The 71,738-nt window shown below is 47.1% G+C and overlaps 1 protein-coding gene and 1 pseudogene across 1 annotated transcript; both read right to left on the minus strand.

Annotated features, from left to right (window-relative positions):
* Positions 1 to 19,110: 19,110 nt before the first annotated feature.
* Positions 19,111 to 19,887, minus strand: LOC116638887 (annotated as a pseudogene).
* An 8,489-nt stretch (positions 19,888 to 28,376) lies between these two features.
* On the minus strand, positions 28,377 to 34,166 carry NCMAP (non-compact myelin associated protein). The gene is made up of 3 exons (XM_032418006.1): positions 34,085 to 34,166; positions 31,047 to 31,131; positions 28,377 to 28,797 (listed from the first exon to the last, which is right to left on the minus strand). The coding sequence occupies exons 1-3, from the start codon at positions 34,164 to 34,166 to the stop codon at positions 28,656 to 28,658; spliced, it is 309 nt and encodes a 102-aa protein (XP_032273897.1). The 3' UTR covers positions 28,377 to 28,655.
* Positions 34,167 to 71,738: the final 37,572 nt, after the last annotated feature.

Below are 71,738 nucleotides of genomic sequence, written 5' to 3' on the forward strand. Positions count from 1 at the left end.
TTGAACTGCTGATCCCTACCCTTCTCTCCCTCACTCCCCACACACCCCAGAAAACCCACCTGCTCCTCCCAGAGTCTTCGGTCTCAGTTGATGGCTACATCTTTTCCTTTGTTTAGGACACAAGCCTTGGTATTATTCTCGTCTTTTCTTTCCCTTTCATCCCACTTCCAGACTATCCGGAAACCCACACGGCTATAATCCTGGCTCGAGGCGCCGTCAACTTTTGCCTCAATTTCTGCACTGGCTTCCTAACAGGCCTCCCTGCTTCTGCCCTTGCCACTCAGTATCTACTCTAAATGCAGCGGAGTGACCCTATTAGAAAACCTTAGACATGTCACTCTTAAGCTCGAAACCTTCTCCAGAGTCCCTCATTTTTCTCAGAACAAAGGCTAAAATCCTGCCTGATGCTCCCCTATTTCTTCTTTGATCTCCTCCCTAGCACCCTAACACTCCTCACTGCCTGGGGACTTCCTAAGCTTGCTCTTGCCTCAAGACCTTTGCACTGGTTGTAACTTCTGCTTGGAATGCTCTACCCCCAGATACCTACTTGGCAAATTTCAAGGTTTTGCGTAAGTATCACCGAGTCAATGAGGTCCACTCTGTCCCACTGGAAATTGCTTACACACCCTCTCTGTACTCCTGATGCCTCTTAATCTACTGTTTTTTTTTTTCTCCTTAGCATTTACCACCCTGTAATATTTACCTATTTTTAATGTTTGTTTCTTATATGTTCCCCACACTAGAATGTAAACTCCTTAAAGTCAGGGCATTTGTCTTTTTTGCTCACAGATGTGTCCCTAGCACCAAGAACAGTGTCTGGCACATAGTAGAGGCTCAATAAAATTTGCTAAATGAACAACAGCTTTGTCAGGGGGTCAAAGATGGGGAAGTGACTGGCTTCCACAGAACAAGCCAGTTGACCAGATGGAACCGTGAAATCACAATGCCCCACATCTCACTGATGATTCTCACTGGTTCTGATCAGTCTTTGTGTTTTGTATCTTTTCTTTACTGTCTCTGCCCTTTTGCTGCCAATCCCATAAATTTTGGCTTTCCTTGCAGTTCTGCCATTGACCCTTTTTACTTTTCACTCAATAAAGATGACCTATCTGTCCTCTCCTGGTTTCAATGACCACTTCATCTCCCAAACCTATTTATCTCAGACACAGTTCTGCCCCAGACCTTTATGTGCAACTTCTTATTACAGTCACTTGGGATGTCCTGTAGATACCTCACACTCAACACGTCCCAAACTGAATTCATCTTTTCACTTGCCTCAACCCTCTGCTTTCCCATTCTTAATAAATGAGCCTACCTTTCTCCCTGTCATCATTCTTCTCTCTTCTTTGTATTCTACAACCACCAGATCTTGCCTTTCATTTCTGTTGCCTTCCTTCTAGCCCCATTGCCTCTTTAATTTAATTTGGATTACTGTCTGGGTCATTGCAGCAACAACCTGTTAACCATTTCCCCTCCCTTCAAGGTTGATGTCTCTACCCTATATCGAGAGTAATTTTCTTTTTTAAAAAAAGGTTTTATTTATTTGAGAGAGAGAGTGCGTGTGAGCATGAGCAGGGGGGAGGGGCAGAGGGAAAGAGACAGCAGGCTCCATGCTTAGGGTGGAGCTTGACTCAGACTCGGGCTGCATCCCAGGACCCCGAGATCATGACCTGAACCAAAGTCAGATGCTTAACTGACTGAGCCACCCAGGCAGCCCTCAAGAGTGATTATCTAAGATAATAATCTTGATCCTTTCACTCCCCAACTTAAAACCTTTCTGTGGCTCCCCATTGTCCTCTAGATAAAGCCTAAGCTAGTTACTGTGGCTTATAAAACCCCTTATGATTTGTTTACTTCTGCCTTCTTCAGACTCATCTCATGGACCAAGCCTCTCCCTGCACACATCCTTCACTTCTAAGCTGCAGCCACATTGAACTACAGATGTGGTCTAGTTATGAACAAGTTAGGTTTCAAAGTCAGTTTCTTGCCTACACATTGGTAAACCTACAGTTACTAAGAGGTGACTCAAATAACACTTCCCCTAACGAGCCTTTCCCGACCAGCCTTCTGAAAATAGCAGAAGACTCTCCCCACTCATTCTATCATACCTTGCTTTATTTTTTCTTCATAGCACTTAATAACAGTTGACATTGTTACCTATTTTGTTTATGTGCTTACTGTTTTTGCCCCCATTAAAAACAAAAATGAAACTTTATGAATTTCCTGTTCACCATCAAAGCCTTAGTGCCTAGAATAGTATCTAGCACATTCTTGGAGCTCAATAAATATTTGTTGAATGAATGTATGAGTAAGAGTCAGGATCAGTCTGGGTGCCTGGGTGGCTCAGATGGTTAAGCGTCTGCCTTCGGCTCAGGTCATGATCCCGGGGTCCTGGGATTGAGCCCCTCATCAGGCTCCCTGCTTGGCAGGGAGCCTGCTTCTCCCTCTCCCTCTACTGTTCCCCTTGCTTGTGCTCTCTCACTCTCTGTGTCAAATAAATAAATAAAATCTTAAAAAAAAAAAAGTCAGGATCAGTCACCAAAGGCATTTCTACTAATGAGTGAGTCTGTTCTTTGAAATAGTATAACCATTTATTCTATCAGGAAGTGTCCACATTGAAAAATCTGCTGAGGCAGATAAGCCTTCTCCCTACAGGTGCAGTGGAGAATCCTTGGCAGTGAAGATATTTGCATCTCCTGCTCATTTTGACGCTGTGCAGATCAGTACAGGTCTTCAAGCCAAGGAGCCATCCCCAGTGAGCCTCTGGTGGGTCTTTGCTAGGTCTCGTCTTTAAGTCCTCAAATAAGCCCGGAGCCTCAAAAAGCTAACGGGCAGCCAATCTTTGGTTGGTGCTGATCCTTTAGGCACCAGATTCTAAGATTTCTCCATGTCATCAACTGCTTTTCCTCATTGCTTGTTGATTGCTGTTGATGGTGGACGTGTTCCACCTGTTGCCACTGCCCTCTGTCCTTTAGAGTCACGGTGACTGAACGTAACCGTCCCTTAGGCACGTGCACTTTTTGTAATTCTCTCATCACTTTTAGCTTTTGTTCTGATCCCCACTTCTGTCTCTGTCTTTTGCCTCTTTCTTTCAGCTCTGCTTTTGTGTTTCCTAGATAACATGGAATGACAACCTTCATAAAATATCTCAAAAACCCAACACAAATTTACCAAGCAAGCTATGGACTATAATAATCTCGTAACTGAAATGAAAATGCCTGATGGATAAAAGCTGATGCATTTTGCTCTGGAAGGTGTCTTTGAGCACATCAGTGAGCGTATTCTTTATCTATTGCCAAATAACCCCCCAAATTGAGCAACTTGAAACAATAAACTTTAGTTATCTATCGCCCACTGTTTCTGTGCATCAGCAATCTGGAATGGCTTCTTCGGGTGGTTCTGACTCAAGGTCTTTCAAGAGAATGTAGTCAAGATATTGGCCTAGATTACAGTCCACTAGGCCTGGAAGATGTGTTTCCAAGAAGGTCTCCTCACATGGCTGTTGGCATGAGGCCTCAGATCCTTGCCACATTGACCCCTCCATAGGCTGCTTGGGTGTCTTCACGGCATGGCAGCTGGCTTCCCCCAGGGCAAATGATACAAAAGAGGGCAAGACAGAAGTCATGGTGTCTTTTAGGACCTAACTTCAGAAATCATACACCCATAGGGGCGCCTGGGTGGCTCAGTCGTTGAGCGTCTGCCTTCGGCTCAGGTCATGATCCCAGGGTCCTGGGATCGGGTCCCACATCGGGCTCCCTGCTCGGTGGGAAGCCTGCTTCTCCCTCTCCCACTCCCCCTGCTTGTGTTCCCTCTCTCGCTGTGTCTCTCTCTGTCAAATAAATAAAATCTTTAAAAAAAAAAAAAAGAAATCATACACCCATAGTCTCCACACTATGCTATTGGTTACACAGGTTACGCGTATTCAGTGTTGGAGGGGTGTGCATACCAGCAGTTGAGGACCACTGGGGGCCATCTTGGAGGCTGGCTATCAGCGTTAAGTATTTGTAAGTTGAAAAATGTGAGGGTGTCTGGCTGGCTCAGTCAGAAGAACATGTGACTCTTGATCTTGGGGGTTGTGAGTTTGAGCCCCATATTGGGTATAGACAGTACTTAAAATAAATACATAAAATTAAAAAGAAAAGATGTAAGTACAAGAGTTTGTATACTTCCTGATTTAGAAGGGACTGTATTCTTTCTCTCCCCTCAGAACCTCTGCACATATTCTGTCCGCTTATCTAGAACCTCTGTTCCCTCCCTTCCAACCTTTGCTTTGCCCTCCCCACCTTGTCTCTCTACTTTTAACCCTTTTAACTGGCCAGCTCTGATTCTTCCTCAAGGGTTTAGTTTAGTTACCTCTTCCAGGAAGTATTTCTGGTTAGTGGGACTTAGTACTTACCATCTGAGTATCTCGGGGGACTGCAGAGCCCCCCAAACCCCTAGGCCCAGATCTTTGCAAACAGGTTCCTCATATTCTACTTATTAGCATATTTTCCACTATATTCTAATCAGGTACATGCTCATCTCCACTCCTGTGCCCCTCCACCCACCCCAACACACACAAAACTCTTTGAAGGCAGGAACTAAGTCTCCTCTCTTTATCATCAGCACCCAAACCAGAGTTTGGCAAATAATAAGTTCCAAGTATCTGTGCAACAAACACACACTTTGGCCAAGTGCACGATAGTTGAGTGTTAAAAACAATATTCTAGGTGCCTGGGTGGCTCAGTCGTTAAGCGTCTGCCTTCGGCTCAGGTCATGATCCCAGGGTCCTGGGATCGAGCCCCACAGCAGGCTCCCTGCCCGGCAGGAAGCCTGTTTCTCCCTCTCCCACTCCCCCTGCTTGTGTTCCTGCTCTCGCTATCTCTGTCTCTGTCAAATAAATAAATAAAATCTTTAAAAAAAAAATAACATTCTGCCAAAGCTGATGATTTCCATCAGAGAATAAACTTTTGGATACAAGAATAAACTTTTATCAAGAAAGTATGAAATTTTGGGGCACCTGGGTGGCTCAGTCAGTTGAGCATCTGCCTTCCACTCAGGTCATGATCTCAGGGTCCTGGATCGAGCCCCGAGTCGGGCTCCCTGCTCAGTGGGGAGTCTGCTTCTTCCTCTCCCTCTGCCTCTCCCCACTGCTCGTGCTCTCTCTCTCTCGCTCTCTCTCAAATAAATAAATAAAATCTTAAAAAAAATTCAGTAGTCAAATTTTGAGTAAATTAAGTCTGGCATTATAGTACAGGGATAATAGCTTCTTGGCACTACTGTGTTCCCGCATTCACTATACTGCACATTTTTTTTTTTTAAGATTTTTATTTTTTATTTATTTGACAGAGAGAAAGACAGCGAGAAAGGGAACACAAGCAGGGGGAGTGGGAGAGGGAGAAGCGGGCTTCCCGCCGAGCAGGGAGCCCGATGCGGGGCTTGCTCCCAGGACCCTGGGATCTTGACCTGAGCTGAAGGCAGACGCTTAACGACTGAGCCACCCAGGCACCCCTATACTGCACATTTTTAATACTAAATAGACACTTTATGATTCCTGAATTTCTCATGGCCTTCTCCATATTTATTTTACGGTCATTAATAGTTGCATGACACTTCTATTTACTGCTTCTCCATTCTATAAACAATCAGATTCACTATGAGGTCAACAATAAGGCCAGAAATCTCTTGGCAATAAAGGAAAATAAAAGCTTAGTTGAATTGATCACTAATATAAAAAGCTGTCAAACTATAAGAAGATTTCCAGTTGTTTTTGCATATATAAATATCAAATAGGTAAGACATGGAGCCGCAGTCTGGGATTTTCTGAATCTCCCTTTCCCAGTCTAACAGCAAGATTCACTAGATGGCGATCTATCCTCTCAGGAGGAAGTAAACAACGACAAAGACACTGTACTGTGGTTTGATTGGTTGGTTTTTACTGAGCCCTGACTCTGCTCACTATGGGGTTCGTAGATACAGTAAGGGATACAAGGGATGTTTAAGACAGTCCTCAGGGAGCTTATAATATGGCCAGAAAGATAATAGCAACAGGCAAATGTAACAACAGAACATGTAGCTTCCTGCTTTACTTTTCATCCTCTAGAAATTTCCCCCACAGATGTTACATTCAGGCATCGTGTTGGCATATTTTTAAAAGAGCTGGAAGAACAACAGAGATACCCATCAGATGGGGAACAAGGAACCATAATTGGCAGAATTATCTTTTCCTATTCCTATCTATATTCCCTTGTGTTTAAGTGACAGTATCTTTCTTTTTATGTAGGACCCCATAATAATAGTATTTACTGTATCAGGGATTATACTATGTCAATCTACATTAGTGCTTTAAACACATTAGATAATTCAGTTCTCACAATAATACCTAGTGTTACAGGATATTTTTCTCCATTGGTGCCCGCGGTTCTTGGTCATGCCACTTGGAAGAAAGAATGAAGAGATAGACCAGACAGAGTGGTGGGCAGCAAAACAAGGTTTACTGAACGTTAGTAAAGTGATAAGTACAAAGCTCCTGAGGAGCGAGGGGACCCGAGAGGGCTGGCACTGGAGTTTCTAAGTCTAGGGGGTTTTATGGGCTTGTTGACAGGATGTTTTAATCTGATTAACCCTCCCTGTCATCCAATCAGGTTTTTGTCACCTATCTATCATATAGGAAAGGGTGGAGGCTCCTTCCAGGGTGGCATAAAATCCTTTTAAGGGTGGTTTCCTCTTAGGGTGGGGGCCCCTTGTCCCTACCCGCCTGCCTTCCAACTGTCCTTCGTCACTAGTAGGTTGTTATGGACTGAATTGTGCCCCCCGCCCACCCCAGCTCCCATTCACATGTTTAAGTCCTAACCCCCAGTACATCATAATGTGACTGTATTTGGAGATAGAGTCTTTAGAGAGGTAATTAAGTTAAAGCGAGGTCATTAGGTGGACCTTAACCCAATATGACTGTGTCCTCATAAGAGGACATGAGGACCCAGACACACACACAGAAGGGAGACCATGGCAGGTTGCAGGGAGAAAATGACCCTCTAGAAGCCAAGGAGAAGAAGCTTCAAGATAAACCCACCCTGCTAACACCCTGGTCTTGTACTTCCAGCCTCCAGGATTGTGGGGAAATAAATGCCTGTAGATTAAATCACCCAGTCTGTGGTAGGCCTATTACAGCCGTTCTTGAAAATTAATACATAATTTTTATCCCAATTTTTAAAATGAGCAAAATGAGGCCCAGGAAGGAGAAGTTAGTTTCTTAAAATCACCCAGCCAGCTGCAACAGAACTCACTTTTAGGGTTTGGTCTGTCTGCTGAGGGTTGAGACCACAACATTAGAAATGGCTTGACATTTATGTAAGTGTCAAGCAAATAGCCAGAGGAGGGAATGTAGACAGATCTTATCCTATTGGTAAATGAGCAAATAAGCTTTCCTTAATCTGGTCAGCAAAGGCCTCCCAGTCTGTGCCCAAACCCCAGTGAAAGAAAGGGAAAGCCAGAGGGGCTTGGGGGAGTTTTCTTTACTTCGGGCCCAGGACTATTCTGGCAAGAGTGGCCAGAAGTGATTAGTGATTCAAATCATTCTTGACTTCATTTAAAATGAGCAACAAGTCTTGTTACTCTAAATGATCTTTTTTGTCTTTATCTTCCACACCCAAATTCCCTAGCTGGGCAGGGTCCTTATGACATTGTCTTGTAAAGCTAGACACATTGTCTAGCTGGCTAGAGACCAGATGGGAACCAGTCAGCAAATAGAAATTTGGATCACACACCTTCCCTTTTTGGCTCCCATGGAATTACTGAACGTTGTTGCCCAATAGCCCAATAGCCTGTGAGCAATAGACAAAGATCCTTAGGCCAATTGTACAGTGTATGAGTATATGAATTGTGATTTGTCACCAGCAGACCCTCACCCCAAGGAATTCTGAAGGGAGTTCTGTAGGCCGAAAGGAAATGATAGCATTTAGAAATTTGGATCTATAGGACAAAAGGAAGAATACTGGGGATGGTAAATAAGTAATAAATATTCAAAAAGCCAACTTTTGATTCTTAAATTCCTTAAATGTCAATTGACTTTACTGTTTTTTAAAGATTTACTTATTCTAGAGGGAGGGAGAGAGAGAGAGACATCAGGGGGAGGGTGCAGAAGCAGAAGGAGAGAGGGAATCTCAAGCAGACTCACCCACTGAGCACGGAGCCTGACATGGGGCTCATCTCATGACCCCGAGGTCATGATGCAAGCTGAAGTCAATCAAGAGTCAGATGCTCAACGGAGTGAGCCACCCAGGTGCCCCAATGTCAATTGACTTTAAGGCAAAAATAATAATGTAATTTGGGGTCTTTTTAACATATGTAAATGTAATATATGTGCTAACTATGGCACAAAGGACAGTTGGAGTGTACACGGAATTGTGCCCTTGTGGACGTGTCAATCTTCTCCAAACGGAAGTTGTTTTAAATTCCAGTAGAGTTGGGGTGCCTGGGTGGCTCAGTCGGTGAGGCGTCTGCCTTCAGTTCAGGTCATGATCCCGGGGTTCCGGGATCGAGCCCCACATCCGGCTCCCTGTTCGGCAGGGTGTCTGCTTCTCCCTCTTCCCCAATGCCCTGCTCATGCTCTCTCTTGCTCTCTCTCTCAAATAAATAAATAAAATCTTAAAAAAAAAAAAATTCCAGTAGAGTTAACATATAGTGTTACATTAGCTGCGCGTGTACGATATAGTCATTCGACAATTCTGTACATTACTCAGTGCTCATCATGGTAAGCGTTCTGGGTCCCCTTCACCTATTTCCCCCATCACCCACCCACCTCCCCTCTGGTAACCACCAGTGTGCTTTCTATAGTTAAGCGTCTGTTTTTCAGGGGCACCTGGGTAGCTCAGTCGGTTGAGCGTCTGACTCTGGATTTTGGCGTGGGTCATGATCTCGGGGTCCTGGGATCGAGCCCTGCATTGGCTCCCTGCTCAGCAGGGAGTCTGCTTGACATTCTCTCTCCCTCTGCCTCTCCCCCTGCTCTCTCTCTTTCTCTCCTAAATAAATAAATAAATAAATAAATAAAATCTTTAAAAAAGAGTCTGTTTTTCAGATTTTCTCTTTTTCTTTGTTCATTTGTTATGTTTTTTATATTCCACATATAAGTGAAATCATATGGTGTTTGTCTTTCTCTGACTTTTTTCACTTACCATTATACTCTCTAGTGCCCAACGATGGCATTTCTCTGCACTCTAGCCATTTGCCCCAATTTAAGTTTAGAAATTATCAGTTTCAGTAATAACTGAATCGCAGTTCTCAACAGCTGTTCAAAATGTTAATAACAGTTTTCTTGTGTGGTAAAAACAACAACAACAACAACAAAAAAAAAAAACGGGAAGGTTGCAGGTTGTTGCAAATGGCAAGATTTATTTTTATCTATTTAAGATTTATTTTTATCTTCCATTAAATTCCAATAAAAATTCAAATGGAATTTTTGAGGAACTTGCAGGCTGATGCCATAATTTTTATAAAGACAAATGTCCAAGAATAGCCAAGACACTGCTGAGGAGAAATTTAAGATAGGAAGCCTCGCCCCACTGTATGAATTAAGAAAATGTAGTATCTGTGCAGGGATTGACAAACTCACCAAAGAAGTACAGCACCATAGAAAAAGACCCACATGTATACAAAAACTTGGTATAAGACAGAAGCGGCATTGTAGATCCTGGGGAGTGGCACTGAGACAATTGGTTATGCATGTGGGAAAAAATGAAATTGGAGCCATACCTCACTCTACACACAAAAGTCAATTTCCAATGATGAAACACTTAAAGTGAAAGGCAAAACTTTAAAAGAGAAAGAAAGAAAGGAAGAAAGAAAGAAAGAAAGCTTCAAGAGAGTATCTTCAAGGCCTAGGGATAGGAAGACTTCCTTAGACAAGATATAAAGTGCTAACCATCAAAGAAAAAAAATTGTTAATTTGACTTCGATAAACAAAGCGTTTGCTCATCAAAAGATACCACAGAGAGAGTAAAAAAGACAACTTGCAAACTGGGAGAAGATATTTGCGACAATGTTGCTATAACTGAGAAAAGATTAGTATATAGAACATACTCTTTCAAAACCATCACATATAAGTAATAAAACAGACAACCCAATGGACAGATGGGCAAAGTCTTGAGCCAGCATTCCACACAAGAACCTATCAACCTCTTCAGCGATCTGGGAAATGCAAATTAAGGTCATAAGATACCAATTTGTATCTACTAGACTATTCCAAAGTAGGAAGTCTGGTAATTCAAAGTGTTACTGAAGATGTAGGTTAACCAGAACTCTCATAGTCTACTGGCAAGAGAGTAAATTGGTGCCAACACCTTGGAAAAACAATTTGTCATTATCAAATAAAATGAAAGATGTGAAAACCTTATGACCCAGCATTTCCACTCCAAACAATGCATATGTGTGCCAAGAGCCATGTATAAAATATTCATAGCAGTATTCTTCTTCCTAAGAAAAACTGGACATAATCTAAATGTCTGTCACCTGAATCACAGATAAATAGATTGCAATATGTTTCTAAAATGGAATTTTAGGGGCGCCTGAGTGGCTCAGTAGGTTGAGCATCTGACTCTTGATTTCAGCTTGGGTCATGATCTTGGGGGCATGGGATCGGCCCCTAGTGGGGCTCCATGCTCAATGTGGAGTCTGCTTGTCTCTCTCCCTCTGCTCCTCCCTTGCTCGCTCTCTCTCTCAAATAAATAAGTAAAATCTTAAGAAATAAATAATTTTAAAAATGGAATTTTAAAGGAAAAAGAATCGAGTATAGCTGCATGCCATAAAACAGATAAAACTTTAAAATCGAGGGGAAAAATAAGTTGCAGGAGACTATGCACAGTATGAGCTCATTTATAAAAAACTGGAAAAAAAAAACTAGTAAAATTCAACAATGTATTATTTTAGGGAAGCATGCACTAATGACCAAATTATTTTTGAGGTGAGGAACATTCAGGAAAGTGGTTCCCCCTGGGGATCAGAATGGAGGTTGAGATAGGGAGAGAGCACAGAGGTAAATTATTAAACAGGATTGGTAATGCTCCAACTCTTGAGTTGAGTAGAGTGTGTGTAGAGCCATTTTTTAAAAATGTGACATACCTTATTTGGTATTTTACAAATATAACAAAGAATGGGGGGAAAGAAAAACTCCTGGCAATATGGTTAAATTGTAGACAAAAGAACTTCTTAGCGGCAGGTATGCAAAAAGACAATCCAAAGTGTTGGAGGAAAAGAACTTTGAAACCAGAATTTTATCTCTAGTTATACTGTCATTTAAATACTAGAGTGAAGTAAATATTTATTCAAAGCCTCAGAAATATTGCCACATAAAGACCTTCTTTGAAATCACTCCTAAAGAAGAGAATTGAATCCAGAAGAAAGCAATGAGGGGCGCCTGGGTGGCTCAGTCATTAAGCGTCTGCCTTCGGCTCAGGTCATGATCCCGGGGTCCTGGGATCGAGCCCCGCATCGGGCTCCCTGCTCTGCGGGAAGCCTGCTTCTCCCTCTCCCACTCCCCCTGCTTGTGTTCCCTCTCTCGCTGTCTCTCTCTCTGTCAAATAAATAATAAATTAAAAAAAAAAAGAAAGCAATGAAATATGGAGGGTAAAGGTGAATAAATGACTTAATAAATTTTATTGGTGTCTAAAAAATTGTGATCTTACCACCCCCGGCCCCCCCAAAAAAAACCCTGAAATGTTACAGATTCTAGTACTAAAACTCTAAGTGTTCCTTCTTGGCAATCAGAGAAATCCAAACTCAAGCAACAGTTAGAATATTTTATATCCATAATATTGCCAAAAATTAGAAACTCAAGGTAATTCAAAGGGTCAGTAAGGGTATGGAGGAAACAGGATTTTCCACTAATTGCTGATAGAGGTATGAATTATGTGTGCTTTTTCCCCAGGAAGGCCTTTTGGCTATACTTAGTCAAATTAGCTGTATGTCCTATGACTCAGCAATTCTACTCCAGGGCATATAAAACTTCCTCCTCACCCCCACCCAAATACCAAAAAGACCTCACATACAGATCAGCAAGGGTATATATTTAAGAGTTTCTTTCTTTCTTTTTTAATCAGAGAGGGAGTGAGCCTAAGCAGTGGGAACTACAGGCAGAGGGAGAAGCAGGCTCCCCGCTGAGCAAGGAGCCTGATGCAGGACTTGATCCCAGAACCTTAGGATCATGACCTGAGCCAAAGGCAGCCGTTAAACCCGCTGAGCCACCCAAACAACCCTTGAGAGTTTCTTTCATTTTGTATATGTAGTTGGAGCTGGAGCAAACTCTATCTGCCATTAAGGAGATGGGTGAGAAAAATATGGCACGTGATGAACACTATGCAGTGGTCAGAAATAATAAACTGGATTTATATTCAGCAATATGGCTAGATCTTTATTTTATTTATTTATTTATTTTAAAGATTTTATTTATTTGACAGAGAGAGACACAGCGAGAGAGGGAACACAAGCAGGGGGAGTGGGAGAGGGAGAAGCAGGCTTCCCGCGGAGCAGGGAGCCCGATGCGGGGCTCCATCCCAGGACCCTGGGATCATGACCTGAGCCGAAGGCAGACACTTAACAACTGAGCCACTCAGGCGCCCCAATATGGCTAGATCTTTAAAAAAATACAATTAGTGATAAAAGTAAGAAACAGAATATATCACATTTATGTAAAACTTATGTAAATTCAAAACATTTATCCTTAAAAGATGATTGTGTATTTTTCAAGACACATTCATTCATTCAATCATGTATCCATTAAGTATTCTTTCATTATTTATTATGCAAGTCATCACTCGACATTGGGAATACAGCAGCAAACAGAATTCTGGTCTTTGTGGAACTTACATTCTCTTAGAAGAAGATAGATAATTAAATGTAAATGAAGACTGCGAGATGGAGATTGTTGATGAGCGAGATGTGCTGTTTTACAAAGGGTGGCCATGGACGTCCTCTCTGATAAGGTGACCTTTGAGCCTACTTTAGGAGGAGGAGCAAGACTGTGGCTATGTGGAGGAAGAGAATTCCAGGCAAAGAGAACAGTAGGTGCAAAGGTCCTGAGGTGGGCGTGTGTTTGGCATGTTTTAGAAACATTAAGGAGATCAATATGTGGCTAGAGTGGAGTGAGAGAGAGAGAGAGTTGCAGGAAGCGAGAGAGGCGATGGTGGCCGAGATTCTGCTTGGAATGAAATGAGAATCCATTAGAGGCTTTTTAGCAGGGGAGTGAAATGATCCAGCTTATTTTTAAAGGATTGCCCTGGTTACTGTGCAGAGGCAAGACTAGAAGCTGGGAAAGCAGGGAGAAGGCTGTTAGAGGGATCCAGGACAGAGGTGATGGTGGTGTAGAATAATGTTGTGGAAAAGATGTCAAAGGCTAAAAGAGGAAAACAAAACAAAACGAAACAAAAGCTTTAGGAGATTATCTTTAAGGACTAGGGATAGGGAATACTTCTTTAAACTAGATATTTTTTAAAGTGCTAACCCAAGATAAATTTGACTACAGTTTGTTCATCAAAAGATACCACAAGGGGAGGAAAAAGACAAGCTGCAAAGTGGGAAAAGTTACACAATTTAAAAATAGAGCAGACTGGGGCGCCTGGGTCAGTTAATCATCTGCTTTCGGCTCAGGTCATGATCCCAGGGTCCTGGAAATGAGCCCTGCATGGGGCTCCCTGCTCAGCCGGGGGGCCTGCTTCTTCCTCACCCTCTGCCTGCCACTCCCCCCACTTGTGCTCTCTCTAATAAATAAATAAAATCTTAAAAAAAAAATAGAACAGACAATTTACTAATGGGTGGGTATGAGGGAAATAGAAGAATCAAGGATGGCTGAGGATTTGGGCCTGAACAACTGGGAGAACGGAGTTGCTTGTCACTGGGTGGGAAAGACTGGGGAGGAGTAGCTTTAGGTGGAAAAAGCGAGTGTGCTGTGGGCTGTTTGAGATGCCCGTTAGACACCCAAGTGGAGCTGTCACGTGGTCTGTTGGCCATTTAGGTCTACAATTTGGGGAGAGGTCGGATGATACTCATTTGGGAATTGCAGCATATGGTAGTACTTAAATCATGGGATTAGGTGAAGTCACCAAGAGAGTGAGCACTGATGGCAAAGAAGTCCGAGACCAAGCCCTGAGGTGCTTGTTATTTAAAAGTAGGAAAGGTGACGAGGAGCCAGCAAAGGAGACCGAGAAGGAATGGTCACTGAAGTCAGAAGAGAACCGGGGCGGGGCGGGGGGGTGTCCTGGGGGCCAGCAGGAAGGAGTGGTAGGCCATGCCCAGTTCTGCTGCACGTGGATGAGATGTGCAAGGAGGATGGAGCTGATCTGGAAAGGATAATTTCGTGCAGTGATCGGTTGAAGGCCTCCCTGGAGAAGGCTCTAGAGAGACCAGGTAAGAGAAGTGGGAGAACAAGTAGAGACAGGACTTTTTTGTTTTGTTTAAATGTTTTGTGGACAGAAGATCTGTGGATCTGATTTCTACTAGCCACTCCCTTGATTCAAGGAGAGATCTAAAACAGAAACAACAGCAACAAAATCAGGCCATGAGATTAGCAACTAACTCCCCTCCTCCCTGTCACTCCCAAATCAGGACGCGTGGTTGATGTTTAATTGATGTTTATCCTCCCTCCTCCTGGTTCCCCCTCTATCCAGGGCTCCGGTCTCCCCAGAAGCTGCCACCAACCAGTGGGTCAGGGGGCAGACCTCGGAGAAGCCTGTGAGTGGCAGCTTGGTCCTCTGAGAACGGGGGGCGGGGGGCGATGGCGGGGTGGGGACATGGGGTACGCTTCCATCACCCTTCTCTCTCCAAACCTCTTCATGGTCCCTTGCCCCCCAAACACAACAACACAGTCCCTCTGACCCCTCATTCTCACTGGTACAGCACCTGTAAGACTGCCCAACATGGATGGTCCTCATGCCAAAGTACCCCCTTCCCTAGTATACAACTCCTTCTTTGGGCAGATGTCCCTCCACAACCTTGACACGCTCCTGACCTGGAGGAGTCAGAGGCTGGAGGTTTGGGGCACCATCATGACAACTTGATCCAGCAGCCCCAGCACTTCCAGAAGTGAACGCAATGGTGATACCCCCTCTCCCCCTCCCCCCATCCCACTTCCTTTTTTCTTTTTCCTCTGCACTTTGCTTCTCCTTCGAAGGATGCTCCTGTCTTCCAACCCGCGACTTCCACGTGTAACCCTGAGTATGTGCATATCCTCCTGTTACCTATCTCACGAATTTCTCTACCACAGGAGAGGTGACAGTTCCTCCGAGCGACCACAGTCCCACAACAGAACGGGGCCCTCCCACGGTGCTCCAGAGAGAATAAGGTGAAAACCAAGTTCCAGGGCAGGAGGGACAAGGTGCAAGAAGGCATCTTCCAGGAATCCACCCTAGGCAAAACTGTACTAGATCTGGAGGGGAGTGTGGATCCAGGGATGTGGACTCTTCAGGGACAAGGAAGAGGAGTTGTGGACATGGGCACTGTGACCCCAGGGCACAGGTCCAGAGAGCCACAGTGTCCAGATCCTGCTTGATGTCTGGAGTGGTAGACTCCCCATGGCTTCTATGGCTGTGCTCAGGGTCATGTTCACGTCTTCTGTGGTAGGGCTATCATAGGAGTGGTCATGGCTATGGCCGCGGTGCAAATCCTCATGTGAATGTCCATGGTTGCAGCTATGGGTATGTCATGAGTGTGGCCATGGCCATGCGCATGGCTGTGTTCTTGGTGGAAATCCATCAACAGCGCCCATGACGGTGGCCATGGAAGTGTTCGTGCAGGTCACCATGACCCCTGTGTCTGGTCACCAGCAGCCCTGAGACCACCCAAGTCAGCAGTCTCACAGCCACCCAGTCGGGGCCCCCAGACCTCTGGCCATCCAGCTGACCAGAGGGACGGAAACAGTGACTCCATTTGACACTTGGCTCTATACCTCTGTGGGATCTGCTTCTCTCCACTCATGCCCCCTGTCCACTTCTATGGGCTGCTCCTCCATTCCATTCTGTCCCCAGCCACAGTGTTCCCAAGGCTGTTCCCAAGACAGCACTTTGGAAGAGTTTTGCTGTTGAGGAAAACAGAGAGGTGGCACAGTGCCTGAAGGGGCCTATGTGGTCCACGGAAAGCTTACCTTTGTTTGACTTTAATATGAGACAAATCAAATAAATTAAGTGTCTATGGCAGAGAAGAAAAGTGGCAGTGGGGACTCAGGGTGAAGTGGAAAAGATGAAATAAGAGTGGGCTCTATGTGGTCAAAGATGAGAGCGTGCTATGAATTAAAGACACTGGTAGGATGATTTCTGCCGGGGGCCAGCCGGAGGGGAGAAGTAGACAAACAGAACAAAACAAACATCACCCTCTTCTCCCCTCTGATCTTTACTATGAAGAGCAAACTGCTCAATTCAAAGTCAAGAATACTTGGGGCACCTGGCTGGCTCAGTCGGTGGAGCATGCGGCTCTTGATCTCTGGGTTGTGAGTTCGAGCCTCATGCTGGGTATAGAGATTCCTTAAAAATAAAATCTTTAAAAAACCAGAACAAAACAAAACCCACACAAAGTTGTGAATACCCATACATTAATATTTTTTTCATCTCTTTTACTCCCATGTGCCTCCCAAGGCAAGAACTGGAAAGCTGGAGAGAATGAATAAATTGGCTGTTACATTTCTTTGAGATCAATTAAGGCATCACAGCACTTTTTTAAAAGCACCAGGGGCCCCGGCAAAATTCATTCAAGAGGAGGGTTTGAGCAGGGAAGGGACCTTGGGCTGTCAGCAGACAGAGGGTTTCACTTCGCTAGAGACCTGAAGGTCAGTCTTGTTTCTACCTGCTTCTCCCAAACGGAGGGCTGACGGTCAGAGTCCGGGACTGGAGTATCTGATGAACGGCAGCCGTTTGCTTCTTTGCCAGGAAATGTTCTGTGCAGGGAATGGGTGTCGTAGGACAAAAGGCTACAGAGCGGACACAATGCCCCTGCTGTGCGCTCCCACCCAGTGGGCCTGAGGCAATTCCTGGAGACATTTTTGTTGGGTTACTGCACACCCACAAATAGCTACTTAAAAAAGGGAAAAGAACAAAACTTTACAATTAGAGGGCTATTTAGAAAAGGCATTTAAAAACTAACAGATAACAGATGCTCCTGTTACTTCTTGCAATGGACTCTAAATTGTTCTCCCAGCCTCCAGTCTCTCCCACGCCAATCCATTCTGCACACTGTAGCAGGATTAGTCTCCTGAAAGCACAGATCTGATCTTGTCACTTCGATGCTCAAGCACCCTCAAAGGCTCCCCACTGCCTTTAAAATAACCAAGCATTTAAAGATCCTTCATACTAGAGCCTCTCTTCTCTTCCCTCCCCCTGCCCCCTATCTCCCACTGCTGCCTTGGATGATTCTCTTCCTATCTCTTTTCCTATCCTCTTACTCTTCCCCTGATTTACTCCAATTCAATCTTTCACTCTTAGTTTACTTGTTATTTCTTCTGGGGAGCTTTTTTTCCTACCTACCAACCTCTGGACTGAACTAGGCCCTCCAGTAAGAGGCTTATATAAAACAGTGAAGTTCCTCCTATCACAAATATAATTGCTCTAAATTGTAGTCATTGGCTTAATTGTTTGTCTTCCCTGCTACACAATAAGTTCTGTGAGGTCAGGGATCATATCCATCTCGCTCAGTACTGTGTCTCCAGGGCCTGGGATGCACTCATGAATGTAAGCAAGCAAGAAAGAGCAAGTGAACTGAACAGTCTGCCTTGACTCCCAAGTTTTATTCTTGCTTTTCTTTCCCCGACCTGACCTGTTTTTGCCACCATTCTTGGTCTATAAAGTTTCTACCCAAACCACACATATTCAGTCACTGGATTCATAAGAAAGTTGACACTGCAGGAAAGAATGATCTTTTCAAAAAATGGTTCTGGATCAATAGGATGGCTATATGGAAGAAAGGAATCTTGACCCCACCTTGCACACACACCAAAATCAATTTCAGACGGATTGTATATTTAAATATGAAAAGTAAAATAATGAGACTTTTGGAAGAAAACATATGAGAAAAATCTTCAAAACCTTTAGGTAGGCAAAGATTTCTTAAACAGGATACAAAAAGCACTAATTATAAAGGAGAACACTGGTAAATTACCATTCAGGTTAAAAAGTTCTTTTCATTAAAACACACCATTAAGAGATTTAGAAAGGCAGACACAATAAAGAAATAATAGAGAAAATCAATGAAACCAAAAGTTGGTTCTTTATAACAATTAATAAAATTAACAAACCTTTAACTGAACTGATCAAGAAAAAAAGAGAGAAATACTCAAATTACTAAATCAGAAATGAAAGAGGAAACATCATTATTGATCTTTCAGAAATAAAAAGAATTAAAATACTACAAAAAATTGTATGCCAACAAACTAGCTAACCTACATGGAACGGACAAATTCCTAAAAAGCCACAAATTACCAAAACTGACTGAAGAAGAAATATAAAATCTGAATAGATCTACAACAAGTAAGGTGACTGAATTAGTAATAGTAGTTAAAAAAAATCTTTCAACAAAGAAAAGCCCAGACCCAAATAATCAGATGGTTTCACTGGTAAATTCTACCAAATGTTTATTTTTTTATTTTTATTTTTTTCATTTTTAAATCATTTTACTGTTTATACCATAATCACATTAAAATTGGCAGAACTCCCATGACAGACAGGACAGAGACCTGTCATGCAAGGCAAATAGTGAAGGTTTCATAAAGCTGGGGAGAAGTACCAGGGTTCCACAGGATGGCCGCAGAGATCCCAGACAACAGGGCCACGATGTCGGAGCAGGTGGGAACATAGGCGGCCACGGCCATAGCTGGCCTGAGGCCACTGCTGTTTCCTAAGGGGGATTTCCTAATATGCTTGGTAAGCAGATCACTTGAACAGATGTACATGGAGCAGGGTACTGCTTCTGCTGAATAAATTCTACAGGTTCCTGGGCAGGGGCTACAAATCTCAGGTGATAAATGGTTGCTGAATTAGGATTTTGCAAAGGTAGTCCCATAACCAACATCCAGGGAAATTTTACCACCAGTGAAATCTTAGGCCAAAAAATAAATAGCCACACATACCAAACCTACACACCATGAATTAAAATGGTGCCGTGTTAGGGCTTATGAAAGAACCAGAGCAGGAAAGAGTATTCAAACAGAAGATCCTCGTCCTTCTCTTCAGCCAAAAGATTAGCAGGCTCCATCACCTCACCAGCTGCCCTCCGTTGCTCCAAGTCCTTCTCAGATTTTTCCTTGAGAATCTTTTTCTTCTCCTGTATTTTCTTTAATCTATAGAACTCTTCTCGCTCTCTCTCATCCAGCTCTGTGATGATACAAGCAAGGGTACGTTCAATCCGGGGAATGAGGACGTGTTCAATGGCATTGACAGCCCTGTTGGTTATCTCAATGGCTTCATCCAAAGTAACAAAGGAAGTCTGAAGTGAAGCTAGTTCCACCAGTAACTCCACTGCTTTGGCGTAGTTCCTCTTTAATTTCGCCAACTGCTCCCCGCCTCGGGCTAAACCAGTCAGTTCATAACTGTCAGTTCCTTCATGATAATGTTCAAACACTGGCAAAGTAACACCTGCTACGTTATCTTTCTTAGCTCAGATCTTCACTTGGGCTTTATTTACATTTTGGATAACTGTGGTGCTGAAATCCCCTGCTGTGAACGTGGCCTCAACAAGTGAAAAGGCAGCTTCTCTCATCACTTCACCCATCAACATTTTAGTCTCTATTATCTTCTTTAGGATCTGTCGAAATCGAAGAGTTATAGCATCAGATTTTTTCTTTGGGAGGTTTCAACCTGTCTGTGTTTCTTTTAATCGAGCCTTCATGATGGTCTGTGCCATGCTCGAGGGAAAGATTTCAATTCAGTCTTTGTCCGACATTCTGACGATGACAGTTCGGCTTGGATCCCCAGCCGGGCAATCGAGGCTGCCCCAGCCACAGGGTCTTCCTCTAAGGGAGTCAGCCTCTACCAAATGTTTAAAGAATTAACACCAACCCTTTCAAAAAAAAAGAGGAAACACTTGCCAACTCATTCTATGAGGTCAGTATTACTCTGATACCAAAACAGACAAAGACATCACAAGAAAATTATAGACCAGTATCTTTTAGAGTATAGGTGCAAAAATCCTCAATAAAATACTGCAAAAAAAATCTAGCAACATATAAAAAGGATCTTATACTAGGACTGAAATTCATTCCAGCAATGGAGGGGAGGTTGCTTTAACAAATGAAAATCTATCAATGTAGTATATATACCATATTAATAAAGTACAAAAACAATATGATCATCTTATAGATGCAGAAAATCATTTGACAAAATTCAACGCCCTTTCTTGATAAGAACACTTAAACTAGGAATACAGCTAAATTTCCTCAACCTAACAAAGGCCAGCTATCAACACAGCTAACATCATACTTAATGGTGAAAGGCTGGTTATTTTCCCCCTGAGATCAGGAAGAAGACAAAGATGTCTGCTCCTAACATTTATATTCAAAATAGTACTGGAAGTTCTAACGAGAGCGGTTAGGCAAGAACAAGAGATAAAAAGCATCCAAGTTGTAAAGGAAGAGGTGAAATGGTCTCTTAGGCACATGACATGATCTTATATGTAGAAACCCTAAAGATCTTACACAAAAACTATCAGAGCTAATAAACAAATTCAGCAAAGTTGCAGGATATGCAGTCAACACACAAAAATCACACTAGGAATTTATAACCTAAAAAGGAAATTAAGAAAACAATTATATTTATAATAGCATCAAAAAGAATAAAACACTTGGGAATAAATTTTTAAAAAAGAGTGTAAGACTTAAACAATGAAAACTACAAAATTTCACTGAAAAAAATTAAAGAAGACCAAAATAAATGGAAGGGCATTCCATGTTCATGGATCAGAAGACTTATTATTAAGATAGCAATACTCCCCAAAATGATCTATAAGTACAATGTAGTACCTATCAAAATCTCAGCTGCCATTTTTGAAAAAGTGACAAGCTTGTACTAAAATTCATGTAGAGATGTAAGGGACCCAGAATAGCCAAAATATTTTGAGCAAGGAAAAAAAAAAAAAGAAGACTGGACAAAGTTGGAGGACTCACATGTCCAGATTCCAAAACTTGCTACATATCAAGACAGTGTGGCATAAGAATAGAAATATAGATCAATGAACTAGAATTCAGAGTCTGGAAATAAATCCTTGTATTTATGATCAATTAATTTTTGATAAGGGTACCAAGACAACTGATACTGGGCCAATAGGATATCCACATGCAAAAGATGAAATTGGATCCCTATCGCACACCATATACAAAAATTACCTCAAATTGGGTCATATATGTAAATGTAAGAGCTAAAACTATAAAACTCTTACAAGAAAACATATGAGTAAATATTCATGATCTTGGATTAGGCAATGGTTTCTTAAATATGATACCAAAAGCACAAGTGACAAAAGAAAAAAAATAGATACACTGAATTTCATCAAAATGAAAAACTTTGTGCTGCAAATGTGAAAGTGAATGAAAGTAAAAAGGCAAACCACAGAATGGGAGAAAACATTTGCAGATCATATATCTGATAAGGGACTTGTAACCAGAATATATAAAGAATTCTTACAAGTCAACAATAATAACAATTTAAAAGAACCCAAATAACCCAATTTTTTAAAAATGGGCAAAGGATTTGAATTGGCATTTCTTCAAAAGTGATATAAAATGGCCAATCTGCATATGCAAAGATAGTCAACATCATTAGTCACTAGGCAAATTCAAGTAGAAATCATAATGAGATACCATTATATAACCACGAATATGGCTGTGATAAAAAAGATGGACAATAAAATGTTAGCAAGGATGTGGAGCTGTTGGAACCCTCATATATTGCTAGTGGAAATGTAAAATGGTCCAGCCACTTCAGAAAACAGTTTGGCATTTTCTCAAAAGATTACACAGAGTTAGGGATGCCTGGGTGGCTCAGTGGGTTAAGTGGCTGCCTTTGGCTCAGGTTATGATCCTGGGGTCCTGGGATCAAGTCCCACATCGGGCTCCTTGTTCAGTGGGGAGCCTACTTCTCCCTCTGCCTGCAGCCTCCCCTGCTTGTGCTCTCTCTCTCTGACAAATTAAATTAAAAAAAAAAAAAACAGATTACACAGAGTTATCATATAATGCAGTGATTCCATTACTAAGGTACATGCCCAAGAGAACTGAAACGTATGTCTACACCAAACTTGTACATGAATGTTCACCACAGTATTATTCATAATAGCAAAAAAAGTAGAAACAATCCAAATGTCCACCAGCTAGATAAACAAACTGTGGTGTAGCCATATAATGGCATGATATTCATCCACAAGAAGGAAGGGAGTATTATTTCAGGCTACAACATAGATGAACCTTGAAAACATTACGCTAAGTGAAAGGGACCAGTCATAAAAGGCCACATATTGTCTGACTCCATTAATATGAAATGTCCAGAATAGGAAAATCCATAGGCAAAACGTAAATTAGTGGTTGTCAGGGTCTGGGGAGGGGGATGGCTATGGGAAGTATCTGCTAATGGGTATGGAGTTTCTTTTGGGGGTGATGAAAATGTTCTGGCATTTGATTAGTGGTGATGGATGCACAGCTCCATGCCTATACTAACAACCACTGACTTGTATATTTTTAAAGGGTAAACCTGATGTCATGTAAATTATATCTCAATAAAGCTGTTATTAAAATAAAGATAAGCCACAGGATAACAAAGACAAAAGACATATCCAGAATGTATATAAAACTCCTACAAGTCAATAATGAAAAAGGAAGACAACCAAAACCAAAAAAAGGGACAAATGGAAAAGTAACTTTACAAAAGATAAAATTAAAGGGCCAATAAACATACAAAAAGGGAGGGGCGCCTGGGTGGCTCAGTCGGTTAAGTGTCTGCCTTCGGCTCAGGTCATGATCTCAGGGTCCTGGGATCGAGCCTCGCATCGGGCTCCCTGCTCGGCGGGGAGTCTGCTTCTCCCTTTCCTTCTGCCCCTCCCCCTCCCGCTCATGTTCTCTCTCTCAAATAAATAAATAAAATCTTTAAAAACAAAACAAAAAAACATACGAGAAAGGGACCAGTTCCACTAATCATCAGGGAATTCAATTAAAACCATCATGAGAGACCACTGTGGGCACATCAGAATGACTGAAATTCAAGATTCTGAAAATACCCTAGTGTCAGCGAAGAATGCAGAGCAAGATGAACTCCCTTACGCTGCCGGGGGGGCGGCGGATGTAAGCTGGTGCAACTCTATTTGGCACTGCTGACGAAGGCCTATATCCATGTCCTCTGTATATTCCTCAACTGGTAATGTTCCCCACAGAAATACGTACATGACCACCAAACTGTTCTTTTTTTTTTTTTTTTAAAGATTTTTATCTATTTATTTGAGAGAGAGAGAGCATGAGAGGGGGGAGGGTCAGAGGGAGAAGCAGACTCCCTGCTGAGCAGGGAGCCCGACGCGGGACTCGATCCCCGGACTCCAGGATCATGACCCGAGCCGAAGGCAGTCGCCCAACCAACTGAGCCACCAAACTGTTCTTAGCAGTCCTACTTGTTAAAGACCCAAACTGGGGGGCGCCTGGGTGGCTCAGTTGGTTAAGCGACTGCCTTCGGCTCAGGTCACGATCCTGGAGTCCCTGGATCGAGTCCCGCATCGGGCTCCCTGCTCAGCAGGGAGTCTGCTTCTCCCTCTGACCCTCCCCCCTCTCATGTGCTCTCTCTCATTCTCTCTCTCTCAAATAAATAAATAAAATCTTAAAAAAAATAAAATAAAATAAAGACCCAAACTGGGAACAGCTTCTATGTGCATCAAACGGTAGAGTGGATAAACAAAATGCATCATGTGACGAAGATGACCACAATGAGCGTGAATGATCTTCAACTACATGTGACAATATGAACAAATATCACAAACGCCATGTTGTGTGACAGAAGCCAGAAGCAAAAGAGTTTACACACGATTCTACTTCCAGATAAAAGTGTTCTAGGGAGGTAGAAGTCAGGACGCTGGTTACCTTTTGTGGGACATGAGGAGGGAAGGGGGAGGAAAGGAGCTTTTAGGATGCTGGTAATGCTCTTTCTTCACCTTCATACTGGTTACACAAGTGAGCTCGGTTTGTGAACATTTTGCAAACTGCACACATATGTGTGTGTGTGTGTATGTGTGTGTGTGTTGTACTCCAATAGAAGACTTTACTTAAAAAAATCCCCCCCATTCTTCCAGGTCCTTTTTTTTTTTTTTTTTTAAGATCTTATTTGTTTATTTGCTAGGGAGAGAGAGAGAGGGAGTGACAGTACAAGCAGGGGGTGCGGCAGGCAGAGGGAGAAGCAGGCTCCCCGCTGAGCAAGGAGCCCGATGTGGGACTCGATCCTAGGACCCTGGGATCATGACCTGAGCCGAAGGCAGACGCTTAACCGACTGAGCCACCCAGGCGTCCCTCTTCCAGGTCCTTTTAAAATACTTCCTCATTAACATTCACAAAGTCTCTGAGATACACGTCATTGGAGGCCACTCCAGCTTCTGTCTGGTTCCCTAGCACTTTGTGGATCCCTTGATCACTTAGCGTCAGCCAGCAGCATGTGTGAGGACGGAGCGAGAGCTTTGGAGACCCGGGTTCCGGTGCCAGCCACTTCCGAGGTGGGCGGCCGTGAGCAAGGCCCCCACAGCCACACGGCCCTTAGGGACTGGCAGCAGGAAGTGACTGCTGATTGAAGTAGAAAATGGAACGAGGTAGTTGCTGGAATTTCCAGAAGGCTCAGTGTTTTGCTGTCATATATGGTGCCTAAAATCACACTAAAGAGCCAGTTGGGTCCAGACCCCACGGCTGTTGCTGTCAAACTGAGCTCGCGTAGCCCACTCCGCGGATCCAGGGCTGGACTCAGGAATGGGCCTGCCGTGTGGCTGGAGCCCCTGCTGTGGCTGCCTCTCAAAAGGCAGTAAGCCACCTTCCTGCCACCCGAGTGTATTCTGCACCGTTCCTATCCCCTGATGTTACCAACTTCTGGCTTCAGAGTCCCCAGTAGGGGTGCCTGATCGGCAGGGCCTCGGTCCTCTGCCCTCGCCCTAGCAGCAAGGGACTCCAGGAAGATGAGTGTCTGTCCTTTTCAGCTTTGATAGCAGGAGGTGGTCTTGCTTCTTAAGTAGCAGACTCCCAAAACACAAGAATGGCCACCCCAAGAATGCCACCTGTCCACTGCATTACCCAATGACGTGTTACCTCCCCGTGCCTGTTTCCTCATGCCCAAAGTAGAAATAGCGATGGCTCCTACACATGGGGGTTGTAACGGTTTGAGGAGCTGGTGGGTAGCAAAGACCCATCATACACCTAGAACACACGAGGAGCTCAGTTACGGTAAACTTCATTATTGGTGACTTGGGTTGCATTCTAATGTCTCCTTCACTCCCAGAGGTCCCCAGACCTTGACATATCAGCGCGTCTGGTGGGTTTTTTTTTTTGTTTTTTATTTATTTATTTATTTATTTGAGACAGAGAGAATGAGAGAGAGAGAGAGCACATGAGAGGGGGGAGGGTCAGAGGGAAAAGCAGGCTCCCCGCCGAGCAGGGAGCCCGATGTGGGACTCGATCCAGGGACTCCAGGATCATGACCTGAGCCAAAGGCAGTCGCCCAACCAACTGTGCCACCCAGGCGCCCCAGCGCGTCTGGTGTTTAACGACAGGCTCTGAAATGGGATTCCTTTTGTAATAGTTCATCAAGGTGACAGGTTTTCTCACTCATGGAAGGGCCCGTTGCTGGCAGCCCACCTTTCCCATCACCCATTAGCAGTGAGAGTACAGTGTTTGCAACAGCTCAGGATTCTCCGAAGGACCCTATTTACATTGTTAGGGAAAGGAAATTCTTAGAAAAGGTATTCGTTAACTCTAACTTAAACTGAAGTCAACTCAATGAATGTTTAAGTCTCTTTATTTTTAGACATTTTTCTTTAGATGTTTAATATCTTTTATTGAATCAGTGGCCAAATAAGGTGGCATCTGCTCAGTTAGGAAAGGCACCTGTCAGAAATGAAGTACTCCACTGTGTTGCAAGGTCCCTGTCCCAGGAGACCGGTGGCAGATTCCTTGAGAGTGGGGACCGTGACAATGTGTTTAGTAGCACCTCAACTTGCACATAGGAGCCCTTAAAGGATGCTTATTGAGTTACCTTCTTTAGCTAAAAAACGAAACACTAAAACCCCTTTCTTGGGCTCCCCTTACCTCTCTGCCTCTCCCCCCTCCTCCACTTCCAAGCTTTCATTTAGCAAAAGAACATATAACAAGGGATAATTCCTCTAGTAATTCCAGGAAGATTCCAGTATGGGCAGAAGCGTTTGGTTTTAGGGCTGGAACATTCCAAACAAACAAACAAACAAACAAAAACAAAACAAAACAAAACAAAATATATATATATATATATATATATTTTAAAGCAGAACACTTTTGGGAAACATATCTATTTGGGGTTTGAGTCCGTCAGGAAATAGCTTTCCCTGGTTGGATGGCACTCTATCCCTTGCTCCTTGGGCATAAGGGTTACGGGAAATGAAACAGGAATCCTTAGAGTTTTGATGGGCTCAGAAAGGGGTCCTTTGGCTTCAATCATGGGAGCCCAAAGGAGGCTACCAAAGTGGCTTTGCCCCTACTGTCAGTTTGGAAGCCAGACTCCTGACCTCTGCTCAGACACATGGACAAGCCGGTCCTCCTCCTGTTCGACCCATGAAAGAATCCATGTTCTTTGAGCCAGGATGTTAGGGAAGAATGTGGTACAACGGAGAGTGGGACTTTGGAGTCAAAAATGTGGGTTTGCGTCTTATCTTTGCAACTTAACTAGCTGTGTTACTGTGGACAAGTACCTTTCTCTTGGAATTTGCAATTCTCACCTGCAAACAGAACGAATAATTCCTCCCAAGGTTATTGGGAAAAATATCTGATGATTTTATTTATGTGAAAGCATCTTGCCAAGTACTTGGTACATGGTGGATATTTAAACACAGTAGGGAGAAAAGATGTTTGGGCAGGAAGAATTTACCAGTATTTTTCCAGACATATCCAAGCGAGCATTTTTATAGTGGGATGACATGGCTCTGTGACCCTGGGTCAGCCTTCTTACCTTCCTGACCCTCAGTTTCCCCTCAGAAGCGATTTCTGCCTCCAAGAGGAAGAGACCCCTAGAATTTGAGGTTAAAGGTCAGAGTGTGTCACTTTCTGCAACAGAGTAAAGATTTATTGCCTTGTTTCCAAGATGCCTTCAATTGTAAGGTACATAACAGCTTTTGGAGAGAGAAAAAAATACTACATTAATGGACCCATCAATTTTAAGACAAATTCTGATTTCAGAATCATTAACATGTGAACAAATACATCCTGCAATTGAAGAAATACTGTAACAATAATGCTGGCTCTCATTAATTAAGCATTTGCTGAGTGCCAGGTACCACCCGAGCGGCTCTACCTACCAAGTCCTTGACTAATTAAAGTCAAGTCTGTGAGTCTTATGGTTAGCAAACCCAATATGGAGCGCTCACATGACTCTTCCAAGTCCACACGACCAGGAGGTAGGGCTTGGAAGGCAAGCCTTCTTAATTTCAAAATGCTTTTCCCTCTCAATAGATTGTTCTCTGGGCTAAGGAGTCAAAAGAGATCAGCTCCGTACAGAGAAATGGTTTGCGAACGTGGTGCTTTACACGTGCCCTGAATCTCTGCAAGGTCACCGGGAAGGACACAGGTAACATAAACAGGGTTGTAATCTTATCAGTCTCTAATACTGGTCCTTGGAGGGAAGATGTGACCTGGAGAGAGGGGATTGCTCAGAATCCAAACAGAGGGAAGCCAAGAAATGAGACTGAGTTAGGCTTAATCCAGCCCCAAAGGGAGAGGACGGGCTCTGACCCGCTCCTGGCTCATTCAAGGCCCGAGGACACCACAATAAGCTTTTGCCCTAGAGACCATCATTCCTCAAGGTCACCCTATTCCTTGTCCTCTGACTCTTTGCTAATGAAGTAGAAACCTTTTGAGAAGAATTGTCTTTCCCATTACCTTTCTTAAAGACGGAGAAATCTGACCAGTTGTCATGAGCTAGCTAGCGGTCATCTAGTACAGGAACAAGTTATAAATTAACAGGTTGGTTTTTTGGTTAGTTAGCCCAAGTTAGTTCCCCTGTGCCCGATGAATGGCATTATTTTGCTCTGCAAAGCTGTGGCTACAGCACTGATTCCTATAGGACCGCAGTGGCAGACCCTGCGGTGATACTCTTGGGAGCATGCTCTGACCCCTGACTCCTGCCCAGAAGATTCCTGGGCTGTCTGTCTAGCAATTGTGTTTGGGGGAGAGAGCCACACCCACTTCAGTGGATTGCCGGCATAGCTCTACCTCATCAGAGCACAAACAACGTCCCACAGCTTTTTGGAAGGGTGGCAGCAGGGACATGGACACAGCTAGGGTGGGGCGGGGCAGGGCAGGGTTGGGGGTTGCCTGAAGCACCCAGACTTGCATGAGATGCCCCTTGTCGACCCAACTGGAAGGAACTCATAGTGAAGCTGCCAGAGGAGATATGTGCTTCTGGGTCTTGACTGGAGAAGGCTCTTTGGATGGTGGCCAAGATAGCACCAAGGTGGGGGGGTGGTCACCGAGTCTCCACGTGGACGTCAACGGGGCTGAAGGTCACGGTTGCAGGGTGTTGACTGCTGTTGTTGTTCGGGCCCAAGGCAGAAGGGGAGGCTGGCTTGGGCCCCTTGGGCTCCAGCTCCCGCCTGGTCCTCATTTTCCTGGAATGAGATATGCATGCATGCTTGAGTCTTCCACCTTCTATACCCTTTGATTTTGGCTCTGGCAAGGAGATTAACGTAGATCATCATTAAATCACGTTGCTTGATTGCCACCCACAGAATTTTACAACTGGAAGGAACCTTAGACATCAGCTAGCCTGACCCTTCCATTTTTTTGTGTAACTTAGGTTAGATATTTAATTTTATTTTTTTTCCTGTTAATGAATGAGTAAAGTGTCAGGTGACTATATTAAAGACGAAATGAAGATATTACGATTTTTTTTTTTCTGTTCAAAGTTGTAGTGTGAGTTAAATTTTGCAGTTTCATTATGCTTGCCAAGTTGATTGTTAGAAATATTTAAGAACTTTTTGCATAGTTGAGAAGAGAATGGACTTAAAATGTATATCCAATCTTTCATTTCATATGCCAGAAAATTCAATGACTATAACAATCATTAATTCTAACATCTACATGAAATTTCATCTTGTTGACCTAACATAATGCTTTTTTTTTTCTTAATTTCAAATGCTCAGAAAAGTTGCACAAATAGTACAATTAGTACCTGAGTACCCCTCATGGAACAATTCACTGATTACCAGCAGTCTGCCACATTTGCCTCTTTCTCTCTCTCTTCATTTACACATGTGTACATCTACACACATACATATACACAGAGTGTTTTTTTAAATCCTGAACTATCTCAGTCAGTTGCAGACGTCATGCCACTTCACCCCTAAATACTCCTCAAAACAAGGGTATTCTCCATGCAACCATCACTCAGTTGTCCCACTTGGAGAGCCTTCCATTTTAAAGATGATAAAATGGAGGCACAGAGAGGTTAAAATGACTTGCCTGCCTTTGAGAGACAAAAGACCGAGCTCTGGTCTCTCAGTTGCAGCCCAGGCATCATTGTAAACAGGGTGGGATGGGTAGTCTCCATCCAAATTACAACCTAGGAAAGGGGCTCAGAGCTCCAGCAATGACGGACAGGAATGAAGGGCAACCACTACGGCTGGATGCCACTTCCTGGTCTGGGACGGATCCAAATTGTAATACCCTCAAAATTGTAAAAATAACTTATTAAGTGTTGTTGTTATTATTACACATAGTGGTGGGAGTATTTTCTTTGAAACCACATGTACTGGGTTTAAATCCCAACTCTGCCACCGAGGCTGAGTAAACTTGGGCTTGTTGGCTTATTTCCCAGTGCGTGTTTCACTCCTACAAAATTGGGGGATATAGAATTACCCAACTGGTGGGGCTGTAGTGAGGATTAAATGAGTTAATACATACAAGGAGCTTAGAATCATGCCTGGCACATGGTAAGAGATCAATATATGTATATAATATATGTGTACACTATATATACATTTTAGATACATATATAATATGAAACATACATGTTTTATAAATAACATTAACATTATTATAAAAACAATGCATGTTTGCACCTCCTCAAAATAAAGACATACAGGGGTCCCCCTGTAAAAACCAGCCAAGCAACTAGCAATTCCATCATGCAGACACACTGGTCGTTAACACCTTGCCATGTAGCATTTGAATCTTCCTTGGTTGTGTGTGTGTGTAACCGCGTGTATAACTATAACGTACATATCCTCTTTGGAAACTTTGCCGATACATTGTAAACAGCTTTCCTCATCAATAAACACACTTCTACAATATCTTTTTTTTTTTTTTTTTTTTTAATGGCTTCCAAGTCTTCTATGATGTGGTTGTGTTTATAGTCTATTTTGATTTCTTGCCTGGGAAGAAGTTGTGACTTAGAGGTGGTAACACAACATTTATTCTTTATGCAATCACATGGTATTATTTCCTCCTATTTGGTTCCAGAAAGCGGAGCTGGGGGTACAGGCATCCCAGTATTTGTCACCTCAAATACTCACATGGTCTGCTCAACACAGCCTAGCAGAGGGCTCCCCGAGATTAAAGGACTGGAACATATTCCTCTATGACCGTACGTCACCTTACCGCAGTGCTCAAGGTCATTAGCACTGTCATGATGATTATTATATTTAACAACTATCTCTGCAGGTACAAAAATATTTGGTTACCATGAAGTTCCTACAGGAGAACAGCTGTCAAAAAAGGACCCACAAAGGGTTCGAGCATTGGATGACGGCCTCATGGGTCCTGCGGGGCACGCGGCTGGCACCCCCAAAGAGTTAGTTCGCGTTCATTCTGACATCACCGAAGGGACAAGAGCCTCAGAGCCCAGGGCATCCCATACCTGTTGTACATCTTCAGCAGGATCAGAACCACGGTGAAGATGATGATGACAACTACCACAATGGCCGCAACAATGGCTCCAGAACCTACGAGGAGAGGGGTGGGAATGGCAAACGTATAAACTGAAATGAAGGGAAGCATCCAGAGACTGGGAGGGGGACCTCCACCCGGCACCTCCCATCCTCACTGGATTGGGCGAGGAGAGGATGTGCTGTCCTGGCACCCTGCCTGCTGACCCCAGGACAGAGACATATCCAGAGTGGCGGGGCATCCCTCCCCACAGGGGGGCTTGGAGGGCGGTGTCCTCAGCACATCACCTGCCCAAATCCTGTCTCAGGCCATCCTGTTGTTATAAGTCCTAACACAGCATCCAACTTCCTTTGTGAAACAGGCAAGCAAAACGCCCTTGCCTCTTTGTGATGATACAAAGTAATATGTAATTTTGTAGCTGATTTTGAAAATACAAATACAAAAAAAAAAAAAAAGGAACTCATTGCCCCAGGAACCACTGATCATCTACACATACGTACTTTCACCAATGTCATCATGTATACGCATGTATGCGTATTAAATACCTATCTACTCCACATTTTTTGAGTAATTTATTAATCCTATGTCTGAAAATCCACCTTAAGGAAATAGTCATAAAAGTGGGAAAATATGCACTTGATAAAAATGGAACATACAGTTTTACAACCATATCCCAATCATCTTTCCATGTAATTACATTGTTTTTCATGACTTTGATGGCTATGTAGTCCCCCATTGTTTGGATGTGACATAACTTGTTTACCAATTCCGTATTGAGGATATGTATGTTGTTTTCAATTTTATACTATGAAAAGCAAGGCTATAATGAATGTCTTTGTGGCTTAATATCTCAGGTTCTAATTTCAGTATCAGCACTCAATCTCCTTGGCCACCTCTAATTCCACGTTCAAAATCAACATCCTTGTGGGAACTGAAATTGAAAATACAAAAAAACCATATGGGGGGGGTCATACTTTAAGCCAATCTATTTGATTCTGGGGTGTTTATCTTAGGGAATAATCCTAAATACAGAAAAAGCTGTATGAATGAAAATGTTAATTACAATGTTACTTATATTCTAAACACGGGAATGGTTCAATAAGGTATGGCATGCCTACCTCATGAAATATTACCCTATAGTTTGAATGATTTGTGGAAAAGAGAATATGATACTATGTACACACCCACATACACACAGTATGTTGCAACCATTAAAGTATGTGCATACAAACATAATGCTGAATAAAAGAAGCCAGATATAAAAGGGCATGTACGGTATGTTTCCACTTCTATAAAGCTCAAAACCAGGTAGAACTAATGTCTGATAGGAGAAGTCAGAACAGCGGGTTCCCTTGACCAGGTGGGGATAGTGTGGCAAGGGGTGCTGGGACACCTGGGATCCTAGAGGTGGTCTGCTTCTTGATCTGCGGGCTGGTTACCCAAGTATGTTCATTTAGTGAAAATTCACCCAGCTGTGCACTATGATTTGTGCATTTTTTTGAATGTATGTAATGCTCTTACAAAAAGGTTTACTAAATAAAAACAAGAACAAAACTATGTCCAAATAGTCACAGGAAGAAAGACTGGAAGGAAAGAAAAAGGGGGTGGGGTGGGGAATCCATTATGGAATAACTTGTTTTTTGTCTCCTTCCTGGGGAGTCCTGTGATGATGCTTTAATCCATGGTTTTTTAACCTTGTCTGGATAACCCTTTGCTGTGGGGACTCTCCTGTGCCCTGTAAAATGTTTAGCAGCGTCTCTGGCCTCCACTCACTAGATACCATTCATACTGCTTCTTCCTCCCCACCAGGTGTGACAAGCAACAGTGTCCAAACGCTGTCATATGTCCCCTGATAGTAAAGTGGCCAGATAAGGTACCGGATACCTATTTAAATTAGAATTTCTGACAAATAATGAATAATTTTTGGGATGTCTCAACTATTGCATGGCACGTCCTTATACTAAACAAACACTACTTCCCTTAAATTCAAATTTAACCGGGTGTTCTATATTTTATTTTCAAAATCTGGCAATCTTCTCTAGGGGGCAGAATCGTCTGGTTGAGAACCACTACTTTTAGTTAAGTAAAAGTAGGATTATTCCCATCCTGCTGACGGAGATTCGATCTACCCTGCATTTCCCTTCAGAACTGTTCTGAGCTACATCAGCAGGCCTCTGGAGGTCTCCCAACCTGGCAAGGACCAGGCTGACACACGGGTCTCTGTCCCAAGAGTGACCCTTTCTGGGTCTCCATGAAGACACACGTCTTGTCAGTAGTCAGCTTCCTGCCAGGACCATGGTCTGGAGCTGTTATCACCGGGGAAACACTCCGTGTCAGGAAGCCTATTCCACGTGCACGGGTATGTGCCAGACCAACAGAAATGACGGAAATGGGCCCAACTTTCCCTAACACGATTAATTGGTTTTCTGAAGAGTGGTTGTTAAGTTTTTCCTTCCGGGGACCCCTTGCTCCTGGCAAATGTCTCCGCAGGACTACTCCCACCTACACTCATTTACTCCTTTGTGAACTGATGGGATGTTTTTGCCTTGTAAAAATAGCACGAATTGTATGAAAGTAGTTACATTTTAAGGTGATTCATTTAGGGACATCTTACAGGAAACTCAACTGTCTGTTGCCCTCTAGAACCCAAAACTCCCTGATGATAATAGTAGTCATACCAGTAATGATCATAATAATACTCCTTAGGTAGTTTGTGTGCATCGAGGCTATTCTAAGCTCCTTACATGGATCATCTGGTTTAGTCCTCACACCATTAAAGTGTGTGATGTTAATGGTAGTTTCATTCATATCCCCAGCTTACAGATGAGGAAACAGACACAAAGCAGTGAGGTGATGTGCTCACGGTCACAGTGGGCATATGGTAGCAGTGAAACTGGGACCCAGGCAGTCTTATCTCTAGAAGCCACGCTCTTGACCTCTACACCAGGAGCTGACCACAGTCCTCGTTCCGCCATCCCTCCCCTGGCCGCCAACCCAAGTTGGCCTTACTCTTGTACAGGAAGTCTTCTTCTCTGGTGGTCACGTTCAAGGAGAAGAAGGTGGTACCCCCCAAAGGGGTGGCTGTGGTCATCTCGATCCTGGCAAGAACAAAGACGAGATTTCATTTAACACCAGAGTGAGCTTTACAATGTCTGTATGATGCCTCTTTTGGTCTTTACTTGGATGACTAGAGAAGAGTCAAGCAGGCGGCTTTTCTTCACGGCAAGTAAATACAAGGCCTTTTACTATCTACTGTGGAGAATTAAAAATAATGTCTGACACTTGTAAAGAACTTCCTTGTTCACAGCAGTATAAATTAATTCAACAATATTTATTAAATTTTTCCTAACTAGGTTTCACCCAGGATGTCTAAATTGATCTTCTAGAAACTGTGTGAGGGAGGCTATGATGGTCGTTTTACTGATGAAATTGAAGTCCCTAACGCTTCATGGAGCCCCAAGTTTGAATTTAACCCAGGACATCCATCTCCTGTGCTCGTGGGACTGTCAGCATCTCACAACGATGCCTGAAATGATGCTTCTGCTTTCAGAAGCTTTACAATCCAAGGAGGCAAACGTAAATAAATAAATAAGCAAGCAGATGGAAAATGTAACTATGCTATTAAGCAGTCAGTGACATAAGCCATCCCTGGGCTGTGAAGAATGGTTTCAAGGAAAAGCTACATTTGCATGGGCCTTGAGGGATGGACATGGTTTGGGATGGCAGGACAGAGGACAAAGGCCAGGCTGCACAAAGCCCTCAGTGGGAAGACGGACCCTGCATGCTGAGCGTCCGCCAGGCACCAGGCTCTGTCATAGGCACCTTCACACACCGTATCAGCTCACCCGTTAATCTTCTCAGTCATCACATTTTTTTTTTATTTATTTGACAGAGAGAGACACAGCGAGAGAAGGAAGACAAGCAGGGGGAGTGGGAGAGGGAGAAGCAGGTCTCCCACGGAGCAGGGAGCCCGATGTGGGGCTCGATCCCAGGACCCTGGGATCATGACCTGAGCTGAAGGCAGACGCTTAATGACTGAGCCACCCAGGCGCCACCCTCAGTCATCACATTTTACTGCTGAGCAAACTGAGGCTCAGAGTGGCTGAGTGAAGGGACAAAAGTCACACAGCAAGGAACACATAGAGCTCGGACCCAAACACATGCTCTGAGTGCCCAGTATAGCTTCTTTCCCTGACGGTGGCAGGAATCCAAATTCACAAGCCTGCAATCTTACACTTGAGGAGTGAGCCAGGGGGGTCCCGGTTAATATGATGTCACGCCACCAGGAACAAGTGTCAAGATCCTCCCCCAAGAAGTATATTCTGAGCGTATGGTAGCATCCACACTTGCTCTGAACGACAGGCATCAAGAAGAGGAGGGACACCAACGAGGTTTCTTTACTTCAGAACAGTACTTTTATTACAGTTTATAGGCCTGTGAAGGATCGCCACCAAGAAAAGAATTATCCAGGCCTATTTGTAACGCTAAGAAGGCATAGGCTTCACGGTGGTGACTCCATCTTCCAGAGAAGAGATGTCCTGTACACCTAACACAATATTTGTACACAATTTTTTTAAATTTTTTTAAAAAATATTTTATATATTTATTTGAGAGAGAGAGAGAGCATGCACAAGCAGGGGGAGGGGTAGAGAGAGAGGGAGAAGCAGGCTGCCCCCCTGAGCAGGAAGCCCGATGTGGGGCTCGATCCCAGGACCCTGAGATTATAACCTGAACCTAAGGCAGGTGCTCAACTGACTGAGCCACCCAGGCACCCAATTTGTTTTCTTTTTAAAATAAGTATTTTTAAATTACAAATAATGATGTAATAAGAGCCCATATACTCAGCACTCAGACTGAAAAATGTTCATGATCGTATTCTCTTCAGTTCTTCTTTATTAAGGAAGAAAAGCAAGAGTCAGTTGAAATCCTTTTTCTACTCTACTTCTACCTCATTTCCTCCCTCCCCCGAAGTAACCACTACCTTGGCCGTTAGTGTGTATTCTTTTCATCGAAGTTTTAAAAGGTTTACCACATCCGTATATACCCATAAACACTGGAAGATCATGGTTCTAGATATTTACTAGCCAAATACTAATTGAGCACCTACTAAGTGACTGATGCTGTGCTAGATGCTGGGAACATACTAGTGAAATGCAAGACAGACTCCTTGCCTCCAGAAGCTCACATTCCAGTGAGAGAGAGACAGACAGAGACTGTAGGTTTGATCACAGCACTCTCAGGCTCAAAAAAATAATCACCTCCCAGTGCCCACATTTGAACAGCTGGCAGGGAAAACCCTTCACTGTTTCCAGCCTCTCTTGCCAGCCCCTCTGCTCCTCACGCGAACCTCTGCCAAGCTGCTGTGACAACGGACCACTCCGCCCCCCCCCCCCCCCCGGCCCCATCATTCCCGGTCTTTGCTGCCAGTGGCCGGGCTGCCTAGGCTCTGGCCTCCCCAGGTCCCCACAGCGGGCGTCTCCTGAGACATCGCACCTCGGGCCACAGCCCTCCACCCCCCAGCTCCTGATGGAAATGGGTCAGGGCACCTCCACCAGGGGCAGGTCATCTGCACCCAGGCTGGGGGCTCTGGTTGCTGCGGCCTGCCCCACCCCATGGGGGCCTCGGCCTCAGAATGGCCCTCTTTGCCTTCACTTTCTCTGCTCTCCTTTAAGCCATGGGGCCCTGCCTAAAAACCCATAGTTCTTGTCTGTCCCTTCCTCCCAAAGCCCAGATCCTTGGGACTCCCAAGTAGCCGTGTGTGGCTCAGCCTGACCTCCTCATACCGGTCAACCTTTCCTCCTTCCTGACCTCGCTGAACAGGTCCACTGGCCATGTTCCCCTGCCAGCTCCCCCTCCAAAATGAACACATCCTTCAGGATTGGGCCCAGCCACCCCTGGGAAGGCTCCCCCCTGCCCTAGCCAGAGTAAGCCATCGGTCCTCTGCTCCCCGGGCTACACTCTGCAAAGAAGCATCACCAGAGCACGTGTCTCGGAAGCAGTCAACCTTCCATGTCCATTGTCGGGTCCTTGAGGGTAGACGCTGTTTGGGGTCTTTTTCATATCCTCTTCTACTTCTCCCAGATAAATTGTCTGCTTTTTCTCACCTTTGCCAGTGGAAGCGCTGAAGCAAATGACTGAACTTCTCCCAGCTTGGTTTGCTCATTTGTAAAATGAGGTAGCTTTTCCCAAGGGAGAGGGTTTGAGGTTAAGTATGGAAAGTGCTCTCAGTGCTCGATAAATGATAGCTCTTAGTATTTTCGTGGGTATTAGCAAATATTTGCTGAACTCGGAGACAGGTAGCTCTGGAGCTCAAAACAAGAAAAAATTCTATAAAAATAAATTTGGACCCATATGAGAATACGGAATGACAGTCTCCCCCCAGCCCCTGCCCCTCACTGCTACTCCCAAGGACAGGCACCTGTCCCCCACCGCCCACCATTCTCTACCCCATCATGAAGAGTTTTATGATGCATTTGCCTAAACCTGCTTCTATCCCCACCAATGTCAAGCTGAGAAGACTCACCAATTATGTTTTCTTAAAATTCATTTTAAAAACAGAAAAGAGAGACAAACAGGTAGCCATCGATCCAGGATCACTTAGTGAGAGACGCATGGCATAATTACTGGATAAGCTAAACGCTTCCTGTGGACACATCCTCCGTTGGACCAACATGCACAAAAATGACAGACGCCTCTACCCAAGTGCCCGCTAAGTGCCAAGACCTTTGGCCAGGCATTTTCTTTTTTAATCCACGCTTTGATTTAATTAGCAAATGCCATGTAAAATAGGTTTTCCTCTCCCCTGGATCAGATGAGGACCCCAAGGTTTGGGGCCCTAAAGCTATCTCTCCCTGCTTACACAGTCTGGAAGACGCAGAGCCGGCCTATGTACTGGGCCCTGCAAACTTCAAAGCCCGTAGGATCCCCACGCACCAACCTGCCGCTGGTACCCGTACGTCTAGAGGGGCTCCTGACAGGTTACTGCGGAAACCTGCATGTGTGCGTGCAAACACACACACATACGCACACACACGCACACACTGACCAGTAATGCAGCTGCCCGAGGCCACTGGGACACAGATTCCACCGCAGACCCTTCAAGGAGACCTCGTGGGTGCCCAGTTCTGGGTGCAGACCTCCTTTCGGATGGCCCGGCTAGTCCTTCTGAGGGAACAGTGAGTCATCTCAGAGTGTATCTTGCCTTATGTCAGGATCCAAGGCTCTCAATCACATCTCTGTTCCTGCCCCATCAGAGAAGGTGGGAGGGAGGGTGGTGGGACATTGACGGCCAAGGCTGTGGGTGTTTTCATGTGTGGGACCCAGCGGTTCTTGTTAACCAAGTGAGGCCCAGCAGGGGCACTTCAGAATCAAATGTGTCTGGGACCAGGTCTGTGGCCATAGAAAAGCAAGGAGGGTGCAGGGAGGGGGAGAATGGTTTTCACTAACAGAGGTTAATTTAATAATAATAATATAATAATAAAAATAAATAAATAATAAATTAAAAATAAATATATAATTATAATAAAATAAATTATAATAATAAATTAACAAATAAAATAATAATAATAATAAATAAAATAAAATATGGTGCTCAGTGCTTTATTTATGAAGGCGGTCTCATTCAATCCTCATACGCCCCGGGTAAGGAAGGTACAATCACTGCCCCTTCTACAGATGAAGAAACTGAGGCACACAGTAGAGAAGCAATCAACTTAAACTCACAAGGCTAACAGGGAGCCGTACTAGGATTCGAGCCAGGGTCTGTCCTATCCTGCGGCCCCTTCTCCGTGTACCCTCACTGGACTGCCTCCCGGGGAATGCGCAAGACACACACGGCTTGGCACCCAGGCCCTGAATCAACGACGGGCTTTGATGAGAAAACCCACACAGGCTGGGGCTCAGCCCCTGCCCCAGCTCCCTGACCGGTCCTATCTGACTGCTCCCTGCCCTCGGCCACACTGTGAACCTCTCTGTCTTTAGCACAGCCTTAATTGCATTTACAGAATCTACAAGGAACTGTTGTTCCCTCGGGTTGTTTACAAATGGTCCTGTGTGGGAGGTCAGTCTGGGAAGTGATGGAAGGTCAGGACCATTTACTCTCTGAGTCACTCCTCTCTGCCTATCCCTTGGTCAAGTGTTAGAGCCGTATCTGGAAGATAAACATTGCCAGATCCCACCTGTCCCGAATATCTACCCCCCTGCTCTGCCCCCGTGGTACCCTCTTTCCCTCTGGCCTGGCCTAAAAGTTCCTCCCTGGATAAGACAACAGATGCCACCAACACTGGCTGACCGCTACTCAACTGGCCAAATGTAACTCAGAGTAGGTAACCCATGAATGCCCTAGACCCACCAAAACACTGGGATTGATTTCTCCCCACCACCTGAAACATGGGAGATTCAGCATGACTTGGTTTCTTCCACAGACGTGAACCTCACTACTCCCAAGCAGCCCCTTGAGTTTTGGGGATGTTTTTTCAGAAAATTAACCTTCATGTTGAAACCAAAATATCCCTCCTTATAATTTTCACCCAGTGGTCCTAATTCTCTTGCCACAAAGGTAAATGTGCTACCTCTTATACATGACAATCTGCCAGGTTTAAAAGCACTTCTAGGGGCGCCTGGGTGGCTCAGTCGTTAAGCGACTGCCTTCGCTCAGGTCATGATCCCAAGGTCCTGGGATCAAGCCCCACATCGGGCTTCCTGCTCCGTGGGAAGCCTGCTTCTCCCTCTCCCACCCACCCCCCCTGCTTATGTTCCCTCTCTCGCTGTGTCTCTCTCTGTAAAATAAATAAATAAAATCTTAAAAAAAAAAAAAAAAGCACTTCTATGTTAAGAAAGGTGAAACCGAACTTCAAGGATGGAACAGGGACTGGGCAGCAGCTATCAGCACATCAATTTTACCTCTCACCAGTAGGTGGTGCCAGCAGCTGGCTACACTTTATCCCGTTTAACCCAACCAACAAACGGTTGATAAAAGTCCTGTGAACCCAACCTGTTAAGGAGTTTTATGCCCTTGAGAACAGCAATGATATGTCCTCTGATTATTTTTTTCCCAGGACAAATATTCTAAGCTACTTCAAACGATCTTTACAATGATAGTGTCCTTCATGGGTTCCTCATTTCTCTGTGTGTCAATGTCCCCCTTAAATACAGCACCCCAAACTGGACGCATAACTCCAGAGGGGGCCTGAAATGTCCAGAATGACATTTTTCTTGATACTTATCAGACCTAAGCCTGAATTCTAGCTCTGTGACCTTGGTTGACTTTCTTCACCTCGTGGTTTCGGATCTGTGAAACAGGAGTTACGAGCTCCAGAGGGTTGTGAGAATTAGGAGATAAAACATGTATATTTAGCCCAGTGGCTGAGCGCGAAGTCTATTGATATTATACTGGATTAATGCAAACAAACAGCTTATTACCCTTACAGGCAGTCTAGCCTACACACCCTATTGATATACTCCCAAACCTTTTCCAGACTTATGCTTGTTTATGGTCAATCAAAGCTCGGAGGTCGGTAAGTGGAAGGGCTTCCTAAACTGCAAAGTGCTTTGGAAATACAAGGCAATGTAACCACATTATGACGGGACAATATCAGGATCAGCTGCTGCCCAGTAACCAGGTCTCCATTACGCTCTTGTGCAAATGTCATTTTGAACTTAATTGCAAGACTTTGCATTGGCCCCTGTTAGCCTTGACCTTGTTGGTGTGGGCCCTCAGCACCGAAAGTCTAGCTCCTCCTGGGTGACTCCTGAGAACTCCTGGGGGTGTTGTGACAGAGCACACAGTCTATGAGTTCATGACCCAGCGAGGGCTTTGGGGTCAGGGAGACCCGGGTTTTGATCTCGGCCTCCTCTCTGACCAGTTCTATGAGCCAAGGCACTTTTTAGGCTTCAGTGTTTTTGTTTGTAAGGCAGAGATAACGTCCACTATCTTGTAAGATTGTGACAATCAGGGAGATACAATTACCTGGCACGGTGCCTGGTGGATGGTGGGTGAGCGGTAAAGGTCAGTTCCTGACCTCTTTTCTCCTTTCTCTTCTGTCCTCAGTCTGTGCTCTCCCTGCTCTCCTTGACCTTGAGCTCCCAGTTTTCCACCTGGTCAAGTGTTGCTGCATTTGGTCAAACTCAAGTATGAACAGGGAGGTCAGAGAATCAGACCATGAAGCTATGTCCCAAGGAGGGGATTTGAAGAGGGATTCCCTAGAACTTCTGGAGGGTTCGACCTTCTCTTCCATTTCCACTGAGGAATAGTAAAACCTCTGCCAGGAAGGCAAACATCCTCATGGGACTGGTATAGAGCAAGGGGGTTGCTGGATGGAGAGAGGAAGAGCATGCCACAGATTCCTGACTGGGGGTGAGATCCAGGAGACCAGGGTTCCCATTGCCACTCACTGGCCATGTGACTTTGGAAAGTCCTCTCCCTTCTCTGGACCTTGGTTTTCCTGTCTATAAAATGGTCCAGTTTGGGACTGATCACTAAGGGGCTTTCAAATCTGTGGTTCTATTGCACTGCACTCATTCATGGCTTAACTTAAGAACCAGTGTTTTCCAAAAGCTCATCCTTCCTTGCAGATACTGACTCTGGGGACATTAGGAGGGAAGACAGCATGTGCAGTTTAGACTGGAAGGCAGGAATCCTTCCTCAAAGGCAGCTGGGGCTGGACCAAACCAGGGAGAACTCCACAAAGGGGATTTGACTTGGCAGCAACATTATATGGGACTCTTAGGAACTAGCCTTCAAACATTCTGTTGGCTACGTAGTGACCCGAGTTGGCCTGAATCCTAAATGGCCACCACCTATACTCTCCATTCCTGTTGGGTTTCACATCATCTCCCCGACCCCATCTGCCCTGTCTGCATGACTTTGTCCCACTGTGTGTCACAGCTCCCAAAGGTGGAGTCTGAATTGGCTTAATGCTCCCCTGAACTTGGGGCCATACACAATTACACACCGAATACGTATTCCTTATGGTTGGTTCCTGGAAATTAGGAAGTACATTTCTTGTTTCATGTATTTGTCCATTCTTCTATCGTCCCATCCATTCCTGTACCCACCCACCCATCTACTGTATGCACATCCATCCTTCTGTTCTTCTGTCCATTTTCCCTGTCACTCAACCAGAGCCCACCATGTACACAGCACTAAGAGGATTCAAAGACCATGGGGATCACGTCCCTAGAGCTCAGACACTGAGGATGAGAATGGAATTGCTTCCTTTTTTAACAAGATTTTATTTATTTATTTGGGAGAGAGAGTGAGAGCGAACATGCGTGGGGAGAGGGGCAGAGGGAGAAGCAGACTCCCCGCTAAAGCAGGGAGCCCGATGTGGGGCTCAATCCCAGGACCCTGGGATCATGACCTGAGCTGAAGGCAGACGCTGAATCGACTGAGCCACCCAGGCGCCCCTGGAATTGTTTGCTTTAAGAATCTTTCCTCCAGTCAATACTGAGTGGGGATCACAGCCCCCCATGCCTAGCCCAGCCCTAATCACTGAGGTGCCTGATCATTATCATACTGAAGTCCTACGGAAAAAACAGTGGCCTTTGGATCTGGAAGCCCAGGTTTCAGACCCACCACATCTATCAAGTCTTATTGACCCACCCTGTCAAATTCTGGCTTGAACATCCTTTATTTCTGATTTTTGTGGCCCACACTCTAAAGAAAGTTGCTCCCAAAGAGCTTCCAACCAAGACCTGCAAGTCTGATAAGTTCCATGTACTAAGAGTTATAAATAGAAATCCCAGATGAAAGTGGTCACAAGGCAGATTTGTGCCTAGTACCAAAAGGGCCGCAGAGGCTGTGCCCGGGGTCAGCAGGAGGGAGACCTGTGGGCGTTGTGGCAGGGACCGACCGCGAGCTGGAATGTGACCCGCGGCTTCCATCCGCCCTGGGTCTTGGGGTGCAAGCCAACGGCCAGCTCCCAAGAGTCCTCAGACTCTACCCGAGCCCTCATGTAAGCCTCCACGTGTCCCACTGGCCTCAAAGGGGAGAAGGGTTAAAAGGTTAAAAAGTTGATGCCCCTAAGGGAATAGGCCAGAGGGAAATAACTCCCCCCTTGACATGCTAGTCGGGGCAGGGAGCGAATGACTATTTAAGGGGATGCTGACAAAGCGCCAGGCACTGGGCTTCTACATGTTTCTTCATTTAATCAACACAAGAAGGCAGGTCTTTTTATATCTACTTTGCCAACAGGAAAGAGGCCCAGAGAGGTCAAGTGACTTGCCCAAAGTCTCACAGCAAGGGAGTGCAGGAGCTGAGTCTCAAACTCAGACCTTCTACCTTGAAACTGCCCGTGGCTGCCAAGCCTCCCAGGGGGTAAAGAATATTCCTGGGGACACTCTCGAGGGTCAGCGGCCCTGCTGGGCCAGGACTGTGCTCACCCTCCTTTCTCCTTGTTGATATTGTGAGCCCAAGAGGTACGACAAGCCTCCAGAGGGTGGCAGGGTTCCTCAGCAATGGCTCTGTTCACATTTGATAATTCTGTGTTGTGGGGGCCACCCTGTGCATTGTAGGACCCCTGGCCTCTACCCACAAGCTGCCAGCGCACCCCCACGTTGTGATAACCAAAAATGTCTCTAGACTTGCCACGTGTCCTCTGGGAGGCAAATCGCCCCAGGCTGAGAACCACTGGAGGAGAGCTAGAGGCCTGTCCCTCGACAGTTCCCTATCCTTTCTACCCAAGAAAGTCTGGACAACAAAGAAAATGTCCAGTCTGTACTTACATCTGTGGACAGAAGATCAGTAGGGACGGTGACAGTGACCACAAACACGACCACGGCCCACCCAGCCAGTGCTTGCTGAGTACCCGCTACCATGCTGAGTCCTTTGTGTGTGTTTCCTCACGTATGTTACTCTATTTTCCCGAGGAGGGAAGTGAGGCTCAGGGAGGTTAGGTAACTGGCCCGTGGTCTCAGTGTTCATATATGGCAGAGCTAGGGGGAGTTCATTTCCTAGGGCTGCTGTAACGAATTAGCACACACAGTGCCTTAAATCAACACGAATTAATTTTCTCATAGTTCCAGAGGTCAGAAGTCTAAAATCAGTCTCACTGGGCTAAAATTGAGGTGTTGGCAGGGCCGTGTTCCTTTTTCAGCCTCTAGAAGAGAATCTGTTTCCTTGTCCGTTCTAGCTCGGGCAGGTCACCGGCATTCCTTGGCCGGTGGCCCCATCTTCTACCTTGACCTTCAAGCTCACCGTGTAGCATCTTCCTGTGTCTGTCTCTGACCTCTGCTTCCATCATGACGCCTCCTTCTCTCTGGCTCTCTTGCCTCCCTCTTCTAAGGATTTTGTGATTACATTGGCTGCACCCGGGTAATCCAGGATCATCTCCCCATCTCATAACCCTTCATTTAATCACACCTGCAAACTCCTCTTTGCCATGTAAGGGAACAGGGTCCCAGGTTTGGGGGATTAGGATGTGGATACCGCTGGGGGCCATCAGCCTCACACATAGGATTTAGATTCTCATCTCTCTGACCCCAAGGTTTGTACTCAATCCACTTCTGCCTCCCCCACCGTGCCTGAAGAGACACATCCTGCACCGTGGGGGACGCAGAGGTGGATCACATACCCAGGGAGCGGTGAGCACCAGCACGCATCGGGAGGGGGCATGGGAGAAGTGCTGTGAGAGGAGCAGAGAAAGAGTCCCGGAGACCCTGGGCCAGCTAGCTGGGGCACAGGTGTGGGTGTGGGCTTGGGGGCGGGCCTGACTCCCCCCACTGCCGCACAAGCTGATTTCCTGTAAGCCTCAGCACCCACCACCAACCGAAGCTTCAAATACATCCGTCTGCAGTTCATCTGTCCTGAAGGGCCACCCCAGCCCAGCCCCCGCCCATCTGTGTGATTTATTAGTTAACTCTCAATTTTCCCTTTCCAAATCTCCTCCCTGCCAGGGGCTTAGAAAGTCTTCAGTCTTTTTTTTTTTTTAAAGATTTTATTTATTTATTTGACAGAGAGAGACACAGCGAGAGAGGGAACACAAGCAGGGGGAGTGGGAGAGGGAGAAGCAGGCTTCCCGCGGAGCAGAGAGCCCGATATGGGACTCGATCCCAGGACCCTGGGACCATGACCTGAGCCGAAGGCAGTTGCTTAACAACTGAGCCACCCAGGCGCCCTGAAAGTCTTCAGTCTTATAAATGCTCTCCCAGGGGCGCCTGGGTGGCTCAGTTGGGCATCCGCCTTTGGCTCAGGTCCTGATCCTGGGACCCTGGGATCGAGCCCCACATCGGATTCCCTGCTCAGCAGGGAGTCTGCTTCTCCCTCTCCATTTGTCCCTCCACCCCATTTGTGCTCTCTCTCTCTCTCTCTAGCTCTCTCCCTCTCTAAATAAATAAATCTTAAAAAAAAAAAAAAAATGAATGCTGGCCCTGCCCTGCTCTGCTGTGTGAGGATGCTTTCAGCTGTCCGGCCCCTCCTGAGCCCCCCAGTCCCTTCACAGAATAGAGAAACCACACTGAGTGGGTTAGCAAGGCTCTCTCTTCCCAGACAGGCAGAGCCTTTGACTTCTTCCACCAGCTCTCAGGCTCGGCAGTGACCTAGGGATGGTTTCTCCAGGTTCCTGGGCATGACAAATCTCCTGACCCATAGGAAAACAACAGGTAAAAGGACAAATTCAGCTTTGCATCATCCCGGGAGAAACAAAGTTTGGGAACTATTTTTTTTAATTAATTAATTTATTTTAGAGAGAGAGGGAGAGATTGTGGGCATGAGCAGGAGGAGGGGCAGAGGGAGAAGGAAAGAATCTCAAGTTGATTTCATGCTGAGCCGATGTGGGGCTTGATCTCATGACCCTGAGATCATGACCTGAGCTGAAATCAAGAGTGGGGTGCTCAACTGACTGAACCACCTAGCCACCCCCAGAACTATTTTTATCTTTTAAAAGCTGCAGTTGTGGGGGGCACCTGGCTGACTCCTTCGGTGGGCCCTGCAACTCTTGATCTTCGGGTCGTGAGTTCGAGTCCCACATTGGGTGTAGAGATTACTTAAAAAAATAAAATCTTTAAAACCAAAACTGCAGAGGGGCTTTGGGTTATACACAGCAGATGGAGGGACAACAAGCATTCATTTCTGCATCTTCCCCAAACCCCCGCGGATGACAGTAAAGGAATCAAGGTGTATAAATCCTCACGGCCAAAGGGAAAGGAGAGAAGAAACCACACTGGAGAGAGGCCAATCCAGGTTTGAAAGCTGGACACGCTGATGGTTTTGTGTGACTTTGCAGCCTGGAAAAGGCTGAGGCCCAAACCTGCAGACTGGGGGGAAACCCATAAAAATGGATCTCCTGAGGAAGCTCAGGAAAGCTCATGAATGGGTGGCAACAGATGCCCCCAAAAGTCAGGTGCCACGTGGGGCTGAAAAAAGGAAGATGCAAGCTCGTAAGAGGAGCAGCTCAGCTGCAGCCCCGCCAGCCCCCCCACCTCGTCCTCCCGGCCATAGGCCTCCTCTGTCCTGCATGATCTGGTAAGTGCGCCCCTACAGAGAGTGAATCAGGAGGTTTACTTGCACTGCCCAACATGACAGCCACATGCAGCCACCTACATTTAAAGGAAAACTAAATTTAAAAAAATTACAGTTCAGTGCCTTAGTCCCACCAGCCACATTTCAAATGCTGACTATTCACTGTGCCTCGTGGCCCCGTATCGGCCAGCGCAGGTCTAGAATGTGTCCAGCATAGAGTTATATGCGGGAGCACTGCTCTAGACCCTGGCCAACCAAAATGTGGCCCTTGGGTCAGCAGTGCTGGCAGCTCTGAGGACCTTGTTAGGAATGCAGAATCTCGGGCCACATCAGGAATACGAGACAAGAATCTGCACACGAATCAGCCTTGTACAAGATCCCTAGGTGATTCAGTGCACATCGGACTTAGGGACTCAGAGCTCTGAGAGAAACCTAGCACTGGTGGGGGTTAATTCCTGGCTGAGAAGGGGGCTGAGGGAAAGTTTAAATCATGTAGTGTGGGGCTCACCCAGTCCCCTTAGCCCCTTGGGCCAGAACTCAGATAGGCAGGCTTAACCTCCAAGCAAGAAATTAGAGAGGGGCTGGGGAGACTGACCAGCCAAAGAGAATAGACTACAGATAATGATGGAAGTTACAGGATCCTCCATGGAATGACCAGGTTCCTGCCAATCAGCCAATGAGGTTACTAGTTGACAAGCCCACCCCCACACCCAGAGCTCCTCAGGAAAATTTTTATTTTAAAATAAGCTTTTTAGCAGCGCCGGGGTGGTTCAGTCGGTTAGGCTTCTGCCTTCAGCTCAGGTCATGATCTTGGGGTCCTGGGATTGAGCCCCACATCCAGCTCCTTGCTCAGCGGGGACCCTGCTTCTCCCTCTCTCTCTGTCCCTCCCCACCGACTCACGCACGTGCTCTCGCTCTCTCTCTCAAATAAATAAAATCTTTTAAAAAAGTAAATGAGCTTTTTAGCGCCTTACTCTTAAGCAAAAAGATGGCCAAGGGTCAATAGACCAAGGGCCTCAAACATGATGAACAGACAACAAACAAAACAAATGAACAGCTGGAGGCATTTAAAACAAACGGACGATACAAAGGGCAGAAGAAAATATCCTTGTTCTCAAAGAGATAAGACACTGCATCTATAAAACAAGAACAGGGTGCTATAAGAAAAGAATATTCTGAAAACAGGAAAGGGTGCCAAGAAATTAAAAAAAAAAAAAAAAAAAAAAAGCCTGACAAAATAAAAACTTCAATAGAAGCATTGGAAGATGAGAAAATCTCTCATAAAGTGGAACAAAAAAGATAAAGCAGGTCAGAACAGATTGCTCCAGGAGGTCCAACATCCTATTAATAAGAATTCCAGAAATGATTAAAAAGAGAAAATCGAGAGGAGGAAATTATCAAAGAATTCCTGAAAATTTCCCACGAGTTTGCAGAATGAGAGGACCCTCTGAGTCCCCAGAACAATGAGTAAAGAAGACCCACAATAGGGCTCATCGTTATGCCTTTTCAGAACATAGGGCATAAAGAAAATATCTCATACATGTCTGTGGATTTTTTTTTTTTTAAATAAGGTCAAATACAAATAAAAGGACCCACAATCAGATGAAATGAGAATCTGACAGCAGCAGGACTAGGAGCTCTGACACAACTCTCCAAAGTTCTGAGGGAAAATAATTTCCAGCCTAGAAGTGTATGGCAAGCCAAACTAAATACTGAGTGGAGAGGTAGAAGAACGTTTTCTGACATGCGAAGCTTCAAAAAAAAAGTCCCCCGCATCCCAGACATCTTTCCCCGGGAAGCTCGTGGAGGACAGGCCCACCTAAGGTGGAAAAACAGACTAGGCATGAAAGGACTAGGGGATCTGGGGCCCCGGGGGGGCCCCGGGGGGAGCAGCTGGGGGTCACAGTCTGACTCGGGGGAGGACAGAGGTGCAGGGAGATTCTGCCAGCTAGAAAAAGGGAAATTGGCAGCTTTTCTGATGTGTTGGTCCAAACTGAAAGGAGATCTACTCTTCCCTGGAAGAGTTTGGGGAATGAATTTATGATAGAATAGTAAGCTTCCCCAAAGGGCTTAAGGAACCAAATGCCTCCCTTTACCCACCCCCCTCAATTTCTCATTCCCCCCTCCTCAGCCCCTGTGGTGGTCCTGGGAGGCAACTCCTTGTGGTCACAGGACTCTGTGGAAGCCAGTCTGAAAACTACTGAGTCCACAGCCCTCTCCTTACACATGGGGAAACTGAGGGCCAGCGAGGCCCCCTGGGGGCATGGAGAGAAGAAGGTTCATTGGTAGTTAATTTGGTACATTTTCGAGAACTCCTTGTTGTTCATTTGAAACAAGATCCATGACAACAATAATAAGAGCCAAACCAAAGCTAGAGGAACTGGGCTGGTGGGCTATGGGGGAGACCCCACCCAGTCCTCACACTGCCCTCAGCTCCGCTCTCAGCCACCTGGTGCTGCCCAGACCCGGGTTTCTGAGCTGCTTCTAACTGCCATCCATTAGGGCACGAACACGTAGATGAAACTGAGTTTTGTACCCCATGGACAAGGCAACTGTAGACTTCTGGGGAAAAAAAATGGGGGTGGGAGTGCAGGGCAAAAACCAAACCTAAATGGGCACCAGCAATCTCCCTGGCACCAGGTGCTCTGCCCCCAGTGCTCTTGGGAGGCTCATCATTGTCTTGAAGAACCAAGGCCAGTGTCCTCTTACAGACTCCCGTAATCAGTGTTTTGTCCCGTAATCAGGTTTTGTCCCTAATACCAACCTTTCAGTGGTCTTGCTTTTGATTCTCTGCCTCTCCCTCTGCCTTTTCCAAGCACTTGGCTGACCTAAGAGTGTTTGTAATGAATGAGTTTATGATGTAGTATCTGCACTTGCACAGGGAGTTCTAAGAAACCTAATACTTACTCTGTAATTTTAACATGTGACTTTCTTGCCTGGTCTGCGGATCTCCCCATCTTAGCTATTTAACAGAGACACGACCAGGGCTCTGACAGGGAGCAGGGCTCTGACAGGTAGCAGGTAAGAACCCTGGGCTGGAAGTTAGGAGTACCTCTGCTACTTACTTGCTGTGTGACCTTGGGCAAGTTGTTTGTTCTGTCTGGACTTTGGCTTGTTCTCCTGCAAAATGCACAACTGGGATCCAGTGACCTCCTTCTCACGCGCCTTCCATCTTGTGACTCGCCCAGCCTCCCAGTTTGGTTCAGGACATGGCCCCTTGCCCTCCCCATCTCTTGCTGGCCTCCCACACCCTCCATTCCAGAGGGAACACCCCTGCCCTTTCCTGCCCAACCCTGGGCCTGGCAGGCACTGGCCTGCAGAGGACAGGAGGTGGGGAAACCACCGCAGCCGTTCAAGCCGCCCGCGGTGAGAGCTGGCCCGGGGCCAGTCACAATAGGCCTGGAGCTACAGAGGGCCATTTGTCTGGGGGACCCATGGTTCCTTTTAAACCTTCCCTCTGCCTCTGCCTCTCTTTGCTCCCCACCCTCTGAGGTGGCAGGACCAGCCCCCAGCTTTGTTAGGAGGTGGACCTGAGCGTCCCCCTCTGCAGGCTGGGAAAATGGTTAGAAGAAAGGAGGCGAGAAGGGCAGGAGAGCCATACACGTCGGGGGGCCGAGGTGAGTGGTCGCAGGGGCCGTGGGGAGCGTTTAGGAGGAGAGGGCTAGTCCCTGACTCCCTCACTGACTAGACAAGCCACGGAGAACAAACCACTTCCTTCTCCGCTCCAGGCCTCAGTTCCCTCAGCTTTAAAATGGTAATGATTGTCCCACCTTCAACGTGAAGACCAAATTAAATAAAAGGAGGAATTTGCAAATTGTGTGTTGTAATAAAGGAAAGCATTTGGACTCAGATGGACCCCAGCTCAAATCCCATCTCAGTCACCTCTAAACTCACAGTCGTGGGCGACTTATTTACCCTCCTTGAGTCTCATTTTCCCCATCTGAGGAAGCCAAGGTATGTGGGCAGTGGATCAGATTGTAACGCTTGAACAAGAACTGACAGAAAGTGCCCTGCCCAGCAAAAGCATCTGAGTGAATGAAGAATTGGTCAGGGCCTCATCGTGGCTTTTGTGCCCCCCCCATAGTAAATTTTCATGGGCTCTAAATATTTTATTTTTTTCCTGATGTGAAAAAAATTGTAAGAAAAAATGTGAAGAAATATGATGTGATGTGAGAAAAAAATGGAAAACATTTTCTTCCTCTCTAGAAGTTGATTTTCTTCCTCCCCTCCCCCCCCCAAATTTCAAAGAAGTTAAACTATTTTGGGGGCCCTTAAGAGTTTCGTGAGCCCGTGTCTGCTGTGCCCAGTGGGGAAGTCAGCCCTGGTCCTGCTTTCGGATTCTCTCAGGGTTGGCCCGTCTTGGGCGCCACCTCAAAGGCCTGAGGGCCCCCAGTGTCATCTCTGAAGAATTGCCCATGGAACTCAGAGTCCTACAACACCGACACCACCCCGACCCTGTCTTTGCCGGACCCCCTGGCTTCAGTGCTAGGTGAGCCCTGTCCCGAGACTGACAGCCTGGGAGAATCCAGGGCCCCGGGTGTGTGAGCTGGGCCTGGCTCCCAAGGAGCTGGGGTGGGGGGCAGTGGACACTTAGCAGGCGGTCATTATGTTCCCGTTCCTCCTCTGTGCCTACCACTGTGCTTGGGCCTTTGTGTTCACAACCTCATCTAATCCTCATTGCACACTTTCTTCTTTACACCCAAGGAAACTGAGGCTCAGAGAGATCCAGTAACCCACCCAAAGTCACAGAGCTACCGAAGCAGGGGTGGGACTTGGTGTTCTGCTTCCCAAACCAGTGGCCTCCCAGCCCCCAGGAGCCTCCTAGCATCCAGCACTCCAGCCCCAGAGTTGGAGGGAACGTGGAGACAAAAAGGAAAAGACTTTTAGGGTGTGCAGAATGTGCCAGGCAGTGTGAGTCTGGGGTCCAAAGAAATAGAAAAATGAGCAGGAAGGGTGGAAGGGGTGTGCAGGGGCCCCCCGCATACTCCTGGGGTGCTGAGCGGCATGGGGCAGAGAGCGAGTGTGTGAGCGTGGGCCTCCACGGGCCAGTGTGTCCCCGGGCGGCCCCGAGGGAGCTAGGCCAGGTGCGGCTGTTGCTAAACACGCTAAAAAGGTGCTTCATTTCCTTGCCCAGCTGCCCAGAGCCCCATCTGTTTACCCACGAATTATAGCAGATGTCGCGCTCAGCCAAAGCCTGCCTGGTTCAGAGACCGCTGACGGCCTCAGGAAAGAGGGGTGCAGAGTCACAGAAGAAGTGGCTATTTGGGGGCGGGGCTCTCAGGCTCTGGAGTTCACCAACAGGGTGACTCCTAGTTGGGGAGAGCGCCCCATCTCCACCCCAGTCATCCCACAGCCAGGTGGAGGGAGACATGCCCTGAGTGTGACTCTCCACCCGCAGAGGAGTGGATGGAACGGGCCTCTCCACTCTCACAGGCCATCAGCTGCACGGCCACCTGAGAGAGCTTGGGAGCAACAAGCCTGACCCTGCTCTCCTCTGCCTGGCCCTTCAGCAGCCTCTCATCAGCCAAGAGGAATCAAGTCCAAACTCCCTAGCAGGTTTCTCACTGCCCGGCAGCCTTTAGACATGTGCTTTCCAATACGGTGGCCATGGGTCACTGCACCTGCTGAGTCCCAGAAACGGAGCTGCTGTGACCTGAGATGTGCTGTGCCCGTAAAATACCCACGGGATCTTGAAGACTGAATACAAAATAAAGGAACTGAAAGTATCTTGTTAGTAATGTTTTAATACTGATTACCTGTTTGAGAATGTTTGGGATATATTGGGTTCAATAAAATATATTCTCAAAGTGTATTTAACCTGTTTCTTTTTCTTTTTACTTTTTTTTATTTTTTAATTTTGTTTTAGAGAGGGCAAGAGAGAGAGAGAGAGAATCTTTTTTAAAAATTTTTTTAAAGATTTATCTATTTGACAGAGAGAGAGAGACACAGCGAGAGAGGGAACACAAGCAGGGGGAGTGGGAGAGGGAGAAGCAGGCTTCCCGCTGTGCAGAGAGCCCGATGAGGGGGCTCGATCCCAGGACCCTGGGACCACGACCTGAGCCGAAGGCAGACGCTTAACAACTGAGCCACCCAGGCGCCCCGAGAGAGAGAGAATCTTAAGCAGGCTCCATGCCCAGCGCAGAGCCCGACGCAGGGCTCAATCTCATGACCCTGAAATCATGACCCGAGCCAAAACCAAGAGTCTGATGCTTAACCGACTGAGCCACCCAAGCACTTTTTAAAAAGTGGCTCCTAGAACTTTTAAAATGACACGAGTGGCTCACCTAACATTACATCGGACAGCACTGATTTACACTCTGTCCTCTCTTTGCTGCCGCTCCTACCACCACTAACTCATTCGTGTGTTTGTGCGTTCATTCATTCGGGAAATATTCGCTCATCGTATGCTGTGTGTTGGAGATGGTGCCAGACAGTGGAGACAAAAAGGAAACAATATAGGCCCGGCCCCGGAGCCCACACGGAGCTCGCGGACTACACTTCCGAAGTGCCAAGCACTCCGTGCTGCACACAAACATTCCGTACTCGTGCTTCTCTCTCGGGTGACTTCCTGACCCTGTCTGCCTGGTGAACTCCTACTTATACTTCAAAACCAAACCTTCTAATACATCAGAAACTTATGTCAAATGTTTCCCCCAAAACCCCCACATTGCTACTTCATGAAGCCTGTCACTCCGGCCCCTACGCCCCGCTGGAGTTCTAAACTACTATGTGATGATGCAACTTCATTCTTGCGTCAGTTTAAATGTCACCCAATCTGTCTAAGGCTTTCCCTTTCCCCCAGCGCCAGGAATTGTCTCACTTACCCTCGTTAATGCTCTTCACCGGCTCAAACTGTCTTGTTTGTGACCCATCCATCTCCCCAGACCCGAAGCTCTGTGAGAACAGGGCACCTGTCTTTCATGCAGAGCTGACATCCCGTGCCGGGCTGGCACCGTTCTCGGCACCTGGGAAGCACTTAGAGACGAAGATGATGGCATGTGGGCGCTGGTGCAGGATGCTACCACAGAGGCTCTAGCACTGGACGACCAGGGTTCAAATCCCGTGCTCGATTAGCTATTACAAGCACTGTCAAGTGACCCAATTAGCTGCTGTCATCATCGTCGTGATGACGTGGCAGCTAACCCCAGCGAGGCTACTGGCCTCGTGAGGGCCCAGGCAGTCTCTTGGTCACAGAAGCTGGTCTCTTCCAGGGTTCCCTATCGCAGGAAATGATACCAGCACCCCCGAAGCTTCCAAAGCCAGAAACTTAAGAGTTGCTGCTTGTCACCCGTCCACCACCTTCATCACCCAGGCCTTTCAGATTTAGCTTCATTTCTTACAAATTTTCTTTCTCGTCTCCCTCCTCCTCCCCATCCCCGCTCAGGCCCAGGCTTGTGTTCTCTTCCCTGGATGCTGCCATAACTTCCCAACAGGCCCAGCTTGCCTCCCTGGGCCCCTGCAATCCTTCGTGATGCAGTCACAGTAATCACAAAAAACTTCAAGTCTACTCCAAACTAGAACTTACAGAGGTCAACAAGTCTTCTGTACGGTATCCGGATCCTGTAGACCACTCCACTCTCCTCTCTGTCTGAGCTCAGCCCTATCAGTCTCCCATCCCTGCCACAGGGCCTTTGCATGGGCCGAGCACGCTCTCTTCACCTACTGACACTCTGATACTTTACCCCAAGATCACTTCAAATCCCTGTGCTGTGCACTCTCACAGCTCCATGTCCCTCTCTCCCCACTGGTTAGTGAGCATCTTCCCTTCGATGGATGGTTGTGTCCCATACCAGACTCAGGTCCATGAGTTCAAGGGCTGTGTCTGTTTGTATTCACCTTTTGAATCCCTAGAGCCTTGAAAACTGCTTGGCACACTGTAGGTGTGAACACATAGCTGCTGAATGAAATAAACCAGCTAAGTGAATGAGCCCTGGGTGTTCAGTAATTGCTGGCCGAAAGATCATCTGGCTCATGCTTTCCCACCACATGGGGCTGCCACAGTGATGCAGACAAGACACGAAGACACAAGGGGAGCCTGGGTGGCTCAGTCGGTTAAACGACTGCCTCCGGCTCAGTCATGCTCCCAGGGTCCTGGGATTGAGCCCCGCATCGGGCTCCCTGCTCGGTGGGAAGCCTGCTTCTCCTTCTCCCTCTGCCTGCTGCTCTGCCTACTTACGCGCTCTCTCTATCTCTGTTAAATAAATAAATAAATAAATAAATAAATAAATAAATAAATAAATAAATAATCTTAAAAAAAAAAAAGACACAAGACAGGCAGTCAATACCATGTAGCTCAGGGAGCCGGTGCTGAGGAGCATGCTGGGGGCGGGGTGGGCAGGCTGCCGGGGGTGCGGGGTGGAGTTTGAGTGGCACCATGTGGTCACTGAATTCTTGGGCTGGGGGGCAGAGTGACCTGGATCTGAATCCCAGGAATATAATAATAGCTTATATTGGTTCTAAGTGCTAGGCTGTCTACTAAGTACTTTATGTTTATTTGAATGTCTCATCCGCCTGAAATGGAAAGCATATTAGCATTTAAATTTTTTATATACAGAAACTGAGACCCAAGGAAGGTAAATAGGTTGGCCAAGGTCACCAATTGAGATGGGATGTGAACCCAGGCAATCTGACTTAAGAGTCTGCCCCACATTTTGAGGGTTTGATGTTAATAAGCAATTAATGAGTAATTCCTATGGGCCAAGCATTTTTCTAAAAATTTTACAAGTTTTTATTTGTATAGTTTTTAATTATTTTTTTTAAGATTTTATTTATTTATTTGAGAGAGAGAGAGCACAAGCAGGGGGAGGGGCAGAGGAAGCAGCAGATTCCCCTGCTGAGCAAGGAGCCTGATGTGGGGCTTGATCCAGGACCCTGGGATCAGGACCTGAGCTGAAGGCAGATACTTAAGGACTGAGCCACCCAGGCGCCCCATATAGTTTTTATTTTTGTAACTCCTTTCATCCCATAACAACCCTACTGAGGTGGATATCATCATCTCTATCTTACCAGTGAAGAAACTGAGGTCCACAGGGGTTAGGTAACTTGCCTGAGATCACATAGCCAACGGAAGTGGTGGAACTGGGTGGAGCCCAGGCGAAACACCCCAGAGTTCATGCTGTCAACCACCACACTTCACTGTTCCTGCTCAACGAATGAGCACTGTCATTATTGTTGTTATTGTATTTTACTGGGATTTTGCAAGGTGGAGAGGGAGGAGTGACATTCTAGCTGGGAAGAACAGCAAGGGGGTAGGGATGGGGGTGAGCACATTCAGGAAGGGAAGTGTATGATTTGGTGAGGGGATAGGACAGTGAGGGTCCCGGTGCAGTGGAGCTGAGTACCTAGGGAAGGCCAGAGTGGAAGGGAAGTGCTGGGATTAAGCTTGGAGGACCCTCCTCCACAGGGAGAAGCCAGCACTCCTGCTCTCTCAGGAATCCCTGTAAAAGATCCAAGTGAGGGGTCTGAAAACTAGCAGCATCCAAGCCAGACTTACCTGGCTCTGCTGGGTGCCCTTGGGAAAGTTACTTAACCTCTCTGCACCTCCATTCCTTTCTGTAAAATCAAAGTAATAAACGCGATCTCCCCCATAGGGTTGCTGTTTGGGTAAAGAGCCCAAATGTCCATCGACTGATGAATGGATAAAGATGTGTGTGTGTGTGTGTGTGTGTGTGTGTGTGTGTGTGTGTGTGATGGAATATTACTCGGCCATCAAAAAGAATGAAATCTTGCCATTTGCAATGACGTGGATGAGGCTAGAGTGTATTATGCCAAGTGAAATAAGTCAATCAGAGAAAGACAAATACTATATGATCTCACTCCTATGTGGAATTTAAGAAAGAAAACAGATGAACATATGGGGAAGGGAGAAAAGAAAAAAAGGAGAGAAGGAAACAAGCCATAAGAGACTCTTAATGACAGAGAACAGGCTTGAGGGTTAATGGAGAGATGGGAGGGGGATGGGCTAGGTGGGGGATGGGCATTAAGGGGGCACTTGTTATGATGAGCACTGGGTGTTGTATGTAAGTGATGAATCACTGAATTCTACTCCAGAAACCAATATTGCACTGTATAGTAACTAAAATTTAAATTAAAAAAGAGAGCGAGAGAGAGACATCATGACTATAAAGCCTCTGGCGTAGTGTTTGGCCGGAAGCAGCCCTTGAATATATTCACTTCTCTCCCCTCCCCAACCTCCAAGAAGATCTCCCCAAACCCCCAGTCTCACCAGAACCAAGGCTAAAATCAACGAATGATCTAGAACCACCCAGATCCCTGGAGATCCCAGGTCAACAGGATGAGGGAGGAAGAAGAAGAGAGGAAAAGGTCAAGCTATCCAGCTTCAAAATGTGTCTGAGAAAAAAAGAGTAATTATAATGTAGTTCCTTCTCCTTCCTGCTATGTCAACTAGGGCTTATATAACTGAAGCTCTCTGTGAGGTTCCCGTTAGGGGCCTCCAGGAGGCAGGGCTGGCCGGGACATAAATAAATATCCCTGTGCTCTCTGCCCCCGGGTTCGGGTTCTGAGCAAACACCACAGGCCGCATCACAGCCGCGGAGGCCGTGACAGGGAGGAAGCCCGGCGAGGAGTGAGCTCTGGGCTGGGAGTCAGGAGACTGGTGTTCCGGGCCCAGCTCTGCCTCAGAGGATGTGGACGTTAGGGGATGAGCTTTCATGGGAGAGTGACCTGGGAGGAAAGATTCCAGCGGGGGGCAGGGGGGGAGCCACAAAACCCTCGGTCAGTTGTCCTCACAGATGGAAGAAAGCCTCCTCCCCTCCCCTGGCCTGGCATTCGAGGCCCTTCACACCTTCTGCTGGCCTCCTCTCCCATCCCAGCATGGCACCCACACATTCCGTGCTGTGGCCCTTTAGGAATATTGAGCTTTCCTGCCCTCAGGGTTTGTCCCCTTTCTCGGAAGGTACTCTGCCCCCTGTGAACTGGCAGTGTGTGGGAGCCAACTGACGTACGGGTTTCAGAGTTACCCTGGCCTTGGATTCCGGCTTAATGGAGTCACCTTGGCCTTGTGACTTTCACCTCTTTTGAGCCTGTTTCCTCATATGCAAACTGTGCTTGGTGTTTCCTGTCCAATTCCTGGTTGCAACAGTCAAATGAGATAAGAATTGTTAATAGTAAATGCCAATCACTTAGCCTCGCTGTATAAACCAGGAGTGTGGAAGCATTTTGCATATAAAAGTCATTTAGCAAAGCAGGCCAAACCCTAGCAGAGTGCCTGCTTGGTGGGCACCAGAAATGTTGGCCTCCTTGTCCTCGAAGGCCTGCCCAAAACCTCCCCATCAATCTCAAGTAGGTCGGTCTCTTCTGAGAATCTTCACAGCATGTCATAGGGACCTGGGTTAGAGCACTCAGCACACGAAAGTGTAATTAGTAGACAGGTGTGCCTTCCCTTCTACTCTAGGAGCTCCCTGGGGGACAAAGCCTGCCTTAGAGCCATATTGTGAGCACTCAGCACTTGCAGGAGGGGGGGCTGCCATTTAAGAAGACGCCTGAGTGAATCAATGAACGAATGCACTCACACAGAGAGGCTTCATGGAAGAGATGGGCTTAAGCAAATGCTAAGGAAGGGTCAGCTCTGAACGTGCACTGAGCTCTCCAGACTCTGGCTCCCTGAGCTCTAGCAATGGCCATCGGAGCTCCCCACTCAGCTCCACGCAGACTTCCTCCACTGCTTAGACTTGGACCCTATTTTTCTAGTAAAAAAACCAGGATACTTGGCCTCGCAAAGGATTTGGGGGCCATGAAGAGTCCAAGACGGGATCTGGGAGCAATGGCATTGAGACAGAGAAACTGAAGGACTCCCTAAAAATCTGCTTCTTTTCTTGCTAGGACCTGTACCCCCACCCCCCTTTAATATGCTTTGTGATGCAAACAGCATACATCCTCCTTGTAAGGGACAAGGAGTTAAGGATTCTTCTAGAAGAGATGACATCTAAGGAAGGACCAGGTGAGAATGACCGGACAAAGCTCTCATCAGTATTCCAGACCACTGGCGCTGGAAGACATCTGGACGCCAAGACCCCCTGGCTCCAAGGAGTTAATCCCTGGGCCCTTGTCTTTGTTCTAACAGGTCCGGATGCCTGAGAGGACACGTACACCAGACCACTGCCCTCAATAAAAACCCCCAGGCCCCGAACAAAGACGAGACCCCCTCCTTTCTTTTCTGAGTCTCCCAGACAGTCCGTCTGTATCTGCTCTCTCTCTATCTTCCAGAAACTCTGTTTTCATCTCCTACTAGCTGGAGTTTAATTTCTATCCTTTGTGAAGCCAAGGCCCTCCCTCTTGGCTCGTCCTGTGGGACCTCCTCTGGGTCCCCGGACTTGGCCTGCCAGCGTCAGAATGAAGGTAGAAATACTGGAATTTCTAGGATAGTCCAGTGGCTTATGAGTCGTAGACTTATTTGCATAATACCTGGCCTGGCCACGCACCCAGCATACAGTAACTGTCCAACTACTGCCCAGTGGATTGGGGACAGAGTGTTTTTTACTCCATCGTGGGGCTGAAGGAACAGAAGCCACCAGCCTCTTCCCTGGGGACTCACTTGTTGCAAAAGGAATTCAAAGTATAGAGCTGCCAAGCCCTTAGTTTTCTGCACGGTGTCTCTCCGCCGCTCCAATCCCATCAGTCACTTCTGACTTGGTCTTGGCAACCAGCATCTTTCGTGAACTTTTCTCGGCCTTCCCCACCAACATTTGTCTTCTTCCTCCCTCGCATCCCAGGCAGAGGGAGCCACTTCCTTTCTCCCAAACTCAGTGCTTCCCATTCCTGGGAAGGGGCTGCACAGAATCTTCCATCCCACGTGATCCTCAGCAGTGTGTCCCGGCCACTCCGCCCCCCACGAGGCAGGGTCTACTTTTCTCCACTTGCTTGAATCTAGGCGGGCCCTGTGACCGCTAGGCTCACCAGAATATGGTGGACAGCCCTTAAGTGGCAGCTTCTGCTTCCCGAATGCTTGCTCCTGGAAACCTCCCTCTTGGAACCCAGCTGTCATGCCGTGAGAAGCCCCTAGGCCCATGGGGAGGCCACAGGTAGATGTTCTAGTGGACAGCCCCAGTCGTGCTCCCAGCTGTCAGCCCGTCTCAACGGGCGGCCGTGGGAGGGAGCCACCTCGGACACCCAGGCCAGCTGAGATGCCTGAATATCTGATTGAAACCAGGGGAGAGACCCCAAGTGAGAACCTCCCAGCTAAACCTGGTCCACCTACAGAGCCAGGAGACAAAAAATAATAAACGGTTGTTTGAAGTGCCTTAGTGTTGGAGAGGTTGGCTCCCCAGCAACACAGAACCAGCCCATGACTCCAGGACTGTGTTCCTGCCTTTACCAAGCTAAACCTGCCTCGATCTTGAGACCTAACTTACCCCTCCTCCCCAGGTCACCTTTGCAACCTCTGACCACTTTTTTTTTTTTAATTTTTTTATTGTTATGTTAATCCTCATACATTACATCATTAGTTTTAGATATAGTGTTCCATGATTCATTGTTTGTGCATAACACCCAGTGCTCCATGCAGAACGTGCCCTCCTCAATACCCATCACCAGGCTAACCCATCCTCCCACCCCCCTCCCCTCTAGAACCCTCAGTTTGTTTTTCAGAGTCCATCGTCTCTCATGGTTCTTCTCCCCCTCCGATTTCCCCCCCTTCATTCTTCCCCTCCTGCTACATTCTTCTTCTTTTTTTCTTTCTTAACATATATTGCATTATTTGTTCACCTCTGACCACTTTTAATAATTGTTTGCACCAATCATGATGACTTTGTATTGAGATTTCTGGACCTACTTTTCCTTTAAAATATTTATCAGTTTAGGGGCACCTGGGTTGTGCAATTGGTTAGGCCCCGACTCTTGGTTTCGGCTCAGGTCGTGATCTCGGGGTCATGAGATTGAGCCCAACATCGGGCTCCATGCTCAGCGCAGAGTCTGCTCAAGACTGTCTCTCGTTCTCCCCCTCACTCTCTCTCAAATACATAAATAAATCTTTAAAAAAAAATGAAATATTAGGGCACCTGGGTGACTCAGCCAGTTAAGCGTCAGCCTTCAGCTCAGGTCATGATCTCAGGGTCTTGGGATTGAGCCCCGTATCAACTTCCTGCTCAGTGGGGAGTTTGCTTCTCCCTCTCCCTCTGCCCCTCCCCCTGCTCCTTCTCTCTCTCTCTCAAATAAATAAATCTTAAAAAAAAAAAAAAAGAAATGCAGCTACTATAAAAGAAAGACAATAAACCAAGCTACATATTCCATCTGAAGCGGAATTATTAAAGCAGGGGGACCAAGATTTTAAAGTAAAACATGGTAATTATACTAAGATAAGAGCAGACATGTGTAAAACAATGCAAGAACAAGGAGTCATAGGTGAGAACCAAGTCAAAATGTGAGCTATGCAAAATACAACATTTAAAATAAAGGGCACAATAGATGGTGTAAATATCAAGATGCATACAGTTGAAGCATTCACTAGTCAAGAGCAAAATCAGATTGAGAATTGTCCCAGAAAGGCAGGAAAAGATAAAGAGGTAACAAAGGAAAAAGAAAAACTGAGAGAGATGGAAAGTAGGGGTCCCAAAAGGAAAGGAAAATAAAACTGGAGAGAGGAAATAAGGAACGAAACGATGGAGATTAAATGTTCCAGAATTAAATAAACCTGGATGGACTCAGATTGAAAAGGCTCCTAGAGCAGCCAACAGTAGAAATAAGGAAAAATCCACACTGATATGGGGTGACATTGAGACAATGAGAGACAAAGAGGAAGAGCAGGGAGAGAGAGAAGTAACATAGTAACATCCCTTACAAAGGAACAAGAAGCAGACTGCCATTCTACCCCTCAGTAACAAAAGGAAGTCACAATGTTACTAAGAATTGAAAAGAAAACCCTTTCAATCCAGCATCTTAAAGCCAGCCGAAGTGTCATTCAAACATGAGGTCATAATAAAAATATTCTCAGGCAAATAAAGCTGCAGAAGGTCGAAGACACAGGCCCACACTGAAACTCCTCTTGGAGGAAATACTTAGATAATAAAAGAAAGAAACCCAGGAGACTCTGCAAGAACTAAGGGAAGTGGGCGATTCAGGCAAGGCTCAGGGCAAGCCTTGGAAAGAGTACTCGGCATTTGAGGTAGGAAGGGGTTTATACACCTGATTCTTTAAATGTATTGGAAAGGCTGAAGAATTCCACAACACTGCAGAACTGGCCAGACTGGGGAGCTATAGAGAGCACCCGCCATAATCAGGAAAATGGGAGAATCCCAATGCTGCCCCAAACTGTCAAATTTAAGGACACAGTGGCCAGAACTGTGCGATCAGGATCTGGAAGCTGATCGGCTGTCCCTGTGCAGATCCTAGAACTCAGAGTCTGGCTCCGGTGTTAGCAACACCCTTGCTCATCTCTTCAACCAAGAGAGGGCCAGCCTTGGGCTCAGGCACGGGGAGGTAGCTGTCTAGCTAGAATTTAATGACACTCATCTGCTTCATGTAAGTTGTTTTGTTTATCTTTTGTCCGTGGCAACTGATACTGTTTTTTCTATTTTCAGAAGTGATAGAAAATTTCTGTTTCAAATAAACTGATTTTTTTTTAAAGATTTTTATTTATTGGGCGCCTGGGTGGCTCAGTTGGTTAAGCGACTGCCTTCGGCTCAGGTCATGATCCTGGAGTCCCTGTATCGAGTCCCACATCGGGCTCCCTGCTCGGCGGGGAGTCTGCTTCTCCCTCTGACCCTCCCCCCTCTCATGTGCTCTCTCTGTCTCTCATTCTCTCTCTCTCAAATAAATAAATAAAATCTTTAAAAAAAATAAAATTACCGTGTTTCCTTTAAAAAAAAAGATTTTTATTTATTTATTTGACAGAGAGAGACACAGTGAGAGAGGGAACACAAACGGGGGGAGTGGGAGAGGGAGAAGCAGGCTTCCCGCGGAGCAGGGAGCCCGATGCGGGGCTCGATCTCAGGACCCTGGGATCACGACGTGAGCTGAAGGCAGATGCTTAATGACTGAGCCACCCAGGCACCCCAGTAGCTGTATTTTTTAGGTGTCTAATTACTTTGTCAGGTGAGTTCAAGTTCCCCTGGGGATACCAGCTATCTCTCTGGCAATGCACCCTGGGGAAGGGCCAAAGGCACAACAGGAGAGGAAAAAGGATGAGCCACAGGGCAGAGAGCCACACAGACACCCTTGGTCACTCTGGCTGGCATTCTGCCTGTGTGACTCTCAGGCTGCACCTCCGAGTTCCTAGGGGGACAGCAGCCTGGGCGGGGGTGGACTCTCCGAGTGGGATTCCCCAGGCTAGAGGTGAGGGTGGTAGGAGGGGTGTTGGTGGGACAGTGAATGCCTGGGCCTTCACCTGTTCTATTCCATTCCTAACCCCAGCTTTGAGCTATCCCAGCCCACTGCACAGGAGCGGGACCGGAAGCTGGTAAGCTTCCCTAAAGAGCAGGCCAGAGCAGAGGTTAAGAGGTCAGGCTCTGGGCTCAAACATTCATTCATTCCGCACTGAAGGCTCGTACATACCAAGGCACTGTGCCAGGTGATGGGGAGACGGTGGGAAACAGTCCCTGCCTTCATGGAGGTTATGCTCTGACAACCAACTAGCAGACCCCAGTCCCAATCCTGGCACTGCCACTTGGGGAACTCACGTAGTCTTCCTAAGCCTCAGTTTCTTCATCTGCAAAATGGAGATGATCACAGTGTCTATTCATAGGGTTACTGACAATGCATGCCGAAGGATTAGCACAGTGCCCCGCACACGGAGAGGACGCAAACGTGTTAATTATTGTTATTATTATTATGACCAACGATACTGATACTGGGGACTAGGTAGGAACCTGGAGCTATTTCTAAAAGATAAATGGATCCTCTTTGTCCTCTGGGCAAACCGGTTCTCCTAAGGGTCTGTGATTGGAGAGAAGGCCCACGTGGGGCATGTAGAACTTTGGAGAAGGAGGATTCAGTGGGCTTGACCCCTAAAAAGTTTAGGTCAAAAAACTGCAAGGCAGGGAGTGGGAGGAAAAACAAATCAAGTTCCCTTTTCCAGAGAGAACTATTAACGCTGCTCCAGGCGCTAAGATTTCAGATAACCGGTTGTCTTTTTTTTTTAACTGCTAAAGAGCGGTGCAATGAGGAGGCTAGGACAGCCCCCCCCACCCCCCAGCGATGAGCTTCTGCTGGAATCCCAGCCCTGTCAGGTCTGGGGCCCACGCTGCCATCGGCCGCGGGAGACAAAGTGCTCAGGGCCCACAAAAAATGTTTTCATTTCTTTCAAAATCAGAAGAAAAGAGGAACTTTTAGGTTGAAGAAATTTTTTTTTAAATTTATTTATTTGAGAGAGAGAGCGTGAGTGCAAGCGGGGGAGGGGCAGAGAGCAAGGGAGAATCCCGAGCAGACCCTGCGCTGAGCGTGGAGCCCAACAAACGGCTCAGTCTCACGACCCCCAGATCACGACCTGAACCGAAACCAAGAGTCGGATGCTCAAGCGACCGCGCTACTCAGGCGCCCCAAAGGAAATGTTTTAATATACCCACGCAGTCATAAATACAACTTTTTAGTATTTTTTATGGAGGAAGGGGCCCTTGAAGGCAAAATTGCCTTGGGCCCAGGGAAGTCAGAATGCATCCCTGGTTGCCTCTGAACCCTGGTACGGAACTGGGGCACACCACTGCCGGCCTCCCGGGGCGCGAGGGGCATTTAGCACCGTGGGTGCACCTGCTAAGCGCTCGGCAAATGGGAGTGAACCTTTGTCTCCCTCCGTGACCTGCAGCCCGAAACCCTAGGAAATCGGGGGGAGGATAATGGGATGAGGTACTGCACTGGGGAAACAGGTTACACGATTGCTTTTTATTGCACAGCAGACTGAAGGGAGAACTCCAGGGGCCGCCACAATGGAAGCTTCAAAGCCAGGCCACTGCGCCGCGCTGGGGGGCTGCAAGGAGCCGGGCGCCCAGCAGCAGACAGAGCGAAGTCTGAACTGCCAGCACAGGCCAGGGGCAGGTGTTAGCCCCGAGCGGAATGAGGGAAGGAGTGAATGAATGAATGGAGTGTGAACTGTGGAGGAATTTTAAAAAATTCTGAGGCTGTTTGCCTGAAAGGTTGGCTCAACAGTTCCCAAGACACGAGCTTCCCTAAAGGGGAAAGGAAACTGATACCCATTAAGTGATTGCTGGGGCGAGTATCCTCTCCAATAAATTAGGAAACTGAGGCCCAGAGAGGTGCCGTGGCTGGAACAAGATCCCACAACTCCAAAGCAGAGGCCCAAGTCCTTGCTCCTTGCCTAGGCTTGCTGCTGACTTCGGCCCGATGCCGCCCTGGAGCAGGGCACGCTGGTCCTCCAGGGTTGGCACGGCCCTCGAGATGCCAGACCTCTCGCACCACCTGCTCCACCTCCTCGAGGCCCCCAGCAGCTCCCATGGGACCTGGCAGCGCCACCGAGGGCCCCCGCGGCTCAGGAGTGGCCAGGCCTGGCAGGAGGCCCCTCAGACGGGCCTTCAAGCTGGCTGAAGAACAGGCCTCTCTGTCTTAGAGACTGGCACACCCTCTTTTCCTTCCTTAGGCCAAACTGCAGCCACCAAGCCCGGGGAGGTTCAAACCACATGAGAAGTTCCAGACCCGCTGCCACACTCCCCAGCTTTACCTACACCCCAGCCCTGCTCAGGAATCCACAGCCTCTCTCTCTCTTTTTCTCTCACCTTGGCTCGGTCCCCCTCCTTTCTTCCTGCCTCCTCCTGCCTGCCTAGGATCTAGAATTCCGATAAGGCATTTGTTTGAGAGAAAACAAAGAGGCAGCCATCCTGCCAGATCCCAAAGCAAAGAGTGGGCTGCCAGAAGCCAAGAGACCGACGACCATGAGCAGGCTGGATGCAGGTGGGGAAGGCGAGGGGGGCAGGCTGCGCGGGGCCTGGCGGCTGTCCAGGACAAATAAACACGCCGCTGCCTCCGGGCGGCCTTCAGAGGCCCTTCTGTGGAGGCCTGCAGAGCGTGCATCTCCACACAGGCACTTCTGACGGCAAGAGTTCAGCCTGGGCTAGAGGAGAGGTCCCTGTTTTGATGATTTCTCTTCAAGATCAAACACATCTTTAAAAAGACAAAGTGAACATATGGCACTTTCCGTCTTTCTTGTCATCAGACGTGAGGGTGTCTTTTTTTTTTTTTTTAAAGATTTTATTTATTTATTTGACAGAGAGACACAGTGAGAGCAGGAACACAAGCAGGGGGAGTGGGAGAGGGAGAAGCAGGCTTCCTGCCGAGCAGGGAGCCCGATGCGGGACTCGATCCCAGGACCCTGGGATCATGACCTGAGCCGAAGGCAGACGCTTAACGACTGAGCCACCCAGGCGCCCGAGGGTGTCTTTTTTAACTACAAGATTTCATTGGGCCACTTAAAATCCACCTTTCTTTTTCTAACTTTTCATTCCATTTTATTGGAAGATCAGAAAATGAAGGCAAGTGTGGCAGCATCTTCAATTCCCAGAGTTTCGGAGCCCGCTGTAGTGACGGAGCACGTGGAATCAGGAGACTCGGGGTCCCCCCCATGCTCCATGGCTGAGCACAGCTCACCCCTGCTTCCGCACCTTCAAACGGAGGGTGCCCTCCTTTACCGTCCAGGGTCCCTGTAGCCCTTGCACACTATGACCCTGCGTCCCAGGGGCAGTAGGATGGGGATCAGCGTGCACGTTGCTTAGCTCTTCGGAGCCCCGCGGGTCTCTGGGGGCACTGATGTATCGGGGCAAATGGCAAATTAGATTATGAGCAACTATGGAAAGTGCTACGAGGAGAAGCTTCGAACCTGGCTCTTTTGAGGGGTACAGGGCCTCCTGTCTCCTGTGGATATGTTCCCCCAACCCCTTGCCTCCACCTCAGACCTTCGCTTCTCACGCCTTCCTGGTCACCCCGAGGAGAGAGAAACCCAACACGCTGCCTTTCCAGGCCTTTAGAAAAGCAAAAGTCCCCTCACTTTGCTTAGAGGATGGTTCTACTCCCAAAGACACAGCTCCCTCCTGGCCTGAGGCTGGCCACGGTCCATAGTGTGACAGGGAGCTCGGGAGCCAGCCACAAGGATTTGATCTTTATTTTTTTATTTTTATTTATTTATGTTTTTAAAGATTTTATTTATTTTTTTGACAGAGAGAGACACAGCGAGAGAGGGAACACAAGCAGGGGGAGTGGGAGAGGGAGAAGTAGGCTTCCTGCAGATCAGGGAGCCTGATGCGGGGCTCGATCCCAGGACCCCGGGATCATGACCTGAGCCGAAGGCAGCCTCTTAACCGACTGAGCCACTCAGGCGCCCCAGGATTTGCTCTTGATATAAAACTATTACAGCAGATTCCCCAAAAGATGGAGCACATTCCTCTAACCTGGTTCATTGTGTGCCTATCTCATCACACACACCCAGTGGCTGGCTTCCTTGGCACCATGCTGCCCCTTTCTACCATCTCACCATGAGCCTGCATAGAGACCAGCAGGGACAAGGCGAGGAATGCCCCACCCCATGAAGGGGGCCAGGGACTCCTTTCCCTTGTCATCTTCTGCTCCCATCAGGTACCCAGCACCCCTTCCTCCCCTTACCCATATGACTTTGAGATGGACACTTAGAGGACGTGAGAAGGCTATCCGACCTACCTATACCACCAGCTCCTTCCCCTACCCCTGTGTGGCTGCTGGGATTCAGGATCCCAGGAGTTTGAGGGCCCTTCCCGACCTCTATGCTCTGGATATGCTCATCACGTTACCTTCTGCCCCATACGAGGGAGGTACTCCCGATCTGTTACTTTGGGCTTATGTTTACACTGTTTCACCCACCTGGACCACCATCTGCTCTATCCATACTCATCCGTTAGCATCTGGCCATCTCTAAATTCACTATTTGTTGACTACATACTCATTCATCGTTCATTCATTCAACAAATATATAGTGAGACCAACTATATGCCAGGAACCACACTAGTGCCGGGAATATAGAACCAAATAGACATTGTCCCTGCCCCCAAGGAGCTATAGTCTAGTGGAAATTAATAGTTTATGTTTGTTGAGTGCCTACTACATACAGACTCTGTACGAAGTACTTTACATGGATTATCCGACTTAATGTTTCAGAAAAACTGCTTCTTTTAAGGAGTACATCAAACGGGACCATTGAGGAAGGAAGGTTTTGCCCCCGGCTAAGTTAGTCACTGGCTAAGGGGCGAGGATTCCAACACCCAGGTTGACTAATGCCAAAAGCACTGGCCCTTAAGCACTGCGCTTTCTTTCCCTGCTCCACTCAACCCCATCTCCTCCAAGAAGCCTTCTAGATCCCCTTCCCAGACTAGAGGACTTCCTTGGACCCTCTAAAGGAGGCCTAGTATTTGACACACCCATCTCCTCCTCCCACCAGGGGACCCAGACCATAGAATAGTAGCTGTCCCTGCGTCTTTCCTCCGCAGCAGCTTGTCCAGTGAGCCACCCAGCAGCTGCTCCCACGTGTCTACTGAATTTGCTGATCTGAACCAGAACCCTGGGTTCCTCCCCCTATTCTATTCCTCCTGGAATCACAGATCTTCCTCCCAGAGAGGTCTCCGCATAGGGCAGACCCATCAAGACGCCCATTTCACAGATGAAGCAAACCCAGGTCTCGAATGGTTCCAAGTCCCTTCTACCTCCTGGCTGGCCAGGTCAGCTCCCCTTTCTTCGGGGAGTCTCAGGATCTCACAAAGAGGCTTGGTGGGGGGGGGGGGAGCGGGAAAGGGACTGACCTACCTACTGGATACCCGGAATATCACCCCCCAAATGCAGGTTGGTTCTCGGGGCGCTTCTGGGCGCTCCGCCGCGCGTGTCTGGCACTCTGGGCACCTTGACGCACGCCCCATCCCATCTCCAGACCCACGCGAGATGATCAACTTCCCTCCCACCGGCCCTGACCGCTGCCCTCGCGCGCACACCGCAGGCCCTGCCTCCAGCGACAGGGCAGCGACACCGGGAACCCCTCATCCCCCACGCCGGGGCTCTCCTTCGCCGAGCGCGGCGGGCAGGTGGCCCGCGAGCCGCCGCGCCTGAGCCGGGCCGCCCGCGCTCCCCGCAGCCCCCCGCGTCCGCGCGTCCCGGGGCCTCTTACCTGCGCCGCCGGCCGCTCGCCCTCCCGCCGGCGCCGCCGCGGCCGCCCCGGCTCTACCCGCCCGGGATCCCGCCCCCGGCCCCGCCCCGCCCGGCGCAGGTGATCCTGGGGAGAGGCCGAGCTCGCCCCTCGGTCCCGGGGCTGCGGGGACCGCCCCGGGGGCGCCAGGGTCGGGACACTGGAGTGGCGGCGCCTCCCCGTGGTGTCCTCGCGCCTCTCCCGGGCCTGGGTCCTTTCTGGGATTCCAGGTCCGGCACCTCGGGGACGCTCAGTCCAGCAGGCCACCTATGCCAGGCCACACTTCTCCAAGGGCCGGAAGGGCTAAGGGACCTTCAAGATACCCCGGGACAGATGCAGGTAGGTGTCTTTAAAGTGGGACTGCGTTAACCTGATTGAAAGGTTTGGGGGCAGCTTGGTGTTACACCAGGTTTGATAGCTGGCAAGGGTCAAAAACTCTGCCCTGGAGAATCAAGGCCCATCTTCTCTGTCAGACTGTGTGGTTCATTGCTGTATATATGCCCCCCCCCAGCCCCTCCATTCCCCCAGCGCCGCCCCCGCCACCCCGCAAGCCGGCCACACCACAACCAATATGTACAGAAAGAGGGAAGGGGTCTTAGCGAGAAGAATCCCGAACACTCTCCTTTTATAAACGGGGAAACTGAGGCCTGGGAAGCAGAGGTGAGTTGCCCAGAGTCACGCCGGTTAGTGACAGAACCAGGAGTACAGTCAGGTTTCCTCATTCTGCTTTCAAATGATTTCCAGAAAACTAGGGTTCTGGGCCACTGTGTTGCCCTGGGCTCCCTCTGGGATGCTGTCCAGGCCTTAACAACGTCCTCTCCAGTTGGCTGAGAACGAAGAGTCCACTGTGCTTTCACAGGAAACTCCATGGTAGTATTTATTAACAAAGATTAAGAAGGTTCTACTTCCTCACCAAAGACATGAGACAATCCTTGGCTTCAAACACCTATCCATGTGGAGAGGCAGACCTGTCCACAAAGCAGGAGCCATGAAGAAGGGAAGGGAGCCCAGGGAGAGACTGCTCAGGCCCCGAGATCTGAGATCTCTGGGGCCACTTCCAGATGCCACTAGAAGCTCTTGCTGGGATGTGCCTGGGGTCAAGGGCTCAACAGTTGGTGGTCTCAGGTTCCAATCCTGACTGCACTGCAAGACAGGATCATTTTTTAAACCTCTCTGAGACTCCCTTTCTTTTGGTTAGATGAAGATAATATACTTACCTCAGTATAGTTGTGATGAGGATTAAAAAAGATAATGTTTGTAAAATGCTGGATAAATGGGAGAATTTTTATGCTAAGTGATAGGGGCTAGGGAGGGGGATGTGCTGACACAAAGGGGACCTTGGCATCTCTGGGTGGCATCATGGGATTTGATGGTCTTCAGCCTTCTGCCCTCCATGGCTCGCCTCACCTTCTGCTTTCTCTGTTAACCCAGGCCAACCAAGCCATAGGTCACCCGCCACATCAGACTGCCTTTGCCCACACCTACTGTGAGGGATTTAGGAACAGAAGCATCACTAGCCTCCCCCATAAAGAGTTGACTACGGGTCGGTCATCTGAGCCAAGCCCAGCGACGCAGGAGTCTGAAAGGGCTCAAGGCAACCTTTATCTTTCCAGGTATGCATTCATTAAGTCCTACTGAATGCGTTCTGCACTCTGCAAGGTGGGGCAGAGTGAGTGGAGGTCCTGCCCCCCTGCTTCCAGTGGGGGTGGGGGAAACAGCTGATACTCTAGCACAAAAGATGGCAACACAAGAGAAAGACAACCTGTGAAAAGTCCTTTGAAGGAAATAATACCATGCTGTCATTGATCACTGTAAGTGGGAGACAGGGGTTCCTTCAGAAAGGGAGGGAGGGTAAGGACCAACTGCTAGGAGAAGACAGGTGAGCTGGGCCTGAAGGATGTTAAGAAAACCACAGGCCCAAGATGGAGTCACTTATGCTAGGCCATGTCACCGAACTCAGGCTTAGACCTAACCTAATTGCAGTTTCAACCGCCCCCAGAAATGAAGTCTTCACTGGTCAGTCAGGAATTTTCTGGTCAGCACCAGAGAAAGTGAGGAAATCTGTCACATGGGCCCTCTCTATCCCCCAAAGGAAGATGAGGTGATGTGCATAAAACTCCCTGTTCTTCCCCGCCCCCACAAGGAAAATGACCTTGCCTGAAACAATACTTTTTTTCTTTTGCTACTAACTTCCTGTCGCTACCCTCCTGCCTATAGAAACCTTCTGTTTTGTGTGACGACTCAGAGCCCCCCTCTGCTTGCTAGGGGCTGCTGCCTCACTCATGAATCGTTAATAAAGCCAATTAGAGCTTTAAATTTACTCCACTGAATTTTTATTTTTAATATTTTTAAACCAGGACAAGCAAGGAGGCGCAGGGAGCGCTGGAGCTGGAGAATGCCTGGAGGAGGGAAAGCCCATAAGGCCAATGTGGTTGACCCCAGAGTGGGGGCTGAAGGCAGAGTGGACAGGATGAGGGCAGAGGCAGGCAGAGATCAGGTCTTGTGAGGTCTCATAGGTCAGTGAGGAGTACAGACTTCATTTCATGGACCATAGGAAGCCAGGGAAGGGTTTGAAGACAGGCAATGACCTGATCTGACCTATGTTTTTAATAGACCTCTCTGGCTTGCTGAGAAGAACAGATCAAGGGAGCCCAGGTGGGAGGGTGGTGTGGACTAATGGAGTGGCGGTGGGAGTGGAGAGAAGTGGTCAGGTTTGGGATATATTCTGGAAGACGGGCAGACAGGAATTGCTGAGGGGGAGGAAGATTCAAAGGCCATGGGGTGACTGCTGATGAGTCAGTTCATGCCCTGAGCAGTGGAGGCTTCCAGGACCAGAATCATTGACCCTCCTTTTGGCTGAGCTGGACACAACTTGGAGACCTTCTCGTCTCCCTGGGGTGTTACACCCATGGAGCCCCAGCCCAGGAGGATGAGGAAACATGCCCACGTCCTGGGTAAAAGCAGAGGTCTCCTAGCTCCCAGTCCAGAACTGGCCTGACCACGGGCTTTCATTTATTTCTTGGGCAAACCAGTGTGAACCTGAATAAGGGAAACCTTGTTTGAAATGGAGTCAGGAGGCCAGGAGGGGAAGCTCTCACCCTGTACCACTC

This window comes from Phoca vitulina, unplaced genomic scaffold (genome assembly GCF_004348235.1).
Source record: "Phoca vitulina isolate PV1807 unplaced genomic scaffold, GSC_HSeal_1.0 scaffold2, whole genome shotgun sequence".
NCBI lineage: Eukaryota > Metazoa > Chordata > Mammalia > Carnivora > Phocidae > Phoca > Phoca vitulina.

What these genes read in the sequence shown, in the direction of transcription:
- NCMAP (XM_032418006.1), bottom strand. Translation starts at nt 34,166, where the DNA reads ATGACCACAGCCACCCCTTTGGGGGGTACCACCTTCTTCTCCTTGAAC. An exon ending in AGAAGACTTCCTGTACAAGA is followed by an intron (nt 31,132 to 34,084) that starts GTAAGGCCAACT and finishes CTCTCCTCGTAG; the next exon opens with GTTCTGGAGCCATTGTTGCG. An exon ending in CTGCTGAAGATGTACAACAG is followed by an intron (nt 28,798 to 31,046) that starts GTATGGGATGCC and finishes ATCTCATTCCAG; the next exon opens with GAAAATGAGGACCAGGCGGG.